Source organism: Cupressus sempervirens, chromosome 10, assembly GCF_028749045.1.
Source record: "Cupressus sempervirens isolate cs-2001-9-10 chromosome 10, ASM2874904v1, whole genome shotgun sequence".
Taxonomy (NCBI): Eukaryota; Viridiplantae; Streptophyta; class Pinopsida; order Cupressales; family Cupressaceae; genus Cupressus; species Cupressus sempervirens.
Genome location: NC_143127.1, coordinates 59,926,717 through 59,998,805, shown reverse-complemented (window position 1 = coordinate 59,998,805; position 72,089 = coordinate 59,926,717). Strand labels below are relative to the sequence as shown.

Genomic DNA, 72,089 nt, shown 5'->3' with positions numbered 1-72,089 from the left:
CAACTTCTTCATCATTACTTTTAGATTCATTATCAGTTTCTTCTTCAACAATGTACTAGGATTTCTTACCTTTGTCTTTGTAGTTCTTGTTTCTTTTGTTGTCTCTATAATCTCTTGTGCCTTTGCACTTGTTTTCCCTTCTTTCATCCTTGTCTTCTCTATTTGGATATCTTGCAGTAAGATGACCAACCTTGATACATAAAAAATATATTATAGGAAGTTTACCTTTGTATTTTCCTCTACCTCTTGGAAGTCTTATAACCATTGGTGCTCCAGGTTCATCATCGAAAACATCCCTGTCACTTTTCATGCATTTTCCTTTTCCTTTCTTACCAAGAGCTAATTGTGATTTAAAAGTAGATTCAACAGTGGTAGGGGTGAAATTATCAAAATTTGACATTTCAAAAGCAATAAGCCTACTAATTACACCTTTCAAAGTTAGGTTATTACTAGGGATACATCTTAATTCTTGTATTAGAAAAACCCTAATAACATAAATAGGAAGTAGAGTTCCCAATACCTTGTTGATCACATTCTCATCGTCATTCTTTCTATTTGCTCCTCTTATGGCATTAACAACCTCTTTGATTCTTCCACAATACTTGACAATATTCTCACCTTCCATTATTCTCATTTCATCAAACTTACCTCTTAGGCATTCTAATTTCACTCTCAATACATTTGTGTCTCCTCCATAGATGATCTACGGTGTAGCCCACATTTCCTTGGCATTTTTATGATCTTTTATGTCATCAAACTTGATGTAGTTAAGGGCTGATGTAATCTCCAACATAGCTTGTTCATGTTCTTTCTTCTCTTTTAGCTATTATATTGTTAGAGGAAGAACTATTATCTCCACATATGTATTATCCAAAGTGTATTGCACCATCTCCAATTCTCGCAAGATGTAGCTTAATCAAACCTTGATATGTGGGGAAATTTTCTTGGTTCAAACTTGGCACCTCCTTTTTGTACATCTTGATCTTTAGCTTCAAGTACCTTCAAAATTTTCTCTATAAGCACCAAAGCCCTAATACCAATTTTTAGAATGTTTAGAATAACTAAGAGGGGGGAGAGTTATCCAAGGTCCAGATGTACCAAATCAACAAATAAACACTTTAACTACTTCAAATCTATGCATCCATTAGCTCGGCATCTATAGCATATTATCAACAACATCAACTAGAAATCCACTATCCTAATAATAAAAAACTTGTAGAACGTAAAACATTAACTGCAAACCATCACACGTGACATCCACACAAGTTTGACACTAGGATTTAACGTGGAAAACCAATTTGGCAAAAACCACCAGTAACATGTCACCAATATTTCACTCTTTTCAAGTGAGGTCTGTTAGGAGCCAACTTTATTAAAGGTTACAAAAAACACTACTAGTTGTGACCTTCTTAAAGGATTTAATCACCCTATTAAAAGTGGCCTTGTTAGAGAACTTTAGAACATTCCATTAAAATTCCACTTAAAGGATTTATATATAACTGTTAGGTCAACCTTGATTATATGATTTTAATACTAATACAATGGTTAGAAAGTAACAACATGTTTTATCTGACTAATAAAAATCACTTTAAAAATATAGATCACAACTTAGTTCATATGTTGATCCACTGACTGGCCTCCATTGTCATCTCTATCTCTAATCTGCTCCGCAACCCTTCAAGCAATCACACTTCACCTCTACACATATCAATAACATCAACAACTGCTCCAACCTTGATTAGGTCTTTACTAGCTCTACTAACTTCAACTTCTCTTTAAGTTAGCCCTTACACCTCCTTAACTAGGTAATTTTGATCTTTTGATGCTTAAACATCACTGTAGATCTTAGGGGTTAGATTCATCGAATCCTTCTAACATTTCATTTCCTCTTTTCTCTTCTAGAAACTTCTCTAAACTTCTCTTCAAATCCCTATATAGAAACATGTAAACATGTTTTCCTTGATTTAAATGCTCTAGATCATCCATCCTTATCTTCCACATGTTTTACATGTTCCAAGAAATCAACAATGTCAGCTAGAAATCATGATTTCCTCATAATTTTTAAAATGGTGTCCCTCAACCAACACTGTTTTCTGATGCTCAGTCACCACTAGGTTAATTAGTCACTACTATCTTTCTTGTTTGACATATATTCTAACACTTGGTCAATACTGATGCTCGATTGACACTACTTCTACTTGACACATATTGGGGCTCGATTAACACTAGCATTGCTCGACATATACTTCAAGTTCCTTAATCTTGTGCTCTTTTGCTTGGTCAAGCCAAGACATTTGGTCATCCTTTGATCAATTATTCAAGGCTTTAGTACAATTGCCTTTTTCACTTGTACCATGATTAAATAATCACTTTATATTGTTAAAGTCTAACTAATCAAGTACCCATTGTAGTTTCCTCGTAGCTCAACCTTTCCTCTAGGTGATATTGTTATGTCTCCTATCAAATCCTCTCCATCAATCATCTAGATATGGTACTCTAATAAGATATAAAACATTCTTACCAACTAGGTTTGATCCAATGATAACATAACAATTGGTCCAATTGTACTTTGCAACAATTGGTATCAAAGCTTGGTCACAAGTTTGAACCCTCAGACCCTCAAGTAACACTGAGGAGGAGATTATTAGAAAAAAATTAGTAATCCCCCTAGGATTCATCACAAGGACTTAACCACCTCCTTTTTACTATAAGTTGATTAGTTGTATTGGGCAATGATAGATCAATCTTTTGGTGCAACGATAACCCTACTCTAATAAAGGAGTAGTTAAAAACCTAGAGACTACTACTAAAAGTAGAATTGGGTCCTCAAAACAAAGTTTAATGCAGTACCCAAGCACAACCAAATCTTTGTAAAGAGGAGAAATAAAGAAAACATGGGAAAAACCCTACTCCAAAAAGAGATGGAAATAATGTTGAAAAGAATTAGTGAAGGACTAAAGAAGTCTCCAAAATAGGGAACGTCTCAAAAGATAGGAATAAAAGATGATCATGAAGAACATTGTTGAAGCATGTAGAAGTTGCAAAGTTCTATTAAAAGTAACTATTGATCTAAAAAGCCTCCCCTAAAATAGAAAATGACTAGATAGAGAAGACTGTAATTTGCATGAGTGCTCTCAGAAGACACTAATCAAACTAGGAGACACACAAAGACAAAAAAAATGAAATCAAAGATACAGATGACATAAAATATGAAACCCTAAAGAGCTAATCAGTCTAACATGGAAGACTGCAACTAAAGTAGGAACAAAAAGAAGAGTGTCTATATGGTTAATGATACATCTCACCAAAATGCATAGGTACCCAACCACTACATCCATCTAGTACATAGGAATAAATACTAAATACATAGCTCACTCCATCAAACCAAGGAAGCATGAGAAACAACAAAAGAACCCCCCCAATACAAACAAGGGTGAGGTGATAGGAAACTATAAAAGTGGGCCAAAAGAAATATATTCCAAGGAACCATGATCAAGATGCACAAAAGAATATATATGTATGTATAGAGGTGATCAATCTGAAACATGTAATGAGGCTAATGTCATGAATGGAATACTCATTGACAAAGGAAGATGGAAAATAAAGGCAAAACATGAATCCCCCATGGCACTTGAATCAAAGTAGTGCATGTACAATAAGGCACAAAATTTTTGAATCCCAAGAATATAGTAATTTGCATGAGTGTCCTATGATAACACTACTAGAATTAGAAGGCAAAACAAGGCAAAACAACTTAAATGAAAATACAGATGAAATATGACACTTTATCTTAGTGAATTTGCAAGAATGTACACAATATATTTCTACAAATACTAGAAGAGACATAAGGCTAATACAATAGCTAATACAACCCATGACAAATCATCTAAACCAACAAAATAGATCCTTAGACTTGAAACAACCAAGATATGCACCCGAATCCAAAAATGAAAAAAACAAATGAACATAATTGTCTAGAGTAAAATCTAGAAAAATAACTAGCATAACTAGAAAGCACTCTGAAAGACCTTTCCAATGATATAAAGAATTTCCAAATTAGTGATTAGATGCTCAAGATATGTCTCCCAGAGTGCCAAATAGAACCCTTGACTTTGACTACATAAACATGAAACCAAACATAATAAAAAGTCTAAATAAAATGAACCATCATGATGAGCTTAGAAAGAGCTTTCTGACAATATAATATTTGTCAAAAAATTACCTCTGTATGCCAAAGATACGTTAAAAAAATCATCAATAGGTCTTTAGGACAAAACTACACAAAGAAATGATGGTTAAATGACCATCCAATTTTGGCTCCAAAATAGCTCTTATGAAGAGAGAAGGGATGTGAAATTCTAAAGCTCTAATACCATGTTGAAGTTGATGAAAGCTCAACCCCATAGCTCCTAATAATCACTACATGTAAATGTCCTGTTACAAAAAAAGAGGATCAAAGTTATAGAGGCTCGGATTTAGAGATCCATAGAAGATGAGATATTCTTGATGTTCAAAAAAGAGTTGAAAATTGTATTGAATAAATGAATAATTACAAAGAGATCAATCCTTCTAAAGGAGATAAAAACCCTAAAAGGTAAAAACTAGGTTGCATGATAATAATTGATAAAAGAATTAATTATTAGATGCCTAAAGTTTAGCTTTAGTAGAATAAAGTTAATTAGAAAATATCTAATTACTCTAATAGATTTAAACATGCATTAGGATGGATTTATTGTGATGATTAAATAATACATATTTATTTCAATGATTAAAAAGAGCTTGTTGTGAAACCCAATAGAGCTAGTTCACATCATTAATACACTATTGAGATTGACTAAATTAATCATCTATTACTTTGTTTTTTCAAAAAGTATGAATTTTACTATTATTTTGAGAATAAAACAAACTTACCATTGCACTTTGATTGCATGTTCTTCTTGTTACACAACTTAGACTTTGATCAAGGGTATGAATGTAAATGATGGCCAACATCAAATAAAAATCATTAACACCATCCTTTACAATAATTGTCAATTAGCATTGAATCATATCTACTCATCTTAAAACCACATTGACTATCAAGACAACTATTTAAACTATCAAAAATGAATTAGATCTGCATACATTGATACACATTCATTATGAAGAAATCTCATTTTATCTTTAAATATATTCATGGACTCTCTTTTGGTATTCACTAAATGATGATCAAACTATTAGTTGAGTAGACTACAAATTTATTCCAACAAGAAATACATGTGAATAAATTAGAAACCAAATTAATCATCTTGGAGCCTCTTCTAAACTAAATTCATATTCATGATAAAGTTTTGTGGTGAGATAGGTTTGACAACACAAGACAACTTTGCAATTAGACATTAAAAAAGCTTAGTTTGATTGTCAAAACTCACAATAGGAGGTGAGACATGAACATGAATATGAAGTTAGCCTAAGGTTGTGACTCCATGGTATTTTCAATTAATGAATCTCATAGATTTCATTAAATTTAGAGATGAGACATGGGAAAAATTATTAGGATTGTGACTTCATGATCTATAAAGGCTACCCCTGGAAAATAGGAGCCACATCAGCAATCTCTATAAAAAATAGAAAAGTCAACAAGGGTCAAGGTCAATATGCACATTGATTGGTCAACAATAATAATAAATCCATAAAATAATGAATGTATCTATATTCAACATGACAAAATAATATAATCTAATGTCCTCTAAACTTATAATTGACAATTTTAACAAGATCAATCAAATAAACTAACCAATATATCTGAGATATTGTTTGTCGATACAAGATTTGCCAAAGTGTCCTAAACATGATGATCTTTCTAATAGGAGCTCCAAAACATTTCCAAGGTACACAAAGGGCAAGAGTACTATAGGAGTACTTTACCACCCTATCACGAAGCTGGTAAGCTTCCCCAAGATCTTTCCTAAAATGAAAGATACCCAACCTGACAATGAGGAGGTCTAAACAAGAAAAACTAAGAGTAATGAAATTGTGTGGAATACCAATTGTATCTTTGAATCATTGTGGAGCATGATTATAACATTGAACATATCTCATCAAACAATATCCCACAAGCCTAGAAATTTTTAGTATAAGACAAATGGAGTAGTTCAAGATGCAATAAAGTAATAGAAGCCACAATTTCCATTTTATAGATAAGCATAAGAGGTAATTGAGTACCATTATTTTAATCCACACATGTATGATCATAAGGTATTTCAAAGGTGCATGAAACACTAACTATACTTAAATAAACATCCAACTCATATACACTACATAAAAATAATAAACCCATTGTAGACATAATAAATGAAAACAATCACTCTCTTAGTAAAAATTGTGAAAATAGCTAATAACATCTTAATAAATTTGCTAGTGGTAAATGCAACACATCCAACCAAGATATGGGAGAGAGTTTGTTACTATAGAATTATTGTATCAATAACTCTTGCTAGGCTTGTTCATATAAACCTCATGAACGAGTCACTTTGGCCAAAGCTTATAATATAGTGGTGAGTCCTTGGAAAGATGACCACCCTCTCTATTTCCCTTAGGTGTACATATATTCACCACCATAACTAGAAGGTAAGATTTTTCCAATTTACAATACAGAAAAAGGACACATATCCTTTATTTTCTTTTCATGCAGTAAAGCAAAAATTATATAAATCACACATGTTGACTAACCAAGGTACTATGTGAGCCTTTCTTCATGATTTTTTGTTGTACCTCATAAGAAACCATATAAGAAAGAGATGTTGTCCATTCTATCAAGAACACCAATAGTGCACAATTCTAACTCACTATCATCAAGATATGTTGACGTACTTGTCAATATCCTTGCAATACTCCCACAACATCAAAGCTTACATCAAATGCATATAAGTAATGCAAATAATCTCATGCAATGTGTAATCAATACCCATAATTATTTTTATTGTAATATACTTTACCATTTCATAAATGATATCACATAAGTGAAAAGTATTAAAACAAAGGTAAGAATGGTTTTTTTTCTGCAATCTACTCCTTTATATGTGTCTATCATTGCTCTGCATTGAACATGATAAAAAACATCACTTCACAACAAAGGACTAGAAATAGGTGACACACCCTAGCCACCTCAAGATCATAATAAGTCATCAAATTAAGTTCCAAAACACCAAAGGTGGTTATCAAAATCACTATAAATAATTATGGTCAAGTACCATATTTCATAGAAAGTCAAGAATTTTTGGTGAATAACCAAAAAAAATCACACTCGCCCTTCATCATGTACAAATTCATCAAAGATGAATAACACAACAAGTTAAAAGTCAAAATGCATACAAAATGACTAATGCTAGTCATAAAAAAGGAGTAGATGCTATACAACACCTTGTGTCCAAGGTGCTTTAAAGAATCTGACCAAACTTCTCGAAATATACATCTCATGCAATATAACTCAATAAGCATATCAATTCTCCTTTTCTAATCTCATGCATTCCTAATGCAATATGCATCATGCAATTATTTTAAAGTTTTAATGGTTTATCCTTTTCATGTGTAGCATGCTAGATAATTTTCCTAAGAATTTCATGAAGACCTAGTATTGTAATCCTTGCATCACACATGCAAAATCCTTCACTTGCATAACAAGTCACACATTTTTCATTGTTATCACCAGGCAAGTCTTAAATTTTGGTAGACACTCATAATCTAGTGCAAAAATCAACCATCAACTAACTACCTCAATAAATAATATAAATTAACATATTTCTTGCCACACACATGTAGAGAAACAAGCACCAATTTTTTAAATGCAATATAAACAATATACATATTATGTCGTCATACAATTTCAAACAAAGTGCAAACATACTAGTCTAAGGCACTCAATTGACCAATCATTTAAAAAATATTCCCATTTTCCATAATTTAAAAAAGAAATCAAGGTCATCCAAAAAGAATCACATACACAGGGAGTAAGGTTTGATTTGACTATTTAACTTCTATAGTTCAAAACAATGGAAATCCTTCCTTGTTAGGAGTAACCGTACCAGGAGACTCAACAATCAACCCATGGAACTAATACATACCTATAAAGACCAAGGTAATTGCCTTAAAATTTATACAACCTAGGGTCATGACTAAGCATAGTTAACTCAAGGCCCTAGTGTGAAACCGATAGCTTTGATACCATATGTAAAGACCAGCCCTACAAAATCGGAACCACGCCAACAATATCCATAAAAAATAGAAAAGTCAAAAAGGGTCAAAGTCAATATACACATTGATTGTTCAACAATAATAATAAATCCATAAAATAAAGAGTGGATATATATTCAACATGAAAAAATAATATAATCAGATGTGCTCTAAACTTATAATTGTGATGCAGTGCAAGGCAGGAGAATCCCCAAAGGCTAGACCCCAAAAAATAACCACACAATGGAAGGATAACAATAACACAGAGATTTAGATCCAAAATAATGCCAATTATCATAATATAATCATAAGATTTACATCCAACATGCCTAGATACAAGGCCTTCCAAGTTATAGCCAAATACATAAGAAAATGCAACAACCACTCTACAAGATCTTGCAAGATGAAAACCCTAGCTAGTCCAAATCCTCAATCTAGTAGAAAACCCCAAGAAGAATCTAAACTTGTGCTCACAAGCCACCAAGCAATCATTTTTTTTTCCAAGCCATAACTATTAGCTTTGCTCATAAACTTCGCTTCTCTCAGTTGATCCATGTTGAATTGAATAATGATTCTAGACTCCATAAGACCCTCTACTTATACTAAACAAAGCCATAAGTCCACCTAGAATTAAAGACATTAAATAAACACTCTCAATAAATACACCTTCAAACCACAAGTCGGCTTGGCAACAAACATTAAATACATGAAATAAGGAACTTTCCACTAACTTCTAAAATGCCACTTATGCACCTTGGTAAATACAATGTCTTTTTTCCCTCTTTTCTCCATTTTTATTTATTTTAAATTACTTTTCCTCTCATTTTTGTCACTTTCTCTCTCCTCCACTTTTATTTATTTATTTTTAAATATAATTTAAACTATGTCCCCTTTTATTTTGTGATGCAAGATGCTCCTACATCAGACTCCCTAGGTAGATAGAAAAGTATGTCCCGTACTTTGATGCCAAAAGAAATATCTACACCCATCTTCATCCTCACCAAATATTTCCAATACATCCTAGATAGAAGAAAAAATCTAAAAATCAACCATCTATGCTTCATCCACTCAAACATCAGAATCAAATGAATCTCAACAACCCAATCAAAAAGCTCACTCCTAGGAACAAACTGAACATAATGCTTCACCAACAATATCTATAATTGATCATAACCACCAACAACAATATCCTCAAACATCAAATCCATGTCAGAAACATAAGGTAACTCCTAAACCAAATGAACAACATGTAATCTCAAATGCAAAATAAGAGCAACATGTAAATCGTCATCCATGTCAACCACAGGAAGATCAAGAACATATAGACCCATAGTATTATGTAGATCCTCAACCACATCAAGAACTAGTGAATCTACACCAACAACATCCACATCCACATTAGTAGAAACATACATAAGTGAATTCTCATAATCTATAATCTCATCATCCAAAATGAGATGCTCCACAATTTTTGTGTCAGATCCATCTAACTAATCATGAAAAAAAATTCTTCTTCATCTTCAGTGAATTCATCCTTTAGCCCTTCCTAAATAATAAAGTGTTTTCTCCTCAACACAATCTTCTTAGCTAGCTAGACCACTCTCTTTTAGATTAGTAGACTCCAACTCAAGAAATCTTTGCAAAACTTAATTATCCATTCCTTAACTTGATCAATCAAACTAGCTTCCAATAGAGAAATGTCTCTAAAATCTTCATCTCCACCACATCACAGATATTTGCAATCATACCAAGGTCCAATATTCTTGGAGGTATCTTCCAAGATCTTCATAAACCCTCTGCAACAAATCCACTCTCTTAACAATCACCAGCCAGATCAAACCTTCAATTAAAATCAAATTTCCATCTTCGCAACCATTGATCCATCTGCAAGTCCTCTACAATTGTAAGTTAGAACCATGATGTTCAACCTCACAAAAAATATATATTTAGGACTCCAAAAGCAATAATCCACCACAAGATCAAACTCTTCTCTGATACCATTTGATGCAGTGCAAGGCAAGAGAATCCCCAAAGGAGATGTCCTAGCCCCCAACAAATAACCACACAACCAAAGAACAAAAATAATACAAAGATTTACATCCAAAATAATGCCAATTTATATAATGTAATCATAAGATTTACATCCAACATGCCCAGTTGTAAGGCCTTCTTGGTTACGACTAAATACATAAGCAAATACAACCACTTTGCAAGATCTTACAAGATCCAAACCCTAGATAGCTGAGATCCGCAATATGGTAGAAAACCTTGTTGGGATTAACCATAGATAAAAAAAAATTGTTACATGCAAATATAACTAATAGAAAAAAATAATAAATCACAAAGAAGAGAACACAAGACATAAGGATTTAATGTTGTCCACTCAATCCCTGGGCTACGTCCACCAATAGCAAATCCAATATTATTATTATCCAGTGATTACAATCCTTAATCCCTTACAACTCAATACCAGTACAAGAAGCTACAATCTCGTCATACATTATGAAATCCCTAACCTTAAGTCATTTTAAACAACCTTTTGTCACTTATAAACTTAGGGCTAGAATAAGTCATCCAACATGAAAATAGCAATCAACACCTTTTACAATAGTGAGTCATTTTTGGCTTCAGGGGTAGCACCCTCAAAAACCCCCATGGGGGTGTTGCCCCTCGACCCCACCATATACAACAATAGGGAGTACACCTGGGGCACTACCCAAAGACCTCATAAAGGGCACTGCCCCTTAACCTCATCTTGGGAGCACTACCCCCAAACCCCTGTAGAAATAATCTGGGGGAAGCTACACTAAACAAACCTTTGAGTTTGATTAGGCTCCACATCACAACAAACTCCTATCACAATAATCTCCCACTTAGAGACTAATCAAACTCCATATCAAGAACTTGAACCTCCCACTTGGATGTTGATCATAACACTGCTAAACCTGTAGCTCCCGTTGGAATATCAAACCACCCTAGACTATATTGTTCTTTTATTTTGTTCAGTTTAGAAGACCAATCGAAGATGAAGATGAGTTCAACTTATCCCTTGTTACTACCTTGGTAAACATATATGTTGGATTATCATATATATATATATATATATCTTCTCCAACTTTAATTGTCCATCATCCAAAACTAGCCAAATGAAATGGTACCGCAACTGCATGTGTTTTGTCTTTGAATGTAGAGTAGAATTCTTAAGCAAGATGAATGACATTCTAGCTATCTATAAACAAATAATTATCCCTCTATGGGTGTCCCAATTTTTCCATGAAGAACATGTTGGAGTTCTTTCTAGTAAAGAACATATCAGGTAGATTTAAACCTAATACCAAGAAACAAAGACTAGGGACAAGCCTAAGGATGAGCTAAATCCTATGTTCAGCAAGGCTAAATCTTAGTTTTGGACCAATTAACAGAGTCAACAGGACTTACTTCACTTTAGGCTCTGCTAAGCCAAGGCAGGCAAACCTAAGGGATACACCTCAATAACTTGATTTTCTTCTCTGCAAGACTGTCCCCTATAGAAAAAATGGCCAGTTATCTTCTATGATTTGCTGACAAGTTTCCTAATTGCAGTAGCCAATTACAACCAAAGAAAGTAATCAACAAACAAGCCATGACTGACACTATTATCTCTTCAATGTAAAGAAAAAGGGTAAAATGATATTGATTGTTATATAAATGTCCTGCAGTTATATGAATATTCCAATATGCCTTCAAGTCTTTGGATGGGTCAGTTTCTTATCCATTGGGCTATAGAGTGAATAGTTAGCAATTTAAACCCTTTTAATCAACTTGTGATTAAGAAAGTTAACATCAAACTCTTAGTTTCATTTTGATTCTTATCCTTCTCATAAACCCTAAACCTTATCAATTATAGAAAGAAATTACCTGATTCTATAAATCAGTAGCAATCAGTAAGAGATATACAATCATTTAAACTGCATTTAACTGAAAAGATAATTTGTCTACTCAGTCTCAAGGCTATGGATATATGAAAAAGAGACAAAACTTCAAGGATAATGATGATTGAGGATAAATCCTCCTATTTCATTTCAATATTACTGATAAAACTCAAACTATAACACATAGAGAGACAACCATTTTTCAAAATTTATTCCTTTTGTATTCAAAATATGCACTATCTTGGAAACCATTCAAGTAACTACAACACACTCTGGATAGACTGCAAAATAATAATATTGCATATCATAAATTCTATAGATAGCCAACCTCTACTTCTCATCTTGGGAATCCATAAATAGGATTGCAACAAGCTACAGATGAGAGGAGGACACATGTCAAAATTTGAAAGGAACACTAAAACTATAGGAAGGTGAACATAATAAATACATAAGATCAATCTTCCATAGTAATCGATCAAAAAGTAAGTAGCTGAGGAAGCAAAAAAACATTAATATTGAAGCCTTTGATCTTTTCTTTCCTTTGTACTTTTGCTATAAATATATAGAATATCTTAGCTACTTCTAGTCGGCATGGCCTTTATTTCACCCACTGCTTCCCAAACATAAATTTCTCTCTTGGTGGGCTAGTCAATGTCCTTTACCCCTTGTAAATCTTGAGTGGCCTTGGTCCACTTGGCATCCATAATTGCCTTAGACTCAGCAATGAATTTATTTAAATTTATCTCTATCTTGAAGAGAGAATCAACTAAAACGTGGAAAGAGGAATCTAAAGTATCTTAAAAAATTGTTGATGTAGACTCTCGGGTCAAAATGTCATCAAAAGAAGTTGACCACTCCTGTTAGTCTCTCACTACATTAGTAGTAGCCATAATTGATGGTATACAAGGTTCCATTCCATCTGACAATGTCCTCATCTTACCCCGTATAACCTATAACTTACTAGAAAAGAAGCCACTCAGTTTTTTTACCATTCCTAGGCTTTCCTTAACTGTGAAAATTTTTTCTGGTAAGTTTGGCTTCTTAGCCATCATCATTATCAATCTATCCAGAAATTGCATGTAAGGTCTCCAGAGGTTGAAAGTTGGAGTTAACCATGAAAGTGCTTCATTGCAAACTTGCTAAGCACTTTGCAAAGAAACAAAAGAGCTATGAGCTTGTTGAGATAGGTTCTTTAGAGTATCAACCCTATGGCTCATCATGGATCTAAGGATCCCAATCCTTACATCTCCTCCCTGCTGAATTGACTGAGTGTCAGTGCTCATCCTCCTAGGCTATGAGGAATGCTCCTCTTCTGTGTCCTTAGTCTGTACCAAAGCTTTAGAAATATCCTTGGCTGGCACTAAAGTCCCTTTTCCCTCTTCTCCCTAAACTAGAGCCATTCTTTGTTCTATTTATACTAACCATTCTTTGAGGGATGCAATTTCATCCTCAAGTGCCCTAACCCTAGCTTCTAGTTCAGCAATTTTTTCTCTGTACATATGACTAGTTTTGAGCTCATTTTCATAGAGCTTCCTAACATCAATGTATTCATGTATAGCTTGGGATAATTTATCCTCTATCTCCTCCACCTTGGCCTCATTGATGAATGAGAAATGTTTCAATGCCTTGGAGATTTTGTTGCTAGAGCTACCCTGCATAGTCCAAATTATCATGTTTCCCTGCTCTGTGCTCTGCACATCCATCAATTTTGGTTTATTAGAAGTAGGGGCCATGCTCCAAACTGCAAAGGATTTGGTATCAATGTTAAAACTAGTTCCCCTCTTCAAACCACCAGCACCAATTGCCTCATAAGAGATGGCACTCTCTTGTCTTCTGATTTGATCAAGCATAAATGCTTGCTCCAAGTCCCAACTAGGTACTAGCAACATGCTACTCCTCTAAACAAGATCCCTTGCCTCTTCCAAGGTCATTACCTCACTTTTAGGGTCATAGGAGTGTAGCTTTTCAATCAACTCCATCCTTTGTTCATCTAATTCATCAGGTTTCATTTGGAGGACAAGTTCACTCTGTTTTATCTTATATAAGAAACTCTTGAATTTATTGGATTTGATGAATTCATCATCCTCCAAGAATTGTTGAGCCTAAATGATCCTATCATCCAATCTTGTTGCTACTAACTCTAGGTCTGTCAGACTACCTTCTATTGCATCAACCCTGGTTTGGAGATAATTTTGCCTCATGTCAGCAAAATACTGATTGTTCCCTGGCAAAATTTGCAATGTTCTTTGCCTGACCTGAGGTGGGATCTGCACAATCTTCTGTCTTTTATGTCTCTTTGCCAACCAAGATGCTTGGGGTGCATCCTCTTCTTCTACCTCAAGGGCTACATCAGGTTCAAGGCTATCTGGGCACACCCTTTCTTCCTCTCCCACTGGACCCTCTGGCATCTTGGCCATTATTTCAGCATGGTCTATGATCATCTTCCCGATTCTATGAGGGTAAGGGATATCCATATAGAAACTTGGGAATTGGGGGTCAATTCTTTTCAATTCCCTCTCTACCCTCAGTACATCAGCCAACTTTGCAAGTTTATTTGCTACCTCCCCCTCTGCTACTATATTTGGAATGATGTCTTCATGGGGAAATTCTTTGGAATTGGATAGCACATAGTTTCTCATTTCTTTTAAAGTGGTCCCCATCCATCCCTTAGGGTCATACCTTCTATAAGGGCTAGTGCATAAGTTGAAATGATGCAGAAAGGCATGGATAAGCTCTAAGGCTTCCTTACCAATGGTAAAATCACTGATTTTAAAGAATCTACATAAAAAGGTTCCCCTATGTACCTTAGGGCCTAGGTATTCCCTATTAACAATGAACAACTGCCAAATAAATTCAATTATCCCCAATCTAAGAGGGATGAATTTTGGTAAAATGTGGGGTGGCTGAGGACAACCATACACTCTCATCAAAGAAAAAGTAGGAAACAAAAAGATATCCCCCCAATTATGATCTAGTTTCTTCCCATCAGACAACAGGGATGATCTTAAGAGATATTTCAAAATTTTAGGGGCCCTCAAGTACCCTGGGTCTAACATCTTCATTATAACAACACTAAAATTATTGAAAGATGACACAGAGTCAGAAAAGTGGTAAGAGCTATCCCATAACCGTGTCCACAGTTGTACTGGCAAGGCTCCATCTAGATCAGAGGTTTGATCAATAACGTCAAAGCTAATGTATCCCACATTCCTGTAGAGAATCAAATGCATTAGCAGAGAGTAATATGGGAAAGTGAATTCCCTCATTTCTCCAGACCTTGCCTTGGCAATATTCTCCTTCATGATATCTAATATATGACTAACATAGTCATATTCATAGGCATGGAAAGCATCTTGTACATCTCTAGCAATTATATATTCAACTCCCCAGACTTCATCAGACCCATCCTTTCCAATAACCTTATGGACACCATATATGGTCTTGAAAAAATAATTTTTGAACTTGTCCATGGGCATCTTCTTCTCTATCTTTTTTGGGAAATCACCTACCCTTTTCAATTCTCTAGGAATATGCTATAGCAATGAATTTCCAATGAAAGAAATCAGGTTTTCCTCAAACCTTCTCTGTAGGTCCTTCAAATCCAGAGGTTGACCCATTGCCCCAATCAACCCAAAAGCCTCAATGAAAGATTCTCTATCCAAGGTGCATAGAACAGTCCCATCTTTCTTGTGGAAAGATTTGGTGGCAGGATTATAACATCTAAACAAAGCTTTTATCAAATCCACATCCACAAACACCTCTGGGAAAATCAGCTTAGCAAGATTCTTCTTCTAGGGATTGCAAATAGGAACCTTCTTTACTCGGTTGCAGTAGAAAAAGTAGAAAAGCTCAGCACCATTGGTGCTAGGTTACCTAACATCTCTGCATTTGGCATAAGGATCAAAGAAAGCATGATCATCAACAGAGTTGGCATTTGTGGATCCACGGAACAATTTTACCCATTCCTCAGGAAATCGACTGGGTTTCTTCTATCTGGTTTTACCTCCCTTCGAGGTTGATGTCTTTGATACTGCCATTTCCTTAGCTTAAATTTCTTCCACATCCTAGTGTGACATTTTGAATCTGCAACTAGAAACTCTGTAACTAAAGAAAACTATCCCTTATAAACCTTTGAAACAATTATGCAACTCACACAGACAACACAAGATGAACTTGGAATCTGATTCTGTAGACGATAAATAGTGATAATGAGAATGGAAAAACTTATAAGTTGACAAGCTTAGATGGATGTTTAAATTGCATTGATTTCAACATGCTTGAGAATGATCATAACCCATTCTATTAGCCTCAGGGAGCACCAAATTGATTTCCAACTATGCACTTTTCCTATTGCATTCAAAACTGATTGGCTGAGAAGCTCAAACCTCTTTTCTCATCATTATGTCTGTTGTAGAGATTAGATTCTATGATATGATGATAAGGTAACTGAAAAGACCTTCCATAATATTGCAACATTATATTAATGGCTCTTCGATCCCACGATATCCTTTAAAAACTTTATATTAAGCAATCGACAAGAGTGACAAAATCTTTCACGATCCTACGATAACCCTTTTATCGCAGCATCGACAACTTACTCATTGTGTTCTACAATCCCACAACAAACAGTTTCGGGGCATCGTAAGTCATCTTCATAAGTCCTATAATCACACAATTGCAATTGAGCTTACCGCCTCGTAGCATCATAACCCTTCATGTTTTCTTCTACGATGTTACAGTTAAGTTGAAAACATTGCATCGTTACATTGTGGGTTCACAAATTTATCCATGCGATGCTACAACAAACCCTAGTCATAGCATTGGGAAACCCTACCTCAGAGTTCTAAGATCTTACAATGAAAGAACTTATCGTAAGATCAGATACCATTATCCATTGGCCATCTCACAACCCTTGGTCCCACAAATGTTGACTATGAACACACCTGGCACATGTATGTTGGCTTGATTTCAACAGGAAACTGACATCTATCATGTCAGCAAGTGACATGCTTGCCTTCATGAATTCCATGATCCTACGACAATAGGGTGTCGCGCCATCGTAACATACCTTTATCCATCATACGATCATACAACAAGGCCTTTGTTGTAATGTCTTAACTCTTTTAATTTCATTCCCCAATCATGTGATATGCCTCATAAGATCGTCGGGCCCCATCCATCTACTGTACAACCTGATGAAAAAAAGCTTTATCATAGTTTCATGACCCCCTTTGTCTTCCACTTTCGATGCCACAAAAAAACATTGATCGTAAGATCGAAAAAGACCCTTTCATAGGCAAAACACAATGCAACATGATCTTACGATATAGAGGTCACTGCAGGATCAGGAAAGAAAGGAAACTTTCCTACAATGACACAATACAAGAACTATCGTGAAATCGCGAAAGACCACAAAAAATGCCCGCAATATTACGCCAATCCATTTGTCGTAAGATCAAAAAAGATCAAAGAACAAGGTATCTTTAAAAATGAAAACTTGCTCATACTTATGGCCTAGGGTTAGGGAAAGATGATGATTACAAAATTCACTAGGGTTCACTAAAAATGAAAAGATGATCCCAACCCTACCAAACAAATTTGAAAACTCCACCATAAAATGCAAAAATTTGGCATGCTCAAAAGGCTCTATCAAAACTAAAGCCATATCATCTCCTTGGTTTCCTCTATAGAAACAACATACTCTGCCTCTGTAATGGATAAAGCATTAATCTTTTGCAATCAAGAAACCCAACTCATTGTTGCCCCACCAATAGTAAATACATAACCTATAGTACTCTGCTTGGTATTAATATCCTCTACCAAATCTGAGTCAACATAGCCATGTAAATTAGTAGTAGAGCCCCCAAAATGTAAACACTTACTAGATGTTCCTCTCAAATATCTAAGCATCTGTTTGACTACATTCCAATGCTCAATTCTAGGATGACTCATATAATGGCTAATAAATCCCACTACATGTGCAATATTTGGCCTAGTACATACCATATCATACATTTGAAGCATAAGGTACCTTGGACATCTTAACCTCCTCATCTTGTGTCTTTGGACAAATTTTCTCAGTCAACTTCAAATGACCAAGTAAAGGTGTGCTGACAACTTTCACATTCTCCATAGAGAAACTTTGCAACACCTTCTCAATATAATTAACCTAAGAAAATGTCAATTTTCTATTCTTTCTATCTTTGTGAATTTTCATACCAAGGATTTGCTTTGCTACCCCCAAACCCTTCATAGCAAATGAATGTGCTAACTATTCTTTTAAGCCCTTAATGTAATCCATCTGAGACCCAGCTACAAGTATACATCAACATATAAACATAAAATAATGTAGTTGTCATCATCTAACCTCTTAAAATAAACACAATGGTTAGAATGATACCAAGTATAACCATGCTCATTCATAAAATTGTCAAATTTTAGATACCATTGCCGAGGTGCTTGCTTCAAGCCATATAAACTTTTTGGCAATATGCACACTAGGTTCTCCTTACCTTTGACCTCAAATCCTTGTGGTTATGTCATATATATCTCTTCATCCAAATCACCATTAAGAAAGGTTGTTTTAACATCAAGATGCTCCAAATGCAAATCTTTAGTAGCCGTAATACATAAAATTGTAAGAATATTAGTCATTTTAAAAACAAGAGAAAATATCTCATCAAAGTCAATACTCTTTTTATGTGCAAATCCTTGTACAAATAACTCAACTTCAAATATTTTCTTACCCCCATCCTCTTTTTTCAGCTTGTAAAACCCATTTATTATGTAAAGCCCTTTTACCTGAAGAAAAATTGCATAAATCCCAAGTTTGATTTTTCAATAAGGAGTCCATTTCTTCTTTCATTGTAGACTCCCACTGAATCTTTGTATCCACCTACATAACTTCATCATAACATTTAGGTTCACCAAGATCAGTTAGTAAAATAGAGTACAAAGAGGGAGAAAATCTTTTTGGAGGTCTACTTAGCCTTGTTAACTGTCTAACATTCACTGGGGTGTGTGGTATTTGCTATTGTAGTTGTTGAGGAGCATGGGGAACTACTGGAACATCATCCTTTGGAGTATCATCTAGCACTACATAATCATTTTCTTTCTTCTCATGTTGCTGCAACAAATCTTTGTACAACACTTTCTCATTGAATATGACATCCCCGCTTCTTACAATTTTACAATTGTTGATATCCCGAAGCCTATAACCAAATTTATGAATACCATATCCAAAAAATATACATTTCTTTGGCTTAGCTTCCATCTTGGTTCTATTTTCAGAATCTATATGCGCAAATGCTTCACAATCGAAGGTTTTGAGAAAATAATAACTCACCTTCTTACCAATCCATTCTTCCACTAGATACCACAACCCAAAGGAGTAGAGGGACCTTTATTAATCAAATATACATATGTATTTATAGACCTTTCCTACATATTTAAGGGTAGCCCAACATGAAATCTCATGATCCATGCACACTCCATTATTGTCCAGTTCAAGCATTCAACCACTCCATTTTCCTGTGGAGTCCTTGGAACAATTTTCTATCTGCACATACCATTAGTGGAGAAATAATCTTCAAATTGATAACTGCAATAATCACTGACATTATCAGATCTGAGATATTTTAATCTCTTACTAGTCTCATTTTCAACCAAGCATTTCCATTTCTTAAAAGTTTGAAATAGATCAAATTTATGTCTAAGGAAATAAACTGATACTTTTCTAGTTGCATTATCAATAAATGTAACATAATAATGAGAGCCACCAAGGGAAGATACTTGAGCTACTCCCCATACATATGTATGCACAAGCTCTAATTTCTCATTTTTCTTTTCCTTCCCACTCTTCACAAAACTCACTCTCTTTTGTTTTCCATACACACAACTTTCACAGAAATCCATATTGACACATTTGAGACCTAGTAAACTTTCATTGAATGAAGTAATTTCATACCTTTCTCAATTATGTGCCCAAGTCTATTGTGCCATAGCACTATATCATAATCTACAACAATTGTTTGTCTCCCTACTCAATAGTAGCAACTGTTCCATAAGATTCATTTTTCTCTTAAATAATTAAAGTAGAAGGAACAATGTGACCTGTATAAAGATATACGGTGCCTACTTTCACACCTTTTACTACTACAAGAGAACCTTTTGAAACCTTCCAATTTTTATCATTAAAAGTAACTATGCAACCCTCATCACTGAGTTTCCTTGATGAAATTAATTTTTTTCTCAACCTTGAAACATGTCTTACCTCATATAGTAGCCAATGATTTCCATTCTGCAACTTGATTTTAACTTTTCCCTTTCCAACAATCTGATAGGGTTCATTATCCCCCAAATAAACAAGCCCAAAATCCCCTTTGACATAATCAATAAAATAGCCTATATGGGGTGTAGCATGAAATGAAGCTCCATAATCTAAAACCCAAGAATCATCAACACTTTTTAAAGGAAGAAGCAAAGCATCCTCTTCAAATTTGTTACTTACCACATTTGACTCCTTTCTCCCTTCTAATTTATCTCCTTCATTATTCTTTCAAGTCCAACAATCTCTCTTCTTATGCCCTAGTTTCCCATAGTACCAGCAATCTCTTGGTCCTTCGGATCAAGACCTCTTCCCCTTTGATTTCCCTCTTGATTTCCCACAATTTCCAAAATTATTTAATCTCTCAGTCATTCTATCTCTTCTTTGTGCATTCAAAACACTTCTTGATGTAGATCCACCTGAGGTTTTCCTATGAGTTTTCTCACCTAGAATAACACCAATCACATCATCAAAATTTTGGGTATTAGATCTAGAAATAGAATTACTCACAACCATTACTAAGCCATTCTAGCTTTCAAGCAAAGAACAAAAAATCAAGAGAGCCCTGAATTCTTCATCAAAATTAACATTCATAGAAGATAATTGACTAGTAACTATATTAAACTCATTTAAATAATTTGCAACAGATCCACTTTCTACCATCTTCATATTAAATAAATGCTTTGTGAGAAATACCTTGTTTGAAGTGGAGGGATTTTCATACAGCTTTGCTAGGGTTTACATCAACTCCTCTATTGTCTTTGCTTTTGTAATGTTAAATGTCATTGATGGTGCCAAGTATAATTGAATACTTCCAGGTGCCTTTCTATCTAGAATCTTTCAGTCCTCATCTGTCATAGTTCCCTGTTTCTTGGCTTTTCCTTCCAATGGCTTCCATAAACCCTTCTACTAAAGATAGTCCTTCATTTGCATTTTCCACAACTGAAAGTTCTGCCCATTAAACTTTTCAGCCTTTAGCTTACCCTTGTTTGCCATCTCTCCCACTCAACCGTGAGACCTTCCTACAGAATAGCTAAAAAAATGATGACAGTCTAGGCTAAAAGAAAATGACTACAGTCTGGCTCTAATACTAATTATTAGAATTAAGTACAGATAAAAAATAATAGTTACATGAAAATATAACTATTAGAAAACAATAATAAATCACACAGAAGAGAACACATGACATAAGGATTTAACATGGTTCACCCAATCCCTGGGCTACATCCACCAACACAAAGTACAATATTTTTATTACCGAGTATTTACAATCCGCAATCACTTACAACTCAATACCGATGTAAGAAGCTACAATCTCACCATACATTATGAAATCCCTAACCCTAAGCCATTTTATACAAGCTTTTTCCACTTACAAAATTAGGGCTAGAATAAGTTGTCCAATCTAAAGTAGCAATTGATGCCTTTTACAATAGTGAGTCATTTTTGGCTTCAGGGGCAATGCCCCCAGAAACCCCCACAAGGGCATTGCCCCTTGACCCCACCCTATACTGCAAACAAGGAGCACACATGGGGCATTGCCCCAAGACCCCGCAAGGGGCACTGCCCCCAAACCCCCGTAGAAATAATCTGGTGGGAAACTATGCTGAATAAACTTCTGAGTTTGATTAGGCTCCACATCACAACAAACCCCAAGAAGAATCTAAACTTGTGCTCATAAGCCACCAAGCAACCTTCTTATTTTTTCAAGCCACAGCTACTAGCTCTGCTCATAAACTTTGCTCCTCTCAGCTACTCCATGCTGAACTAAATAATAATTCTAGACTCCATAAGACCCTCTGCTTATACTAAACCAAGCCATGAGTCAACCTAACAATAAATACATTAAATAAACACTCTCATTAAATACACCTTCAAACCACAAGTCAACTTAGCAACAAACATTAAATATATGAAATAAGGAACTTTCCACTAACTTCTAAAATGCGACCTATGCACCTTGGTAAAAATATCTTTTTTATCCCTCTTTTCTCCACTTTTATTTGTTTTAAATTATTTCTCCTCTCATTTTCATCACTTTCTCTATCCTCCACTTTTTTTTAATATAATTTAAATTATGCCCCCTTTTATTTTGTGATGCAAGATGATCTTGCATCAAATTGACAATTTTAACAAGATCAATCAAATAAACTATTCAATATATCCAACAGATTGATCGTTAGTACAAGATTTGCCAAATTGTCTTAAATAAGATGATCTTTCTAATAAGAGCTCCAAAACTTGTCCAAGGTACACAAAGGCAAGAATATTATAGGAGTGCTTTACCACCTTGCCACGAAAGGTTAAGCTTCCCCAAAATCTTTCTTGACATGAAACATACCCAACTCGACAACGAGGAAGTCCAAACAAGCAAAACTAAGAAGAGTAACCAAAATTGTGTGGAATACCAATTATATCTTTGAATCGTTGAGAAACATGATTATAACATTGAACACATTTCATTGAACAATATCCCACAAGCCTAACATGAATTCATTGTATAAGACAAATGGAGTAGTTCAAGATGCGATAAAGAAATAGAAGCCACAATTTCCCTATTAATATAAGCATGAGAGGTAACTGAGTACCATTATTTTAGTCCACACATGTCTGATCATAAAGTATTTCAATGGTACATGAAACACTAACTATACTTAAATCAACATCCAAGTCATATACACTACATACAACAATAAGCCCATTGTAGGTATAATAAATGAAAACAATCACTCTCTTAGTAAAAGTTTAGTAAAAATAGCTAATAACATCTCAATAAATTCACTAGTGGTAAACACCTGATTCAATCAAAATTTAATAGAAATGCAATGTTAACCATAGTTCGACATAATAAAGTAAAAAGACACAACAAAGTTTAACTATAAGGATCTCCTTGTTGATCATACAATTTAAAAAATTCTCAATGGTGATGTTGTCTTATGACAACAAGTTTCATAGTAAAGAAAGATACACCCCATTCCATATGATACAGAATATTGACATCCAACTGCTAAGATCAACATCTTCTAATTCAAGAAGTTCATTAAGCCCTGACATTACATCTTGGAAGAATAAAAACAAAACCATATATTTCTCATTCAAGAAATAGGGGATAACTTATCAATAATTTTTTGATTTTACTAGGTGACATTGCCATTATAAAAAAATCAACCAATAACAACACTTGAGTTTTATGTTTTTTCCTATTCAAAACTTTTGCTTGAGTGAGGCTATAACTCATTCCCATATCATTTATTGTTTCGTAGATAACTTCTACTTAGTTTAATATGGTGACAAAATGACTACAGTTTTGTGAGCAACAAATATTGTGATAGATCTCCCAAATGCTTTATATTATTTAGTTTCCATCTATTTTATCAAGCAACTTCTTCCTCTTTAAGAAATTATCTAAAATCGTATGCGTCCAATATAACCCATATGCAACTAGTTGAGCAATTTAAATAAATTATGATGAAAACTCTATTTATTAAAAATGCTTTAGTTATCGAATGTTACACTAACAATTTGTTATAAGCTTAGAAAATCCAAAGCATATGAAAAATAAGTCTCTATATTGATCATTCCAATAGAACTAATTATCCAAGACAAGTTTCCTGTAACCCAAACCATGACTATATTGGCAAATCATTACCATATAAACTATATGAGGTGGGTTATCATTGACTAAGCGAACTCCTTCCTTTAGTGGTTCAAGGATTTAAATCTAACAACTATGTGTTCTTAGCAAGCCAATTGAAAATAAAAATAGAATTTAAACAATGAAATGAGGACATGCACAAAGTGACTCTTGGGGGTTGAAATCCCCACATACAAACACACCTTTCTGCAACTTGGGTGCAATTATCATAAGCAACAGAGACAAGATCACATTGGATCAAGCTGAGAGTTAGTTTTGAAGGAGCCTTTTTTAATTGTATTTAAAGAAAAGAAAGTCTACTCCTCTATGCTTTCGTAGTAATTAAAAAGAAAGTCTATTCTAATAGTTATTATTACCATATGCTTCATAGGTGGCCGTTAATGGAAGGTTGAACATACAAATAGAAGACTAATTAGGAACACACCATTCAATCACCCATATTCTATGATGTTGGAAGCATACACAAATAATCTACAATATTTCTCCAAGATTTAAGATAAATTTTTTTTTTTCCCCTCTAGAAGCAACAACCACCATTAAATAATTTTGAGCATGATTCTAAGCAAGATTTTAATAGTAGGAAGAAACTGGATAAAATTGAGTATCTTAGGGACTCTATAGGAAGTCTCTCCACCTTCGAGTGCCTTGTTTAATCTCGTGCCATTTCTTCAACCTGTGCAACACTGTTCTCAATCTCCTAGCCTCCCGTAAATGGAGTAGAATCTCCCCTTAAAAATGCCACTCTTTCCCCAACCTTTTTATTTTATTTAAGAAAGTTCCTTCTTCAATAATTTATTTTTTGTACCAATCATAAGAAAACTTTGACAAGTGATTCTGGGAAACAACATCTAGGACTAAGGAAAAATTGTATATAATTAAGAAAAACAACATAAAGAAAGGCTAAAAAGAGTGGGAAAAAGAAAAAAAGACAAATTCCTTCTTTAGCGCCTCCTCAAAAGCTACTGATTATGATCAAATTTAAAGATTCATCATGATCTTTAGCTATTGACAATGACACGTGTTTGCACTTAAATTGATTTGTAGTTCACAATAAAAATTAAATTTTGTAATCAACATTCTTTCATTTTCCAATAAATTGTCTAACATTAATCTACGTGACAATATATTCAAAAATGATGCCGACCATGCTCGAGACAGAATGCACCAAAAGTGAAAACTTTTTTTTTCTTCAAAACTCCAAAAACATAATGAAATTTTCTCAATTTATTTGTTGTTTTCGATTATAGAACATATAGATCATGAATAACAAATGTTGAAAATTTTAGCAAAATCTATTGTATTTTCGATTTTTTCAATTTTGGTCAAAGGTGCATTTTGTTTGAGGATAGCCGAGTCATTCCAAAATTAGATTGTGACACGATCCTTTAGATTAATGATCATAAACATTATTAAAATCCTCCAATCATTTATCCTATTCTTGTAGCACTCTTTGCTCAATATACCAAAAAAATCTCTATGTCATTTAATTTAATTTCAATATCAAAATATATTGAAGAATTGAAAAATTAGTCAAAGGATTACAACTGGATTAGGCTATGCAAGTCTATGCAACTCACAGAATGACTGAGTATTTTAGTCTATTAATTCTTAGAAATTTACAAAATAGAGAATTTATAATTTTAAATTAATATTAAATAATAATTTAATAGCCAATCTCTCGGTTGGGTAGATTATTAAAATCCTTCACTAGAGCAAGCCTCTCCCCCATGGGACCGGTGCCTCGTTGAATGCGAAGATTTGAATCTTTTTTTGATTCTCCCTTGTCTGATAGGGAGCTTGTGAATCTAGCACCGCCATCACATCTCCTTGTTAATGTCGCCAATATAGTAGGAGGAGCAGTGACACGCAAACGACACGCAAGTTAACCTTAGAGGAAAGCGGGGGCTTTGTGTGCTTCGTTTTCCGCCACGTGGAACAAGATGTCAAAGGTTCAATTCCCGGCAGCTTCACTGTATACAAACTTGCCAAACACCAAGCCCAATTGGGTTGTTTGTGGCACAACATGAAGCGCAGGAGGTAAGGGCTAGTTATAATACCAATGGTGACGGCCGTTGTGTCAATGGCACCACCGGCTGCTGCTTCTTCAATTTTCTATAACTTGAATATGGTGAGCAAGAGTAGACTGAATTCCCTGGGGTATAGGGTTTCTAGCTCCAATGGGTTGCTTCCCATGCGCGGGAAGAGGTTCCGCGTTCGATTCTCAACAAGTACTCACGAGAAAGAGAAAGAACAGATTGTGAACGAGAAGAGGTCGCTTGCCGTTGCCACGGGCGATTTCTTCATCAGCATCGCCTCACTGCTGTTGAAAAACAGAAAATCTGAGCAGAAGAATGCGATTTTGTCTGTGACAGGACTGGAATACGTGGTGAAGAATTCTGGGCTTTATAGGTTTGTTAAAACGGATGAAATTGAGACGGATGATGAAATATCGTCGGTTACCAAGGATGAAATTGATCCGTCAGTGTTGTGGGAGCAGAGGAAGAAGGACGTGGAGGCGGAGAAAGAGAGGCGCGTGATTACCAGCCCCGGTTTCAGCTTCTCTGCCGCGGGTTTATTGTTTCCTTATCATCTGGGCGTCGCACAGTGTCTAATAGAGAAAGGATATATCACGGTAACATAATTTGCTTTTAGTTTCTGCACTTTCTCCAAAACATTCAGTGTATGTTTGGAATTTGCACACCGTTTGTGGGAATAGGAAATTTCATGATGGCTGGATTTCCCAGTACTTGTTTTACCGTTATATTCCCCTTGCGGAGCCACCTTCAGCTGATATGATTGGCCAGCTTTATCTTCTCTCAAACTCAATAGGTGTAACGCTACAATCCATTTAATATTAATTTCCCCTTTCGAAGCCACCTTTGGCCGAGATATTACTGCCTTCAAATTCACCTGGCATTTTGATGATTAACCCAAACCTCTACTGTTCAAATCGAGTGTTGTGCCCCTCCTCCTAGCTGCCCATTAAATTCATCCGAGGCTTTCACCTAGCTTCACACTGTACAAACTGAAAATTCCACCCTTCAAATTCTTCCGGTACTTTACAGGTCTGTTGAGGTATAACATATCCATCGAGTTGGATTTGCTATTTTCCCCTATTTTAACGCCTTTTCTTTGGAGGATTTGAATCCGGGAATATACTTGTAAAGTACCTATATTGTATCTTAACGTTTTATCTGTATCATTTACGCGCATTGAAGTTATTAATTGTCTATTAAGACGGTATCATTGTTAAGCTACATCAACATAAATTAGCAAAATTGATATAATTTCTTCAACAGATTTTCTTGAAGTCCTCATCAGTTTAATCTTAAAATCTTAAACTGGAACTTCCACCATCCTCGCGCCCACTCAATTCGCCTGGTGACTTGCACCAGGTCTATTGGAGACTTGTTTTAGACAATTTCAATTCTTTCGGAGAATTTGAAATCTGGGGATTTACTTGGAAAAAACCTATATTATACCGCTCGAACTCATTCCATTTAACACTATTCAATCTAGGTGTGTTTGTGAGATTTTGCAACGTTCTATGCAAATTTAGCTGTCCATCCAAATGAATCGATTATAAAGCTACATCGATATGAATTCATAAACCCCATGTAAGCTCTTTAAGAGATTTTACTGAAGCATCTCACGCAAAGTAATCCTTCGTCAAATGGATATACATATATGCGTGTGTGTGTGTTGCGCATGGGGTGGGGATCAAGCATTAAGCCATTAAGGCCTTTCCATATTAGATCAAGGGACTTACTAATATGCAGAATTGAGTGTCTTGCACAAAAAATTCAAATTCAAATTCAAATTTTCCTTGAGCCTTATCTGTGAAGTCATGAACTAACTTAAATGGCCATGATAAATAACATACGTAATAAGTTGAACAAAACGATGAGTAACAATGATGACTCTCAAGGCCTAAAGATCATTATTGTTCCGATATTTTAAATTTGCGGTAAGTTTTTGATCGATATAATTGAATAGCTACTAAGAACGCTTAGCTTTCTGGACAAAAAGTTTTTGGTTTGTTTTGAATTCTATTTCTCAAGTCTACAGTTTATCAAATGGGAGCCCACCGAGGTTTACAATAAGTTTAAAATTTCTCTAATTTACAGTCTTAAACATTGAAGAATGCCGTGGATCATCTAACTCCATGCCTAACTAAGTCGAGTGTTTTGTACTTTTAAAAAATGACATAGTTATATGTGGAAATCTAAAAATATAACATATTTAACATTTCAAGTATTTGCATCCCCTTTCATCATGTAAAATGTGGCTCTTGATTAGTGTGTCTATGCTTTGCTTATTAAAATTTGCTTTTGGAGATGTAACTATATCCCAGTATAATGAATTTAATAGAGCTTATATTTTGGACTCTTCAAAGTGAGTGCTATATAACAATATATTAGTATTTATGTTGTACTTATCAGAGAGTGTGGGCCAATTACATGGTTTTGATTGTATCAATTTGTCTAATTTACATCTTATTACATAGAATAGTTGTAGGGTAGAAAAGAACCCCAGTAAACAAGCGATTTAGATGGTGTTTGGAATGTTAGCAAGCAAATATGACATGGCACAAATTGAGTTGGATATAGATGGTGGATGACCTATGTAGCACAAACACCCGAGCTACAGTTCCTTGTCTATTCAAATATTGATTCATGTAGCAAGTTCATCGGCTTGTGAGAGGAACCAAAGTTTCTTTGGTCACATCTATTATAAAAAGAGGAACAAGTTGTTGATTAGAAAGTTGGGAGATCTTGTCTAATTAGAGATCAATGTTGGAAATACAAGAGAGTATAAAGAATGTTTGGAATGTTAGCAACCAAATATGACATGGCAAAAATTGATTTAGCTGGGTATCAATGGTGGATGACCTATGGAGCACAAACACCTGAGCTACAATTATTTTTCTATTTGAATATTGATTAAAAGAGCTAGTTCATTACCTTGTGAGAGGAACCAGAGTTGCTTTGATCACATCCATTACAAAAAGAGGAACAAGTTGTTGTTCAGAAAGTTGGGAGATCTTGTCTACATTTGCAGCAATTTAAAATTGTTCATTAACAAAATAGCAAATGTGATTCCACATTTTCTTCACAACATTGTTGCAGGTTAGCCTGATTCTTGATTATGAATTGAGGAATGATGATAAGGCTACATCATATGAGCCGAGTGTTGTTGATGACTTGGAGCATTTATGGAGTTCTAAAGTCTCAACTCTTGATTGTACCTGTTTGACAAAAAAAACCTTCACAATTGGGACTCACATGGTTATTGGTTTTTATTATAATGCTCATCAAAATGGTTTTAAATACATGTAGCGACATTATCCTTTCTTGATAATTTTGTGGATATATACTACTTTTATTTAAAAAATATTAAATTTATATATGGCAAATTTAATGTGGAATTTTTTCCCTTACCAAACTTCACGACAATTTTGTGTTGCCGGCAACAAATTCAAATTCAAACCTTTTGACATCTAAACCGCTTTAGATGTGATACTGATTTTAACTTGTCCTTGATTAGCCTTTTTTTCGGGCATTTTAGAAACTAAAACTTTAAGTTTAATTTGGGTCTTGGTCTTGAAGACAATGTGAAGATGTAATTTGCACTTTGGTATTGTTTATTTTTTCTTTTGAGAGACTACCCCTGGCTTAGGGTTGATTAAATTTTCTTCCCTTTCAATTCTGGCATTAATTGGTAAAAAACTTAGATGTCTTGATTTGATTATAATTTATTTTCAGAGATTGTACATAATGTTTCTTCTGTTTCGTTTTTCTTGATATTGGCTGCTGGAGCTCAGTAAAATCCTTGACAGAACTATTGAATTGTTTTTTCTTCATTTCTGAGATTGTTTATGATCTACATCTGTTTAACTTTAAACATATTTTGTCCTGACGATGTGTTTTGTAGCTCAAGGAAATAGTTGACACAATGTCTGATTGAAAAGAATGTTTTCTTCTCAAAATATTGGTTTTTTTAGTTTGAATTTGGATTTTGAAGTTGATGATAATGTTTATATGAGGGATATTTCGGAGTGTTAGTTTCTTTCCGGGATTACCCACTGAAGGTTGCTTCTTTTGATTTTTTATTTAGTCACGTGGAATGTGGAATCTACAGTAGATAAGAATGTTCAGATGTAATGATTTTAGTGGGCTATTAATTTCTTTTGCCCTGTAAAGAGTGTTTAGATTGATATTAAGGTGGTAACATGCCTTTTTAATCTTTCCTTTCTGTATTTGGGTTTTGAATTTGAAGGAAATTTTTGGAACTAATGAATTTTTTTAGTTCTATGTTACACGGGGACATGTTCCCTATTTTGGGTCGTCTAGGAAACGTTCCGGAAACACTTCCCCTGCCTTCCACCTGTTCCTATCCTCAATGTAACATTGTAACACTAACACGATTCAATGTTTTTCTTAAGACAAAAAAGTAGAAACAAATCCAAGTGGGTTTTGAGATTAACTAATGGTTCCAACCTGACAACAATTTGTATCTATGTTTCATGCATGCATCGAAGTGTTGGAGCCGCAGGCTTATTTTTTAATCTCAGAGAGTACATTTTCTGATTTCACCATAAATGTCCATAATTATCTTATATTTTGAAAAATTCATAAATACACACACACACACACACATACATATTTAAAAGTTTCTACAGTGCAGTCCACTGCCTTTCCCTATTTTTGGTGCTCTAGGAAATGTCCTGGAAACATGTCACCCGTCCCTGTCCCCAAAACACTGTGGAACATAGATTTAGTTCTTTCTGTGAAACATTTTTCTGTTATTTTTTCTTTATTTAGTTTTTCGTTGCAGGTTTGGTTTTGGAATTGGTGTTACATTGAGTGGTCACGAATCCTGTGTGAGTTGTATTTTCTACTTTTGAGAAGTAAAATTGTGAGTTGTATTTTCTTCTTTTGAGAAGTAAAATTGTGAGAACTTGTGTCTAGTTTTTTTTAGCTATTAGTTTTTGAGTTGATGAAATTTTTTAGATATGAATTTATTGGTTAAATATGTTGGAGTTGATGAAATCCAACTCTGAAGATGCCCAAGATCACCTACATGCAATAACCTGTCAAAGGGAAGCCAAGGAAGGAAGAGCGTGGAGCAAGGGAAAAACCCTAAATGGACATGAGAGACAAAATATGCAAAACAATGAAATTGTATTTACAATGAGAATGAGATGTGTTTACAATGAGAGAGAGACCGAATATAAAGGCCTCAAGGAAGCATGTAGAACAAGCTGGAAGGTGGTAGAAGATAAGGTTGACAACCGAGCACTCTTCCATAAAAAGGTGGAACATGCTAGAAGGGAACAAACTCCCATGTTGTCAACAACTCATCACAACATGCATTAAATACTAAATATTAAATAAATGTATTAACCTAAGTAAGCTTAAGTATATAGAATGCATGTTGTAATGAGTTTGTTGACAACACGGGAGTTTGTTCCCTTCTAGCATGTTCCACCTTTTTGTGGAAGAGTGCTTAGTTGTCAACCTTATCTTCTACCACCTTCCAGCTTGTTCTACATGCTTCCTTGAGGCCTTTATATTTGGTCTCTCTCTCATTGTAAATACAATTTCATTGTTTTGCATATTTTGTCTCTCATGTCCGTTTAGGGTTTTTCCCTTACTCCACGCTCTTCCTTCCTTGGCTTCCCTTTGACAAGTTATTGCATACAGGCGATCTTGGGCGTCTTCGGAGTTGGATTTCATCAACTCCAACATGGTTGCTTTGTTTCCTTCAAGCTCTTGCTCCTTAGGTTTCTCTTCAGCAAGCTATTTGCACTGCAGGTGATCTTGGCAACTGTGGAGTTAGATTTCATCAACTCCTACAAAATATAATTTCCTCCTTTTACAGGTTGTTATTGGATAACCTTGTTCTGTTCTGATTATGATGAATCCGGTGCAGTGCTTTAGTTTTTCCTTTGTAGGATCATATAACGGGTTGATTCTATTAAGATAATATCTTTAATATTTTTATTAAGATATTATCTCCTTAGTCAAATACTCTCTATAATGGTCAACTACTCGTCTGTAGTCGGTCTTTCAGTCTAGATAGGAATGTTTCCTATCCTGTCTCTTTTGTCTTTAGTCCAGATAGGAATGTTTCTTATCTTGTCTTTAGTTTTGTTTCTAATTTCGCTTTCAGTCTACGTTGTTTCTTTTAGAAACAACGTCCTTGTAATTCCTTATAAGGAACACATTCATTCCTCTGTTAATCAATCAATCATCTGGAAATCTATTACTTTGCCAATTCTTGAATCTTGTAACATGGTATCAGAGCTAATTTTTGAATTTTTCGAAAAAGTTTTATAATTTCTTCGTGAAATTATTTGTTTAAATTTTGTTTCACAATTATTTCCGTCAATTTTTTATCAAACCCGCCTAGGGTTTTCGGCCTAGAGAAAAATCCCAAATGGGTCTATCTGCTAATCATCTCTCAAAATCGTGTTCGTTTTTTGGCAATTTCTTTGCTCATGCCGGATTAGTAAAATCGACTGGAAAAATCATGTCTTCAGCTATTGTGCGGGATGTCTTGTATACAAATCACAATTTTCTTCAGCTACGGCTCTGGTCATTTTTCCAACTCGTGACTGAGAAAACAAATCGCGTCTTCAGCTTGCACCTGCGTGATTTTCTTCCAACTCGTGTCTGATGGCTTTGCGTTTTAAAAGAAACACCATCTACTGCCACATCTACCATTATTTGGAGGTCATAGACTGTTTTCCAAGCAACGTCTCAGTCTGTAATCGTGCTCTGGGAAGCAAAATCGACCATTTTTTCAAGAAATCCGCCATTTTTTCCATCAATGGCTGCCGACTAGGATTTTCGAAGAAAACCCTAACTTTTTGGCTTGGAAAATTTTTCTGATCAAATTTTCTTGGTGGGTTTTTTGAAAGCTCAATTGGGTTGTCGTCTGTTTTTCGAGGTGCCTTGATTTTCGAGCCGATGGATTTGAAATTTGACTTCAAATTTTTTTTTGGTTTTGTATCAGTTCTTCTAGGTACCTATCGATTTTTTGGGTCAGCTAGGAATTTGCCTTGAAATCTGTGCCTATTGAATTTCAGTCTTGAAGTTTGTACCTAAATTCTTCGAAATGACATCTTTGACTAATCTAATGTTGGAGGGCAGTCTAGATTCAATGGCTGCCATTATAACCAGCCAACAACACAAGTTGTTGAGCTTCCTGATCAAGTTGAAGCTGCATTTTTTGCCTTCTGAATCTGTTTCTATTTTTCTGGGTTTGTTGATTTTCTCCTTCTGTAATACGCAAGGTTGCGTGAGATTCTGGGTTTTACCATTTTTCCACAAAAACGAAGTTTTGTAATTGCAATTTGTTTTGAGTCATAGCACTCTTCTGGCAAGGCTTCTTGGTTTCAGCATTTTGTAGATCCAGGGAGGGTCTCAGTTATCCCAGAATGTTTCGACATCCATACGTTGACCATTAAGGGAAGGTATTAAGATATTATCTTTAATATTTTTATTAAGATATTATCTCCTTAGTTAAATACTTTCTATAATGGTCAACTACTTGTCTGTAGTTTGTCTTTCAGTCTAGATAGGAATGTTTCCTATCCTGTCTCTTTTGTCTTCAGTCCAGATAGGAATGTTTCCTATCCTGTCTTTAGTTTTGTCTCTAATTTCATCTTCAATCTACGTTGTTTCTTTTAGAAACAACGTCTTTGTAATTCTTTATAAGGAACACATTTGTTCCTCTGTTAATCAATCAATCATTCGGAAATCCGTTAATCTGCCAATTCTTGAATTTTGTAACAGATTCTTCTGTTTAGGCATATTTTTCTTCTCCTTTTAGATTTTGAAGTCAAAATGAAATGACTAGATTTTTGGTTTTGTGGGAGTATTATCTTCTTTTGTTGAGATTATTATCAACTGATATCTTGCCTCTCCTTCGTACTTTTTGCATTTGGATTTGAAGTATGGATTCAATGGAAATTTCAAATGTTTATAGATATGATGAAGTTGTTGGAATAATTTTTTTATATTTCAGATACTGATTGCTGTTTAATGATTTTTTAATTTTATTTGGGTTTTGGAGTTGATGAACATGTCTATTTTTAATGAAATTATAGGAGTTTTAATTTCTTCTTTTCAGAGTTCGCCAGCCATGAAGCAGTATCTGTTTAGTCGTGTTTTCTTCAATCTTGATTTTGGGGTTGATTACAAAGTCGAGCATAATTTGTTGGAATATTGATTTCCTTCCTTCACAAGCTTCGGGCCAGGGAATTGCTTGTGTTCAGATTAGGTTTTGTTTGAGTTTGGCTTATTGTGACCCATGACATCATTCATGTATTTATCATCTTCTTTTGTGTTTTTAGGAGAACACACCGTTGGCAGGTTCATCAGCCGGTGCAATTGTTTGTGCTGTGATTGCATCTGGGGCTAGCATGCAAGATGCCCTGAAGGCAACCAAGGAGCTAGCAGAAGACTGTCGCCTCAATGGGACTGCTTTCCGGCTGGGAGTAAGAGTCTTGTTTTCTTATTCTTAATGTTTGGTGTCATTGGCATTACTTGAGAACATGAGATATAGCTAAATCTTAGAAATTATATGTAATTCAAAGGCTTGATCTCTTTTAGAACAGATAGTCTATTTTGGCACAAGGAGTTTCAGATTATATTCTGCCTTGAAAACTGAGAATTTTTCATGTATCCAGTAAGCTCTTCAAGAATGCTCCTTTTGCAACCATATAGCAATCTCTTGATACCAGTATTGGGCAAACAGTCTTTGCTTTTTAATTTTGTCTGGCAAGTAATTTTGACCAATATTTCAGTGTTCCACAGCTCATTTTCTTGTCGTGTGTCTGCATGTTTACAGGCAGTTCTTAGGGGTGTTCTGGATAAGGTTTTCCCAGATGATGTACATGTGAGAGCAAATGGGAGAATAAGAGGTTAATACATGTGTTTTTTTCTTTTATTTTTTCCAGTTTTTTCATAATATTATGCCATGCATGTTAGGATAAGCCAACACCAAAGCAGAGTAGGAGGCATCACTAGAACCCAAGCCAAGTGAATATTTTAACTTCATCAGAATTTCATTTTTATAACTTTATTTTGATACCTACCTTACAATTTTCCACCATAGTTTATATTTATCAAGCACTGTTAAGTTAACCATAATAGCTCTAATTTTTATTCATCTCAAAATGGTTTCGTTTTCACCATCATTTATTGTAACACTTCAAATCTAACATTTTAAATATGCATGGGGCAATGTTTGCATGCATGTTAGAATTTTCAATCCCAGCTATTATACAGCGTTTTTCATTGAGCTGATAAATATTATAGAATTAAACTAATCAAGTTGACTTGGAAAAGGTATCATTTATTATCTTTGACCACTGGTGAAAAATATTTACTTCAAATAAAGTTCAACATCCAGGAATTTGCGAGTGAAAAGTATTGGCCTTTGTATCTTCTAGAGCATGCATTCCACTTTGTGGAACACCCCTCATAGCCTTAAAATTTACAATCTTTTTATTTCTCTTGCTGTTGTTTTAAGTCATATTAATTAGACTAAAAGGTTATAATCTTTTACTTGTTTTTTTGTTGTTTTATGTCAAGTCATATTAATGTTATGTTAATTTTACTGATACTTCCATTCACAGTTCCAAGAGGATCTTGCTCTAGGTGAGACTCACTAGAAATTGGTTTTTTTCTGAGCCCTACCGAGCCTTGCTGATTTTTTGTTGAGTCCTGAGATGGGTCAGCCTTGCCCAGTCTCACACCAACTCTGAGTCCCATTTCTATGGTTACATCCCATCCAGTCGTTGGGTGGTTTAAGATAAAGATGTGCAATGTGCCTTTATAAGACTTTTTCGAAATGATTGTGGATTCATCTTCCATATTTGATAGTGTTCCCAGGAGATTGGTATGAGAAAAAAGGTAAAGGTAATGCTACAACATTTAGAAAAATAGAAGTTGGGTACCTAGAGCTACTTGTATGCAATTTGCTAAAAACAGAAAAATGTGAATTATATAAATAATAGACATTGAATTGATGTAAAGGTTGAGAAGAGGAAAAGATAATAGTATAGGTAATAAAATATAAATATTATGTTGGTGTTTTACTGTTTCAATGTTATGTTTTGTGTTGTGACCTTTCAAATTATAAGGGGAAGCTACATGAGATGTAACTAAACATAAAATTAACAGAAGCCACTAAAGTTTGCAAATTGTCCCTTGAGATTTTGCACTATATGTAAATTATTTGCTACGCTTTGGCCAAATGTTCACTTTTGTTCTCTATTATTGTCCAAGCATGGAAACCCTATTGTGCATTCTCAAACTCTGATTTTATGCTTTGTTAGGCTACCATGGTCCACTTTGTTTAAACTCTATAATGCTTGTAGATCTAGTTCTTTCCTTGTCGCCTTTCTCTTGCATACAAACACTCCCTTAAGTGCAAAATCATTATTTTGCTTACATCCTTCTCATTCGTTTCTTTTGGCAAAATTTTTCCTTCTTGTTATGTCTTTTTGTTCCATTAAGTTTGCTTTCAAAACCTTGGCTTGGCATGTTGAAGAACCTTAGTTGTTCAATGGATAAGGTTGAGCTTATTCCTTTGCTTGACAAAAGTCTCAGCTCCATTTGCAGCTTTTGGGTTTCTAACAACTTTTGCACCATATCCATTAGATTTCCACAATCCATATGAAATTTGTATACTCTCATGTTTCTGGATTCAATTGTGTAAATTTTTACCCATCAATGTTTTGGATTACATTCCATGATTCATCATTAGGATGCAAGAGAACATAAGGAGAAGAAAGATGATAGAATAATGAAATCTCAAAACTTGTAAATTGTTTTACACAATCTAATCTAGAAACTATAATAACTACTCAAGACCTTCAAAAGTCTAGTAATTTTCTTAAGATCTTCAAAGTTTGGTAATTTTCTCAAGGCAAAAAGTTTTTCCTTTCTTGCAATTGCAAAATTTTAAATGGAGAATTAGGAAAATGGACAGATAGAGGCACTTCGCAACCTTGGAAGTTTTGTGAAGTTGTCTTAATCTCTGGATCTTTTAAAGATACTACTAAAGTAGAATTGGAACTTCCATGCAACTTCATAATTTTGATAGAATTACTAGTGGACTCTAGATTCCCTTTTAGCCAGGTGAGTTTTCAATTGCTCACAAATGTCTAATTTTTCTGATTGAGAAAAACACTATAGAGACTTTCCTAATGTCCAACATCTTGTACATTTAATTAGTTTCACAGTGCACACTAGGTAACAAATTATTTGTCTCTTTCAATACATTTGATGTCTACCTCCCATTTGTAATTAGAAGTGAGATATGAATTTTAATTAGTATCTCCCCTTTCCAAGATAGAGATTGAAATTTGTTAATGACGCAAGGGACACTAGGTAACAAATCATTTGTCTCTTTCAATACATTTGACGTCTACCTCCCATTTGTAATTAGAAATGAGATATGAATTTTAATTAGTCTCTCCCCTTTCCAAGATAGAGATTGAAATTTGTTAACGATGCAAGGGACAATGGGCAAATGGCTCAAGAGGCACTCACCAACCACCTTGCTAGAGTTACACATGAAAGCACAACCAAAATATGGAAAAACAACCAGATATTAGCACTCACCAACCACCTTGCTAGAGTTACACATGGAAGCACAACCAAAATATGGAAGAACAACCAAATATTTTAATTCCAATGCAGATATGATGAGACAATTTCATTACAATGTGCCAAGCATATGGCCTACTTGGTTGCAGCCGTACATAATTGAATTACAAGAACGAGCTTAGAAGCTTGGGCCTTATTGCTCTTATCACTACTTACTCTATTCCTAGGCCTTAAATATATAGCCATCAAGACCACAAGTTGGCTTGATAGATTCACAATTATTACAAAATATAGGTCTTGCCCCAAAGGGGTGTTGGATTAAGCCCATAAATCAATTATAAACAACAATAAAGAATAACCAAAATAGATATAATAGCTACACAAAAAAACCTTGAGAAAACCTTTCTAGAATGAAGGAGAAAACCCATCCACACAACAAAAGATCATTTTATTGATAATGAGATATTCAAGTGTACAATGTCCTTTGCTTGAAGTGATATAAATAACTGTTTAGTGGTAAAATGGAAGCACTTTAATAGGATGTAGACTTCCACTTTACGTGGCACTGAGCCATTCAAAATATGAGTGTGAGGGAAAGAGGGGGATTTCCAAGGATGATTCCACTTGTGATCCAAATTAGATTAGCTAGGATCCAAAGGGAGAAGGGTGCTAATACTATCCGGGTTGTAAAGAGGAGTGCAATACTAAGAAATACACTCTCTTAGGCCCTTAGTAGGATAATGTGAATTTGAAATTGACCTAATTACTTAGGAAATGTAAATCTAGATGCTATGTGAATACAATCGGCCCAATTAAGATGCAAATCTAGGGTAAAGATATGAAATGAAATGAATAATGAAAGACTCACCTTGAAATGCATAGAGGAAGATGTGTTTTCGCTCGAGAACTTTTGGATTTAAAATTTTTTTGAACTTTCGTCTGTGGATCCTAGAATGAAACGATGAAAAGAACAAAACTCAGAAATCTCCCCGAAATCCAAGAGTGAAGGACGAGGTTGACATGGAAGGACATCCTACAATAAGGTTGACGTAGTCCGCGACTCCGAAACTGACAACTTCAGAAATCTTGTGAACTGTAGGTTCTAGATTTGAAATTCTTTTCGCTCCCAACCTGCAAATCAACACAAAAAAGAAAGGTTTGGGGGTTGGGTTTGATGAGGGCTTGCTTTGGTCAAGCCCTAGGTTAAGGAATAAAATGTAATTGAGAAATATAAATGTAAATGACTGTAAAACAAGATAAATGTTACGATTCACCTTGCTTGAATGTATGTAAATGTGATGTATTATAGATCTTGAATTTGGCATGAAGGATTAGGATATCTCCACAATTGCAATGGATCTATCATAACCACATCATGGAGCAATGGATGCAAATGTGCATCAATGAAGAAGATAATGAATGCCTCAATGTAGATCACCTCCCTTGATGACAAACAACATGCTAGATCTTGAAGAGGAAATGCTAACAAAAGATCCTTGAATGCTTGAAGAAACTTGCTTGCTTGAACATGTGAATGCTAGAACTCCTTGAATGCATAAGGCATAAATCTTCACTTGAGAGCAAGAGCTTGAATCACTTGAGCAATGATTGAGATGAGATATGAAAATGAAGCCCTCAAGCCTATTTTTATAATAGATTTCGTGCGGGAAAACAACTCAGGCCGATAGGGGAGTAGCTATAAATAATTTGAAACTCAAGGACATTCGGGCCCCGAACTCCACAATCATCAAGGACTAGGTCGACCCAGGAGGGCTAGGTCGACCTGGGTCGAGTTGGTCGCAGAGGATAGGTCAAACAAGCCACAAAAGGTGCCAAGAGAGGGTAGAAAGATAACAAATTGATATGGTCAAAAGGGTAGCAAAATAACACGTGGAAGACTATGTTGGAAAGAGAGAGATGACAAAGAAGAGTGAGATGGAAGAGTAGAGGAGAAAAAAAGACATTGAGCACAGGTTCATCCATGGTCCAACAAAGGATTTATAGAAAAGGGTGCTAAAAGGTCTTAAAATGCAAGTGCATCCATTTTAAGACAATACATTTAACCCCCACTTTAGTGGGAGTAGGAGTTGCCTCAAACTCATAGTAAAGTAAATCAAAAGCAAAAGATGGTCTTATCACAACTTAGGAGACAAAGAAATCATCAAGCTAGGAAAAATGCATAGATTTGAAGATAACCTAGAAATCATACAAGCCATAAAGGCTAAAGTACTCTAAGCCATACTCGGGATTCATATTTACCCCTAAGAAACTTGAGTCTTCATCAAACCCCAAAATCACAATAAGAGAGATGTCACTAGAAAGATAGAAAGAGAGAGAAGGTGTGATCAACTTGCCTAGTAAGGTTTGTGTTCCTTATTGTGAATCTCACAAAAGGGGATAGGATTGAATAGTCAATCTCACAAAGAAAAGAAAGTGGTAGGATTGAATGGTCTATCGGGTTTGTGTCCCCAATAGTCAATCCCACAAATTTGCATCTTGTGGCGGCTTTACACTCTCACAATATAGTACTCCTATATTATGAGAATGGTTTATGTATGCGCTAGGATAGGTCAAATGGTCTAGTAAGTGTGTGTGGCATGCTAGTCAACCAATCCAAGACATGTAAAAAGAGAGAGTAGCTGGCCCTAGCAAGTTGTGTCATGCTAGTGTACTCTGTATGGTGTGTTTGCAAAAAAATAAAACATAAGAAAATAAGGGGATCATGTATGCCCCCCCATTTAAGATGGATAAATAATTGCTTATTTTGGCATCTTAAGGAAGTGATGAAAAAGGATAAAGCAATTTCAGCATCATGATAGTAGCCACAAGCAACACCCAGCCCAAACCAAAGAGGTCACAGCTCTTATGAGGTCATGGAAGGATAGAATGCAGAGACACCATGCAAGAAGTGGAAAAGGAAATCCTCAATAAAAGAGGATGCACTATTATGAGTCTCCAAGGTAAGTGATCTATCTACCATGAAAACCCACTTGCTAATTATATAAGATTGGATGTGACATGATAAACAAATAACACTCATCTGAAGGAAATAATGGATCCGCAAGAAAGATAAGGACATGATTCCCTTGCCCCCCAAGTGTAGGAACAAGAAAATGACCTATTATGCTACTCACAAAGCAAACCATGTATGACAATGAGCCCCAAGAAGAAGGCCAACAAGGTTACATGTCATGGAAAAGCATGATAGTGTCTTAAATGTTATCTAAAGAAATTAGAGGAAAAAGAGAGTTCATTATCAGGAGATATTTGAATAACCACTTTATTAATGAGTTATTGAATTGTGTAATGCAAAGCTCAACAATTATTAGTAGAGTGATCATGATAATGGTCTATACATGCAAAATGGAAGATTCACGAGTCTTTGACTATGTTTCTTTTGATGTTTAGGCCTAGTAATCACTTTAGCATGAAGAAGTCTAGGTAACATAAACTCTTGATTAGGAGAAGATATGTGAGAGGATGTGGACAAAGAATAAGATTCAATACCTTGTTACACACATCCTAGATTATGATTGATGTTGGTATTAAAAGAGTGCCTATGCCCCCCATTGCCTAAGGGCATATGATTTTTATCACTAGATTTATGAGTAGAAGTAGAAACAAAGTTGGTGAAGAAAGGAGTCACATGATCACGCATGAATGGCAAGTCCTTAACTCTATATTCTCCAATAAAGGTTGGTGTGAAATCTAAGGATCCCCAATCATCACCTAGAAAGGTACTTTTAGAAGGAGGATCATCATTAGATTGTTGATTTTGTTGTTCCTCAACATTTTGACAACTATTTGGTTTAGTGTCCACATGAAGAGTGACTTTTTGATGAAGGGTTGAAGGAACAACATGCATAGCATGTAACCAAGGTCTACCCAAAAGAAGATTGTAATTGAGAGGTCCAGGCATAACATGAAGTTGAGTATTCAGAACAATTGGACCTACTTTGATAGGTAAAGTGATGGTGGCTAAAGTTGTCTTGGATATATTATCAAAGGCATGAATAATATTAATGTCAGGTGTGATATGTGAAGGATCAATATGATTTTTTTTGAGCATATCCACACTACAAATATGAAGTCCAGATCCATTATCAATTAGAGTTCGATGAATAAGATTACCATGGACTAAAACAACTACCATAAGAACATCATAGTGATCTTGAATCTCTTTAGGAGGTAAGTCATGATGAGTAAACACAATTTGAGGTGGGATAGAGGTAGTATTCATGCATTGTAAAAAGGCATTGATGTTATCTTGATTAGGAGATGGAGTAGGAAGAGTGGCTAAATCTTTTTTCAAGGCTTCATGATATGTAGGAGATGTTTGAAGAAGTTCCCAAAGAGAAATCTTAGCGGTTTATTACGCAATTCCGATACCAAATCATAATCCAACGCAAGATTTTGAGAAAGACAAGGTGGAGGGGGAAGAACGGGTTGAGAAGGTGGAAGAGTAGTAGTAGGCTGAGGATTATTTCTTGTCTGATAGGTTTGAGACACCATATGATAATCCTTAGAATCACTGGGTTCCCCTTTAAGAGTTAGGGAAGGACAACCCTTAAGGAGGGTGATGAGGGGTTTATTTGATGAAGCCTAACCCTTGAGAGTGACAATAGGTTGAGCTAGATAAACTTGATTAAGATCTTGCTCCTCCATAGACCAATCACTAGAAGAGAGAGTATTAAGGAGATTTCCATTATCCTCTTTTTCCAAGGAAGCCTTAGAATAGAAATTATGGATGTCCATTAATGGTTCCTCTCTACTAGGAGAATCAAATGAAGGCAAGGTCACATTGATATAAGTATTTATAATGTCTTCCTCTTTCTCTAAAATATTACTAAGAGAAGGATATATATTAGGAAAAGAAGGAACATGAAGCTTGGTATGTTCAAAGGAGAAGGTATCAATCATGTTAACTCTTTCGTGAGGAAGCGAATAGTCAATATTAGCATTAAGATGTTCATTCCAAATAGTGGCATTATCAATAAGAGGAACATAACTATCAATAAAGCACACTATATAGGAATGAGCATGCATTGAAGCAAGAGTCGTTAAGGGGGGATGATTAAAAGAAGGTATAGGACTATCCTAATCAATGCATCCCCATAGTCAATGTGTATATTAGGAGAAGGGCCAATATCAATCTGCAACTCATCTCCATATGGTAAATCTAAGTTGATAGGAGGGTGATGTTTAATGTCAAAGATAAGGGAATAATGTTCCGAAAATCTTTAAAATACTTGTGCAATATCAGAAAAAGATAAGTGCATATAGAGTAAATCCCACTAATCATTGATTCATTAAAATGTATGCAAGATCCCATAAACATTTGAATAATAAAGTGTGAAAAGTACATACTCAATGTTGCAAAATCCATGAAAAGGAATGCTAGATACAAAGAGGGAAATAAGGGAGATCAGAGGTCCTAACCCTAAAATCGACAAGAAGTCAATGCAAAAGAAAGGAAAGATTAAGAAAGATCTAACTTCAAAAGAAAGGAGTAAATGGACGGGTTCAGTAAAAGAAGGTAAACACCCAATGAAATTAAAAATAAGAGAGATATTCAAGAGGGAAATATTTAACTCCAAGAAAGAGGGTAAGATGTCGGGTTCACCAAAAGGAGGTTAACACCTAAAACAAACAATCTAACTCCAAAAAGAAAGGGGTTTATGTTGGGTTCACCAAAATGTTCAGTGGTAAAATGGAAGCACTTTAATAGGATGTAGACTTCCACTTTATGGGGCACTGAGCTATTCAAAATATGAATGTGAGGGAAAGAAGGGGATTTCCAAGTATGATTCCACTTATGATCCAAATTAGATTAGCTAGGACCCAAAGGGAGAAGGGTGCTAACACTAAATCCGGGTTGTAAAGAGGAATACAATACTAAGAAATACACTCTCTTAGGCCCTTGATAGGATAATGTGAATGTGAAATTGAGCTAATTGCTTAGGAAATGTAAATCTAGATGCTATGTGAATACAATCAGCCCAATTAAGATGCAAATCTAGGTAAAGATACGAAATCAAATGAAATATGAAAGACACCGTGAAATGCATAGAGAAAGATGTGTTTTCACTCAAGAATTTTCGGATCTAAAACTTTTTCGAGTTCTGTCCACGAATCTTGGAATGAAATGGTGAAAGGAACAAAACTCAGAAATCTCCCTAAAATCTAAGATTTAAGGACTAGGTTGACATGGAAGGATGTCCTACAACTAGGTTGACGTAGTCTGCGACTCCGAAATTGACGACTCGAGAAAGCTTGCAAACTGTAGGTTCCAGATTTGTAATTCTTTTTGCTCCCAACCTGCAAATCAACATAGAAAAGAAAGGTTTGGGGGTTGGGGATTGATGAGGGCTCGCCTTGGTCAAGTCCTAGGTTAAGGAATTAACCGTAACTAAGAAATGTAAATGTAAATGATTGTAAAACGAGATAAATTTTAGGATTCACCTTGTTTGAATGTATATAAATGTGTTGAATTATAGATCTTGAATTTAGTATGAAGGATGTAGGATATCTCCTCAATTACAATGGATCTACCATAACCACATCATGGAGCCATGGATGTAAATGTGCATCAATGAAGATAATGAATGCCTCAATGTATATCTCTTCCCTTGATGGCAAACAACATGCTAGATCTTGAAGAGGAAATGCTAAAAAAAATCCTTGAATGCTTGAAGAAACTTAATTGCTTGAACACTTAGAATGCTAGAACTCCTTGAATGCAAAAGGAAGAAATCTTCACTTGAGAGAAAGAGCTTGAATTACTTGAGCAATGATTGAGATGAGATATGAAAATGAAGCCCTCAAGCCTCCTTTATACTAGTTTTCGGGCAGGAAAACGACTCATGGCGACGTGGGAGTAGAATTAAATAATTGGCAAACTCGAGGATTTTCAGGCCTCGAACCCTGCAATCATCGGCGACTAGGTCAACCTAGGAGGACTAGGTCGACCTGGTCCCAGTGGACAGGTTAAAAAGGCCATAGAAAGTGCTAGTAGATAGAAAGTGCTAGGAGAGAGTAGAAAGATAACAGATTGATATGATCAAAAGTGTAGCAAAATAACACTTGGAAGACCATGTTGGAAGGAGAGAGATGACAAAGAAAAGTGAAATGGAAGAGAGGAGAAAAAGAGACATTGAGCACAGGTTCATCCATGGTTTAAGAGAGGAATTATGGAAAAGGGTGCTAAAAGGTTTTAAAATGCAAGTGTGCATTTTAAGATGGTACAATAACAAGAGGAGAGACTCTTCACATTACAACCGAAGGTCTCTTGAGTTTCCCAAAAATGACTCTTTATTTTTAGACACTTCAAATTTTAATGCCTTAACACATGTTGAATGACATGTCTTAATATTCAATATAACAATTTATTATCGTAAGAATTTGATATAGCTCTGATACCATGTAAGAATTTGCCTAAGGTAATAATTCAACACCAAGATCAAAAAGTTCAATAGATAGCACAAGAGAGACTAATGATGATCAAATGAGAATGGATATAAAGACGATTGGATACCAGATAATTGGTTATGAGATAAATACACACTAGAAGTGCCTGTATATAAAGGCAACTAAAATGATTGGGAGTTAGCAAAGAGATAAACATCACAACTAAGCACATGTCCACCAAGAGTGGATTATCCTCCATTGAGCATAGGAGTTTGTGCGATGATGAGAGGATAAGTTTACATAGGTATCTCATAAAGAGATGTTGTAGACACCATGTGCTCAAATAAGTTGCTAACTCTTGTGTTGTCAACAAGACAACTCATATGTCTATGCATATTCCTAAGTAAACTTAAGTAAAGTGTAATAATAATTAATTATTTACACTAACACCCCCCCTTAAGTGCAACTTAGGGGAATGCACTTAAGCTCACAAAGCTAAATGCAAGATGCAATGTGGGTCTCGGATACTAGGCCATGTTAGGTACCTATGTACAAATGCAATGATGTACAAATGCAATGCTGTCATACAATGCTATGCAATCGGAGAAAGACAGAAAACCTCATGGGAAAAACCTCCTCCAAAAAGAGAGCTGAAGAAATACAAGATGCATGCAAGGATGCAATAATCAAGACCCCCCTAGTATGACATACATCATGCATGTACAAGCATATATCCCCCATAAGAAAAAATACATGATGGTATTTCCCCCATATTGAATAATCTCCTACAAGGATGTCATGAAGACAAAAAAATATCCAATGCCTACAAACGACATTTCTCCCTTTAGGAAGAAGATACACCAAGTATAGGTGCAAGTATACTTCCCATTGTGGATAGGAAGATGGATGAGGAATCCATATGTAGTATGCTATGGATGCTGCCTCTGAAGTCTGCTCATATGTTGACAAGTCCTTGAGGAATGTACATGCCACAAGCCAATCTGGTGGATGCCCAAAAGAAGGTGGCAAACAAGGTAACATGTCCATGGATGAAAGTGAGTCAAACTCCAAAGACAAGGAATCATCCTTATAGGAAGATATGGGAAGAAAAGCAATGTAGCCTCCCCTCAATGATGAAGGCACACCCATGAAAGAAGCTCTTTGATGACTGAAGAAGCTGCACCATGCAAACTGAATGATTTTCCTCCTTGTAGGAAGAAGTGGTGCCATAGGTGTAGTAGAGAATGCTCCCCAACTAGTAGGAAGAATCCTCAAAAGATATGATGTCTGAGGAAACTGGAATACAATCTCCAAAGATTGATATGTCTCCTTTGAACTAAAAGAGTCCTCCAATTGCTGAAAAGAAGTGTCCACAATCATGTTAGTCTCAAAAGAAAGATCAAGTGGTTGAGGGTCAGAGTGTTCCCTCACAACAAGTGAAGAAGAATTCTCCTTAACAAAGAGAAGATGGATGTCATCAATAATGTCTTCCACATCTTCAATGTAAGACTCCACAAACAACACTGCAATAACTGGAAGGAAGTCATGCCATGAAGTTGAAATAGGAAGACATGGTGTTTCCTGCTGCACTGAATCAGGAGCATCTGTGGTTGGAATTAGATCAGTAGAAGCAATAGGAGCATCAGGAGGTATGATCTCAATTGGAGTTGTAGGTACCACAACTGGAGTGACTGGAGGTAGAATGTCCTCTGGTAATCGAGGGACACGCGGATCTCCATATGCTTCCCAAAGACACATCCAAACGTCATGAGGACTACTTGCCTTACTAAGAGGAGCAAAAGATTCCTTACTCATACTATTATACATAAAGCAAAGAAAAGAAAGATGTCCCCAATTAGTATTAGGTGGAAATATGTTCGAATATAGATAAGGAAACACTTCCTTATGTTCTCTTAGACGATCAATCATCAAAACACTCCATTTTTGATAGTTCCTTTTTGTCAATTTGAATCTTAAACCAAGGTGACACTTTTGACATGACTCCATGAAATCAAATAATGTATGCACCCCCAAAATGCAAAAAAAATCAAAGAAACCCTCCTAATGCATGATTTGGCACTTTATATTTAGTGTGATTACAATGGCCACTTGCCAATTTAAGGCGTAAGTGGACTTCTGATTTTGATGGTTATAACAACAAATATGAAGCTATATTAGACTCAACAAGATAAGACACAAGACTTCTCAAGGATCTACTTAATTTCAAGTGCCAATAGGCCAAAATGAGACCAAAATTTGAAAGTACTATGTTTACTCGAAATTATTCCAAAGTGATACCAGATCTGGAAAGTAGACAAAAAATTATGCACTTTCATAAAAAATAGCACTTGAATATGTGTCCAAATGAGCCCAAACTAAACCTTTGAAGGTGCAAAAATTGGGATTTGCGATTTGCAAAAAAATTTAGGAATAGAGATCTCAAACATCTTGCACCAATGTGTAGATCACGAAATTCTACTCCAAAACAAAAAAAAAATTGCTCGAAAAAAAGAGTCCGTATGAGGTAGATATCGCTGTTTGAAAATCACCTTTGTAATTATTTTTCCTGAATTGCCATCGTCGCACTTCAAAAAATAAATGACTCTAGATTTCACCTTAGATGTTCGATTTTGATGAAACAAAAGTCGATTTGGGGGTTTTTTGACCTTTTGAATGTGATACCAATATCTGATTTGCACCAGCAAGCTCCAATCTTGACTTGCAAAAAAAATCTCGCCAATAGCTATGTAATGAAGCTCCTATGGCTCTGATACCATGTAAGAATTTGGTATAGCTCTAATACCATGTAAGAATTTGCCAAAGGCAATAATTCAACGCCAAGATCAAGAAGCTCAATAGATAGCACAAGAGAGACTAATGATAATAAAATGAGAATGGATATAAAATGATTGGATACTATTACGAGGTAATTGGTAAATATTTGTTTGATATTAACAGAGACCGAAAGGTTAATTTATACAAAAGAATGAGATGATGTTTCCTTAGGAAACGATTGTAAAGAATATAAACATTCTATTCTAGAGAAAGCAAAAAACGAAAGCAAACTAAAGCTTATTAGATATTTACAATAGATAACTATTAACTAATAATAGACGACTTATCTATTATTGTAATACCCTCTCTTAATGGTTAATCTATCTAACACACCAAGCTGTCCTCTGAATTTGACAAACTTATCAAGACCAAGAGGCTTGGTGAGAATGTCTGTAGTTTGATCTGTGGCAAGAACATGTTGCAAATCTATAGTCTCGTCTTCAACCAGCTGTTGTATGTAATGATAGTGAACATCCACATTCTTGGTTCGTTCATGGAAGATTGGATTGCGTGCTAACTTGATAACGCCTTCGTTATCAACAAACAGAGTAGTCGGTCCTGCTGGTGACATCTGCATATCCCCAAGCATCCGACAAAGCCAAATAGCTTCACATCCTACCTTAACAGTCCCTCTGTATTCGGCCTTTGTAGAAGAGAGAGAAATTTCCTGTTGCTTCTTACTGGTCCATGTGACTGCATCGGATCCCAAACTGAACACATATATCTAGATGTTGACTTTTTATCATCAACAGAGCCTACCCAATTTGAATTTGTGAACCCACTGAGTTTAGGATTAGAACTTCAAGAGTACAGAAGTCCATAATCTGAAGTGCCCTTCACATAATGAAGCACACGCTTTGTTGCGATCCAATGATTAGCCTTAGGAGTTGTCATAAAGCGTGAAATATAGCTGACTGCGAAGTTGATATCAGGTCTAGTAGCAGAGAGGTAGATGAGGCTACCTACTAGTTGTTTGTATGTAGTATCATCAACGGAAGGAGAATCAAACTTTGCTGATAACTTGAGACGTTTCTCCATAGGTGTAGATGTAGGTTTGCAATTTGCATTTGGAATTTGTCTATCAAGGCCCTGACATATTTGGATTGAGAGATGAATATACCAGAAGATTGTTGCCAAACTTCAACACCTAGGCAATAATGATGAACCCAAGGTCAGTCATATCAAAAGACTGGTATAAATTTTGTTTGATTCCCTGAATCAAAAATGCTGAATTGCCAATGATGATCAAATCATCCACATGAATAACCAGAAGGATGATGTCACTGTCAGTAGTCTTGATGTACAGATTTGAGTTTGAAGAACTCCTCTTGAAGCCTTGATCACTAAGGTACTTATCAATCTTGATGTACCATGCTTGAGGGGACCACTTCAAACCATAGAGAGCTTTTACCAATTTGAGAACTTGATAGTCTTTACTAGCAACCTTGAAACCAGGAGGCTGCGTCATGTAGACCTCTTCATGGAGATTACTATTCAGGAAAGCACTCTTGCTGTCCATCTGATGGACCTTCCAGTCAAACTGTGCTGCCATGGCTAGGATTAATTTGATGGTGCTCATCTTTGCAGTAGGAGCAAAGGTCCTCATAATCAATGCTCTGACGTTGAGAAAAGCCTTTCGCTAATAAATGAGCTTTTGTACTTATCCAAAGTACCATCCGATTTGTATTTGATTTTGTAAACCCATTTGCAACCAATGGGTTTCTTCCTTGGTGGAAGATCATAAAGGACTCAGGTGTTGTTCTTCAACAGGCTTTGGTGTTCAGAAGTCATGGCCTGTTCCCACTGTGGAATTCCTTTAGCCTCGGAATATGTTTGAGGTTCAAACACACTGTGAATGTTGGCTAAATAGTATTTGTAGTTTTGCTCTTTTTCTGAGTAGTTCTCCCATTAATGAGCTCATCATCACAAAGATCAGCACGTGTCGTAGCCCACCACTTAGGCCGGATAGGAGAATGACCAATAGTAGTACTAGGAGATGCTTGATTAGTAGGATCCTCATCAGAAGAATCTGGATCAAACTCAGGTGAAGCATCTACAAAGTGAGCTGATCTTGCAGGAGAAGCCGTAGGTGTTTGTACAGGTATCAGTGGAATAATCGGAGCTGCAGGAGCTATTGGAGCCTCCCATCAAATAGACCTAATGAAAGCTGAACTCCCAAATCATGAGCCATCATAGGTTGGTCTGCTGGATCAAGAACAGGAGAAACAAGCATGAATGGTCCTCACTGCTCATCAAAGACTACATCATGACTGTAGATGAGACGAGATGTCTCAACATCGATCAGGCGGTAGGCTTTGTGACGACTACTATATCTAGCAAGCATCAGTTTCTAACTCTTGGCATCCAACTTGGTGCGTGACACATCAGGGATCCACACAAAAGCAAGGGAGCCAAAAACCTTCAGGTGATTGATTCTGGGCTTGCGACCTGACCAGGCCTCTTTCGGAGTTTTACCTTTGACCGCCACTGTGGGTGACCGGTTCAACAAATAAACTGTAGTGTTAACTGCTTCTGCCCAAAACTGCTTCGAAACATGTCTGTGTTCAAACATGGAACGAGCCATCTTGGTGATTGTTCTGTTTCGACGTTCAACTACACTGTTTTGTTGTGGTGTGTAGGGTGTGGTTAATTGGCGTTTGATGCCATGTGTATCCAAGAAGCTGGAGAAAACATTAGAACAAAATTCCGCCCCATTGTTTGATCTAAGAGTAATAATAGATTTCCCAGACTCTTTTTCAATTGAAGGTTTAAACTTTTGAAATATAGGAAATGTATCTGATTTCTTTTTAAGGAAATACACCAACATTTTTCTACTAAAATAATCAACAAACAACAGAAAATACCTGGACCCAAGAACAGAAGAATTGGCCATACGGCCGCAGATATCGGCATGAACAAGCTGAAGTACCTGAGAAGCTCGCCATGAATCGCCACTGGTGAAAGGTGTGTGATGTTGCTTTCTAGCCTGACATGCATCACAAACTCCAAGCTGTTGAGTCTGAATCTCTAGCAATCCAAGAACAAGCTCATCTCGAGCAAGTTGTGAGAGATAATGCACATTTAAGTGCCCATATTGCTGATGCCAAAGTGTGTTGACAGAAGATCGCCGAGTAGCCATAGCTAAGTCCTGAGAATCACCAGAATCAGTAAGTCTGAAAAGACTATGATCCTCAAGATCCATTGCAACAGTAGACTTAGTCACCTGATCAGTGATGGTGCACTAATGTGAACTAAAGGTGACTGCTAAGTGTGGAGAATGTCGCAGCAATTGACTGATTGAGAGTAGATTTAGTTCCATCCTTGGAATGTAGTACACATCAAGGAATATGAGATTCCTCCCAACAGACCGAATCTGAATGTTGCCTTTACCGACAACCGTGTACTCTTCTCCGCCACAAAAAATAATAGAGTTTGAATGAGGCTGGTAGTCAGTAAACTAGTCTCTGCGGTGAGTGAAATGATGAGAGGCACCTGAATCAATGTACTAGGTAGACAACTTCACATGATTTGCAGGTCTCTTAGCCATGAAGACGTAAAAGGCAGATTCCACCTGCTTAGTGTGCTCTGCATTTTTCGCTTTGGGCTGTGAACTTGATTGCTTAAACTGTGCAACTAAGCTTTTTCGACATTCAACCTTCATGTGACCAAACTTTTGGCAGTTGTTGCATTGAATGTTCTTTTTAGAACCATCTGATGCAGGAGCAGAAGACTTTTGCTGAGATGGTTTCTGAAACTTGCCCTTATTTTTCTGAAAGGGTTTCGCAACAAAGGCTTGCTCTGTGGAGGTGGAAGTGGAGCTGCTATCAAACTGTTGTTTCCACCGATCTTGTTGAAGCAGTAGTGTGTAGAGATCAGTGAACTTCAAATCAACACCAGTATATGTGATGTTGAGGGTCTCGATAAAATGCTCATAGGATTTTGGTAAACTCTGAAGAGTGATAACCACAATATCCTCTTCCTCCATCTTGCGACCGATGGCAAGCAACTGATCATGGATTTCCTGAATCCGATTCAGGTGTGCTTGGAGCGAGGTATGCTATCCATAATAATAGAAAACAAAGTGTTTGTCAAAAAGAAGGAAGTTTCATAAAGACCTTTGAGATGTGTCTAGATCTCGGCAACTATCTTACCAGATGGAATCTGAGAAAGCTGATCATTAGCTATAGATAATTTGAGAAGCATCACTTTTCGATTATTCAAATCCCATGTATCTTGATCAGGACCCAGAGAAGTCGGACGCTTCGTAACACCCGAAACAAGTCGATCGGTGTTTCGATATTCAAAAATAGCGATGATCCGCTGCTTCTAGGTGCCATAATTGTGACCATTGAATTTGGAGTTATGCTCGGGCTGAATATTTGTGAGAGATGCCATGGCATGTTTTTCAATTAAAACTTTGAAAATTTGTGAAGGCACGTTCTTTGAGGCAAAAATCTGGAAGACCCAGAAGAATCAGTGACCCAAAAGAGAGCTTGAAAAACCTAGAAGGAATATGTTGTCGTTTTTTGGATCTGCTGACTCGAAAATCGAGACACAAAAATCGAGGCACCTAGAAAAAATGGACAACCCGATTGAGCTCTCAAAAAACCCACCAAGAATCTGAAAACAATTTTTTTCGACCCCAAAAATTAGGGTTTCGGGCAAAACCCTAGTTGGCGACTTGGAGGGTCGAAGTTGTAGAAAAAAATGGCGGATTGAAGGTATTTGATGCCTTGACGTCTTTGCAAACTCCTAGACACCATAGATGAAGTCGTGTTTGGTATTTGAAAACGTGACCAAACCAAGAAATGGTGGTTGTAACAAACGCTAAGCCATCTAAAAATGACAATAAAAAATGAAGAGGCCTCTGTAACTTAGTCGGAAATATTATGAGGGATTTGCAGGTTGCAGATCTCCCAAAAATGGATGCCAAAGCCACGATTTTTCATCAAAGAAAACTCGTGATTTTCCAACAAAAACAAACCCGCGATTTTCGAGAATCCTCAGACCAAAAAACCAGTAGAAGAAAAAATGCATTTTGAAGTCGCGATTAGGGAAAACTGGTCTTCTATTTTTCCAGCAAGGATGACAAAATAATTTCGAAAATTGGCTCTGATAATTTCGGAAAAGAAATTATAATTTTCGAAAAAAATAAAGAAATATGCTTTGATACCATATTACGAGGTAATTGGTAAATTTTTGCTTGATATTAATAGAGGCTGAAAGGTCAATTTATGCAAAAGAATGAAACGATGTTTCCTTAGGAAACGATTGTAAAGAATAGAAACATTCTACTCTAGAGAAAACAAAAAACGAAAGCAAACTAAAGCTTATTAGAGATTTACAATAGATAACCATTAACTAATAATAGACGACTTATCTATTATTGTAATAGATACTAGATAATTGAATATGAGATAAATACACACTAAAAGTGCCTATATATAAAGGCAACTAGAATGATTAGGAGTCAGCAAAGAGATAAACATCACAACTAAGCACATGTCCACAAAGAGTGGATTATCCTCCATTGAGCACATGAGTTTGTGCAATGATGAGAGAATAAGTTTACATAGGTGTATCTCATAAAGAGATGTTGTAGACACCATGTGCTCAAATAAGTTGCTAACTTCTGTGTTGTCAACAAGACAACTCTTATGTTTATGCATATTCTTAAGTAAACTTAAGTAAAGTGTAATAATAATTAATTATTTACACTAACAATTATAAATGTTCTTTTCAGTTGAAGGTGACTATAATGATGTTAACGCCCAAAGATAAATATCTATATGGCAACTACAATCTCCAACGCTCCCTCTTAGCGAGAGAGAGATCTTTAACTGAACAGTCACACAACGCTGCAACCAAAATCTCAACGATAAAATCTCATCACATAGATCCTATAAAATTCACGGAATCACTCAACATGACACTAAGAGCAACTTACTCATTGTTAGTAATCATGGAATCACTCAACATGATAGAACTGTAACAATAACTCATAACCATGGATTCACTCAACATGAAAAACCTATAAAACATCACATTCAACTTTCATCACGGACTCATTGAACGTGATGCTGTCATAGAATCTCTCAACATGACAAACTTGCAAAAATCATAGTCACCTTTTATCAGGGGCTCACTCAACGTAATGCTGTCATGAAATCTCTCGACACAACAAGTTAGTAAGGTTTACAACTAGTATTTTATCACGGATTCTCTCAACGTGATACAATCATGGGCTCTCTTAACATGACTTCCAACTCCCATTACAGAATGAAAACCTACTATACCAAAATATTAACAACATATGTAAGAATGGAGTCAATTCAAAGACTTCCTCTCAATCAAGAACCACTTTCATCATGCAAGAAGAGATAGCAAATGAATCCTCCCTTTGAATTTTAAGCTTTGTCTGAATTGTAACATCTCCCTCTGAATATGAAATTCTTATTTTGGTGCATCCTGCACCCAAGAATCTTCATTAACCAGACATCACAAATATAATCTTCTTGTTTATGCATACGAATATGAACCATAAATTATATACAAAATTATCAGTATAATAGGCATACTTCTAAACAATTAAATATGTCTAATTTCTTTTAATCTTAGCTAAATAATATGGGCATACTTCTTAACAATAATTAAATACTTCTAATGTAGCAGCATATTGGGTCTTTGAGCAATCTTGCATCAGCCAAAAATATTTCTTGTTTTCTATACCAGTCAGCTGTTCGCGAAGTAGCCGTTGCTGTTTTTGGTTTCAAGTTGTGCACAGTTGATATCATGTTGAGGACCTATCCTAGATTCTTGTCCTGAGTGCGCATATTTTGACGTTTCACATTCTTCGAGTTTTGTGCCATTCTTTGTAGTCTTTGTTTCATGTAGTTTTCATCCACCGACGCACGTTTCTTTTGGCACAGTTTCCTATGCTGACGTGGCGTCATTGGCAGTTGGGAATCGACTCCTAACTCGTTTGGACCTATTCCTAAGAGTGCATGATCTTATGTTGTCCTTTGCTTGGGTTTTGGTTTACTCTTCCAAGATTGGACCCGAAATGTAATTAAATGCTTGACCAGCTGACTCGTGGCTCAACTGGTTATAAAAGAAGCTTGGTTAGATGTAGGAAAGAGGACCTTAGATCATCTTAGAGAGAAGAAGATAGAGGATGTGAGCTTGGACTCCAATTTTGTAATTTTCTTTGTATAAGGCCGCAACCCAGAAGGACTAACATCTGGGCATGTTCTTTCTTTATATGTGAATTGAAATAATTACACCTATTGAAATGTTGGATATGTCCTTATGTTCCTTGTTGTTTGTTTAAGGCTTTCATGTATAGCTCTTAGCAAGGGGTGTTAGTAGGTTTAAGTTGGATTTATTTTATCTTACTCCTATCTATCCTTCCTCTTGCATCAACTTCTCTTTTTGGTGTAAACCAAAGCCCTTTTGGAAATGCTTCCATAGCAAGATGCCAATGCAAAGTCTTTTTTTTGGAAGGGGCCAGAGTGTTTTCCCATATTTTGACAGTTTACCATCACTGCAAGAGGCAAACAAAGAGGGAGCTCCTCCACTTAAGCTGACAATATTCCATGGTTTGATAATCCCAAGCCCATAAAGTTCTTGGCCTAGAATTTATTAATCATATCCTTCAAATTGCTCTCAAACTCTGTGGAAATCTTGAACCACACAAATTTTCTCCAATCTCGGGCAATATAACAACACAGAGACGTAAAAACAAAATCAACTACTGCTGAGAAGATGAAGATTTCATGGATGAATGAAAATAATTGTCCACCTTCGCTATTTGAGTAGTGTCAAAAATCTTTACCCATGGGCGCAAACCTCCACATTTCCTTCTTTCATAGGATGGGGATAAGGAAACTCTAAGACACAACCATCCAATAATCAGCTCCTTTAATACATGCTGAACTTATTCCTACCATGAGTAAAAGAGAGAATAAATTGGTATCATTTAGTGATTTGTAGTCTTTTTTATTGAAGATGAGAGAACCCAAGAAACAAAATGGCAACACGGAAGACCGGTTTGATAATTTCTTCGGCAAAAGAAAGTTACTTCAATTTGGATGCCTTAGTCTTGATCTAAACAAACTGATTTTGATTTTCTCAACACATAGGACTTCCTTTCTAAAGTCCTTGAGACTTAAAAACCATACATAGGGATGATAGTTCAACTTGAACATCAAGATGATAGAACAATTTAGATAATAGGATACGAATGTGAAGAGTCACGAGCAAACAGGAGATGACTCTAACATAATGGAACTGTTCTTGATGGAGGTGGCAATTTAAAGAGAATGGACCATATTAAAACAAGAACAATAAAGATGCACAATTAAACGATGCCACAAGGATGACATACATCAAAATTCAAGTAGAGTTCAAGTATGCCCAAAAAGGATGATGCTATATCATCATTCATGTGGAGTCTAATAGGTAGAGAAAATTGACGATTTAAGAAGAACCCGATGAAACATGCAGCAATTAAACTGACAGAGAAGCGAAAACATCATCACAATAGAGCCATGAAACATCAATACGAACACAAAAAGTTCCTTAAAGAGAATAATCTGAAGATATCTATCATAGACAAATAGAGATTACACACACCCTCTCACCATGATAAAAGGTCCAAAAGAGACACCTCAACGATGCTTCAGAAACACCAGGTTTATAATAGTTAGTTGAAGTCCTACAAAATCCTCTGGCTTTGATACCATGTTGGATTAAGCCCAGAAATCAATGATAAATAATAATAAAGAATAGCGAGAATAGATACAAGAGACACATAGAAATACCGTGGGAAAATCCTTCCAGAATGAAGGGGAAAACCCAACCACACAACAAATGATCATTTTATTGATAATGAAATATTCAAGTGTACAATGTCCTTCACTTGAAGTGATGTAAATAACAAGAGGACAGACTCTTCACTTTACAACCGAAGGTCTCTCAAGCTTCTCAAAAATGACTCTTTATTTTCAAATACAACTATTTGTATTTCCATGCCTCAACACATGTTGAATGACACATGTCTTAATATTCAATATTATAATTTATTATAAATGTCCTTTTCAGTTGAAGGTGACCATAACGACATTAACACCTAGAGATAAAGATCTCTATCGTGGCTACAATCTCCAAAAAGGGGAACAGCGAGCACACCATTAAGCAAACTAACATCCACGGGAACAAATATAGGTCCACACACAATCCAAGATGATGTCCCCAAGGTCGTGGAAAGCCTTGAAACCACAACAACCTTGTAGAAGCCAAACACCACATGTTACTCAATATGCTAGGAAATGAACGCGTCTCGAGCAAAGAGGAAGATAACTCCTTAACAAGATGAAATTAAGTTTTGTGAACATAGAGGAGCGATCCACAATAGGTCCACATCAAGCAACCAACTACGCGAAAAGAAATAACATGAACAATACACTGGTACAAGAAAAGTGGAAATATTTTTGGTTGATGCAAGATTGCCAAAGTACCCAAGATGCTTTGCATTAGACACCTGGGGGAAATAAGGACTGATGTCCACATCAGGAAGCCTTGACATATTGAGAAGAATCATAAAGATCAATCTCAGCTTGAGATATCCAAGAACTATCTTTAACTGGTTTATTCTGCCATTGAACTAGATATTCCTTGCAATCTTTTCCTCTTGTGCTCTTGCTTACTTTGGTATCCAAGATTCATTCAATTCCCTCTGTCTTCTTCTTAGGATAATCAAGATTATCAGTTGTTTCTTTACTAGATTCAAAATACTCATAGGTTTCTGAAATGTTGAATATAGGTGAATATTCATGTCCTAGGTAATTCTACTTCAAAAGCATTTCCACTATTACACTTCCTCAAGATCTTGGTCTAAATTTCTTCATTTTCTGTTTGCTAAATGTTCCAATTGAAAATCTATACTTCTTTAGGTGTACCATCACTTCATCTCTAACCTCAAAATTTTTGTCTTCTCTTTCTTATCCGCCCTCTCTTTATATCCCTGATTATTGTTATCCAGATTACTCTTTACTTCCTCATGCAAATTCTTCATAAAATCCACAAATTCCTTTGCTTCAATACAATTCTTCACTTCAACATTCTAGTTTCTCAACTCAGTTGTACCTCTAGGATGCATATCATTCACTATTTCAAAAGGAGTCTTCTTAGTACTTTTTTTCATTGAATTGCCATACACAAACCCTGCTTGTGCCAAAATCAAGTCCTAATTAGTATGTTTGTCTCCAATCAAACATCTTAACAAGTTGCCCAAACTTCCATTCACAACTTTAGTTTGTCCATTTGTTTGTGGATTAAATGTAGAAGTAAACTTAAGCTCAATATTTAACTTCTTCCAAAGTGCCTTCAAAAGTAACCAGTAGACTTAGTATTTCTGTTTGAAACAATAATCTTTGGCAATCCATGTAGTCTAACAATTTCTTTGAAAAATAGATCTGCTATGTGTACTGCATTTGATGTCTTCTTACAAGGTATGGAATTTGCCATCTTTAAAAAACGATCAACTACAACAATATAGAATCATTACCTTTTTGAGTTTTAGGTAATCCAAGAACAAAGTCCATATTGATATCTTCCCAAGGTTTACTAGGAATAGGTAAGGGTGTATACAAGCTCACATTCTGAGTTCCTTTAGCTACTTGCCTAATTTGGCAACTCTTTACCAACTTTACATCCATATACATCTGTGGCCAAAAGTATCTTTCAGAAATCAAACTTTATTGGCACAATCCTAAAATGTCCTAGAAGTCCACCAATATGTTTCTCCTTGATGATGTTTTCTCTCATAGATCCTCTTGGTATACACAACTAAATTCCTTTAAACAACATGTCTTTTTGAATGAAATAGTCAACCCATTTGTTCTGCTCACCAAGTATGTGATTCTTACAAGCCTTATACTTGATTCTTATAAGCTTTCCAAGGTTTTGCAAAATCAGGATCAGTTTCATACATGTTCTTCAAATCATCAAATCCAAGTACTTCAATCCTCATTTCTGTCAACAAGCTTCTTCTTCTACTCAAAGCATCTACTACTTTATTTGACTGTTTGCTCTTATGTTTCAATACAGATGATAAGTTCTGCATATACTCTACCCACTTCATGTCTCTCTGATTCAACTTATTCTGACTTCCCAAGTATTGCAAGGCTTTATAATCAATGTATAATACAAATTCCTTAGGCATCATGTGATGTCTCCATTTCTTCAAAGCTTGAACAATTGCATAAAACTCTTGATCATAGATTGAATATTTCTTCTTAGCATCATTGTCTTTGTCATAGCGTTACACACTGAACTGAAATTTCTGATAAACTTCTTATAGAAACTGCCAATCCATGAATTGATCCAACTTCCTCAACATTCTTAGGTGTAGGCTACTTAAGTATAGCTTTTACCTTTTCAGGTTCCATCTTAAGTCCATTAGCAAAGATAACAAAACTAAGGTACACAATCTCTTCCTTCATAAAAGAACATTTCTTCAGGTTTATCAACAACTTCTCTTCCTTTAGCCTTTGCAACACTTGTTTGATATGCATTAGGTGTTCCTCTTTAGTCTTACTGGTAAATTAGTATGTCATCAAGAGACACAATCTCAAATTAGCCCAAGAATTTTTTTTAATACCTCATTCATTAGTCTCATGAAAGTGCTAGGTGCATTTGTTAAACCAAAAGGCATAACTAACCACTCATACAAATCCTCATCCATCTTAAAAGCAGTCTTCCACTCATCCCCTTCTCTGATTCTAATCTGATGGTAACCACTCTTCAAATCCATTTTGGTCAAATACTTTGTTCCACTCATGGTCAAATACTTTGTTCCACTCAAACAATCCATAATGTCATCCATCCTAGGCAAAGGAAATCTATACTTCACGATTATCCTATTTATAGAAATCAGTGCACATTCTCCATTCTCCATCCTTCTTAGGTTCCAATACTGCAGGTACTGCACAAGGACTAAAATTTCCCTTATCAAACCCTTCTCAAGCAACTCTTGCACTTGTCTATTCAATTCTTCATTCTCTGCAAGTGTTAACCTATGTGGTACTTTATTAGGTAAACAACTCTTGTAATTAAATCCATACAATGATTGATACTTTTTATAGGGGGTAAACCAATAGGCACATTATTTGAAATGATATCTTGAAATACTTTCAACGGCCATCTAACCTCAGGTGCATGCTCAAGTTCATCTTGTTTCTCAGTCTTTCTAGGAATCAAAGCAAAACAAACATTTTGTTTTTTCATGTCCTTAACAAAATGATTTCCTTAAACCAAACATACCCTAATTGTGGTACATGTTTCTCTTAGGTTTCTCTGTCAAAGGTAACAAGACTTGTTTCTTTCCATTAGCCCAAATAGGATACTGATTCAATCTACCATATGCAAAGTGCGTCTGTCATACTGCCAAGGTCTTCCCAAAAGATTATGACAACAATCCATAAGCATAATATCACAAAAGACTTCATCACAATAATTCCCAATCTTGAATTTCACAAGGCATTGTTCACTTGCTAGGAACTTGTGTTCATCCTTGATTAAGCAATGTGATAAGGATAAGAATGTTTCAACCTCTGCAACTGCAACTTAGAAACCAATTCCTTTGATGCCAAATTATCCAAACCACCACTGTCAATGATTACCTTACAACATTTCCCTTCAATCTTACGTCTAGTTTTGAAAAGACTTTTCGTCATAAGTTCGTAGTTCAATTGTTTATTCCACAAAGTTCTTCTGATCATTATGCTCTCTCCATTTTCAGGTCATTAGGTGAATCAATAGCTTCTTGAATTAAGGCATTTCTATTAGTGCTTCCTGTCTTCTTGCTAGATTAGGTATATTCAAAGGCTCTATGTCCTTCTCCACATTTAAAACAAGTGTCCTTAAACCAAGATCTATCTTCCATTTTTCCATTACTAGTATTCCTAGAGTAAACAAAAGAATTACCTCTAGTGTACTTACCTCTTTCTCTGCTACATTATCTTGTGATTTACCGTTATCTTGAGATGTACTATCAGATCTACTACTTTCTCCATAAGATCCACTTCTTTGAAATCTTCCTTCCCTTGTCCTTTGCTTATGCTCTTGTTTCTTTGCCAATATTTCTTTAGCTCTCAAGGCATACAAGTATGCTTCTACCACACTTTCCATCTTCACAAAACTGATTTCATCTTGAATTGAAGTCCCCAGTCCATTAAGATATCTAGCAACCTTTTCAACCTCATCATCATGTCCAGATCTGATATCCAATTTGTAGAATTCCTCAGTGTAGTCTTTAACAATCATGTCTCTCTGCCTCAAATTTTGCATTCTCCTCAACAAATTAACTTGATAATCAGTAGGAAGAAATTTCTTCTTCTACTTGCAAACCATTTTCATCCAAGTGTTGATCTTTTCCTTTCCTCTTCTTTGTCTATTAGTTTGGAAGTGTTCCCACCAAAGAGAAACATGTCCTCTCAATTTAGTGGTTGCTATCCTCACCTTCCTATCATCAGAGGTACTTTCGTATTCAAAATACTTTTCCATCTCAGAGATCCAATCCAGTAAAGCATTTGTATCAAGCTTTCCACAATAATTAGAAGAATCAAAAGAAGGTTTGGAATTTTCTCTAGTCAAAGCTCTCAATAGCCTCTCCTCATCCTATTCCAATTCCATTTTCAATTGCTTCTTCGTCATCACTAACATCATCAAGATGTACTCTTCTCTAGGTTGTCTCAACAACTTAAACCCTAGTTGCAATTTGTCTCAACATTTCCATAATAACATTATTTGCATTTCCTCCACCTCGAACCATTTTAACAATAGTTCCTGCGAGAATTGTAACCCTTTGCAAGTTGTAGGTCAAAAATCAAGTCTGCCACTCTATAACCAATCCAAATAGGGTTCTCCATGATCTCAAGACTCCACAAAGAAGGAAACCTTCACTATGATACAACTTGACGTAGGGGACGATGGCCAAATGGCTCAGGAGGCACTCACCAACCACCTTGCTAGAGTTACACACAAAAGCACAATCAAAAGATGGAAGAACAACCAAATATCTTTATTCCAATGCAGATATGATGAAACAATTTTATTACAATTTGTTACAATCATGTCTTTCTGCCTCAAGTTATGCATTCTCCTCAACAAATTAACTTGATAATAGCAGGAAGAAATTTCTTCTTCTACTTGCAAACTATTTTCACCCAAGTTTTGATCTTTGCCTTTTTTCTTTGGCTATTATTTTGGAAATGTTCCCACCAAAGAGAAGCATGTCCTTTCAATTTAGTGGTTGCTATCCTCACTTTCCTATCATCAGAGGTACTTTCATATTCAAAATACTTTTCCATCTTAGAGATCCAATCCAATAAAGCATTTGTATCAAGCTTTCCACAATAACTAGAAGGATCAAAAGAAGGTTTGAAATTTTCTCTACTCAAAGCTCATAGCCTCTCCTCATCCTGTTCCAATTCCATTTTCAACTGCTTCTTCTTCATCGCTAACATCATCAAGATGTACTCTTCTCTAGCTTGTCTCAACAACTTAAACCCTAGCTGCATTTTGTCTCAACATGTCCATAATAGCATTATTTGCATTTCCTCCACCTTGAACCATTTTAACAATAGTTCTTGCAAGAATCGTAACCCTCTGCAAGTTGTAGGTCAGAAATCAAGTCTACCACCCTATAACCAATCCAAACAGGGTTCTTCACGATCCCAAGACTCCACAAAGAAGGAAACCTTTGCTCTGATACAACCTGATGCAAGGGACGATGGCCAAATGGCTCAAGAGGCACTCACCAACCACCCTACTAGAGTTCCACACAAAAGCACAACCAAAAGATGGAAGAACAACCAAATATCTTTATTCCAATGCATATATGATGAGACAATTTTATTACAATTTGCTAGGCATAAGGCCTACCTGGTTGCAGCCATATACAATTGAATTACAACAAGAAGCTTAGAAATTCGGGCTTACAGAGCCAAATACTAATATCTTTCTTCTTATTTTCCTTATCACTACTTACTCTATTCCTAGACCTCAAATATATGGCCATCAAGACCACAATTCGGCCTGACAGATACAATTATTACAAAATATAGGCCCTACCCCAAAGGGGAAATTAATGACCACACCATTAAGCAAACTAACATATGCGGGAACAAAGACAGGCACACATGCAATCCAAAAAGATGTCCCCAAGGCCGCGGAAAGCCTTGAAACCACGAAAACCTCGCAGAAGCTGAATACCATAGGCACACATTACTCGATATGCCAGGAAATGAACACTTCTCGAGCAAAGAGGAAGATAACTCTTCAGCGAGATGAAATTAAGTTCCGTGAACGTAGAGGAGTGATCCACAATTGGTCCACAACAAGTAACTTTATTGTGCAGAAAGAAATAACACGAACAACAAGGGCTCCCCCACAAACAACAAACTAGTATAGGAAAACTGAAAATATTTTTGGTTGATGGAAGATTGCCAAAGAACCCAAGATGCTCCTGCATCAGTTAAAGTTTCACACATTGACATAGAACATGAGGATAGGAAAGCTATTTATGTAAGAAGGAACAAGATAAAACCTTACAGTAGTGTATTCATGCAAGTGGGCGTACTAAAGTTGCTATGTTCCTTACCTCAATTTAATCCCTAGAATCAGTCATGCAATGTGCACAATACCATGACCTCAATAAAAGACAAATATGAATTTCACAGATGAGTTATATTACAATTCATGACAGAGCACATAGATGACATGTTGGAGATCCTATGTCATGAGAATACGAGGAAATAATAATGATGCAAGGCAACATTGGAAAGATGATGTAGATAAATGACTGATGTTAGTCAACAAACTTTGGATGAAGTTTCAGAGGGATAGTGTAAAAGGATTGCCTTACATCTTGGTAAGGAGTAATTTCGAGGGTCCAGGGTGCGAACCCAGTAACTCAGTGAATTATATTTTAGCTTCACTTTTGTAACACTCTGTTAATACTTTCCTCCAGGAAATGAAAGGCTTGTTATTTGCTGGTTTCTGTGCTGTGGAATATTAATTTGGAGTACCAAAAAATTGGCATTTAGCTAAGATGATCACTCTTTGTTTGAATTTGTAATTTTTATACGAATTCTCTTTAGTTTCAACTTTACACCACTCTGTTAATACTTTCCTCTGAGAAATGGAAGGCTCGTTACTTGCTGATCTCTGTGCTGTGGAATATCAATTTGGAGTACCAAAAAATTGGCATATAACTAATATAGCACCCGATTCCAAGGAAAAATGGAGTGACTAGAATGCACAATAAGAATAAGACAATTATATAATGCAAGTCCTCTAAGGGCAAACTTTATTTATGAAAAATTTGCTGTTAGGAACCAACTTGAACTTGTTATACTAAACTGTGACAGTGCCTCACAGTGTGGAATTAAGTCTAAATAATATATTTTTTATGATATATATTATATAAGATGCTCCAAGTTGTGCATGAAATTAAGTCCCTAGTATCATTTTTTATGTTATATATATATATATATATACATATATATGATATGTATAAGATGCTCCAAATTGTGCATTTGAAATGCCCACAAAGTTTTAGGTGATTTACCATAATTTCATGTAGATTTCTAGGTTACTCCGTAGATTTGTTTGCTATTTCAATTATAGACTTTCTTGACGCGACATTATATAACTAGTGATTTCTGGCATTTGTTTTGTTGGTTTGGGTTGTGTTAACTGACATTGTAAATGCTTTCAACATTTATGTCCATTCATATGCTTAACTATATGTAGCTCCAACTCCTGGAATGAGGCCTCCGACCTCAACATTCTTCTTGAAACTTGCTCCATTTTTTTATAGTAGATTATGGTAATTGCATACTGTGTTAATTTTACTTGACAGTTTTGTCTAACTTACTGTTGTTATGGTGCACAGTTGCTATAACACAGGTGTTCAGGTCACCAAGGGCATTGCTTGTAGACCAGTTTAATTCTAAAGAAGATCTGATTGACGCTGTTTTTACATCTTCCTTCATACCAGGGTATATGGTTTATGTTTGTTGAATTTAATTATCAATGACATCTTTTTTTTTTTCCGTATTCCACCATGTGCATTTTCTTTGCAGACTCCCTCATCCTCCATCAGGATGAGTGAGATAGCTGCAGAAAAATCACACACGGTTGGACCCAGAAACTAGTCTCTCTGATTTTAAATATGTTTTTTAAATTTTATGAGCTATTCATATCATATTTTACCATATAGTTATTTTCAGTGGACAGTGATGTGTCGAAAAATGTCATTTTTGTTACAGATACCTTGCACCTAGACCTGTTACAGTTTTTAGGAAACGGATCTGCGTAGATGGAGGGCTGACACTATTTATGCCGCCAACGGCTGCTGACAAAACGGTATGCTGTTTGAAGTATTGACACATTCTATTTCCAGTAAGAATCAAGTATCCGATCATTTCTGTAGTTTTTAATATGACTATTAGAGAAATAGCCTGCATTTGCCATCAAAGGGTGCATTAAATTTGGTATCCCTTTCATGTTGCTCAAGTGTCCTTGTTTTGCAATTCTTGAAACTGTTGCAATTTGTGCAGCACATCTCAGTCCTTTTGTCATTCTAAATGTTTGTTTCAACACAGAATGTATACTCACATGCACATGAACACATTTTCCATCCATGCACTTTTCCAGGCTAATTAATTTTGAGTTCAGTTCAAACACATCATTCAATTCTTTTGAGTTTAAAATAATTTCCCTGTATAAAATAGTGTTGCGAAAATTTAGTAATATCAAATTTTATATATCAGAATACGGCAGACAAGAAGGAAATCTTTCATATACATACCATGTATGCTCCTAAAGTTTCTTTAGCATATTTTAACATGGAAGTGCATGATGTAGACCATCATGCATGTGTACACAATGCGTGGAAATTTACTCAACCACGTGTACACAATACGTGGAAATTTACTTAAATCAAGGACAGTACCCTTGTGTTAACCTAACCATGTTCGTAATAACGAGGTCTGGAATTTCAGGTGGGATAACTATTTAAATATAAGAAACTATGGCAGTTGCCAAGTTGATTATCTATGTCTGCATTGTTGTGGCAAGTGATGTGTGATGTGTACAGATTGCAGCAGGTATTTTTTCTGCTCATTCAAAATTATGGTGTTTTTTCTGCTACAAAGATTAAATGGCTTATTCAGGTCATCCCAAAGCGACCATGGTTTGTTCAAAGAGTATATTTGAGATCTTAATGGTTTTTCTTAGAACATGACGATGTTTATGTGACAAATTTCCCCTTAAAATTCTTTATCTTCATATGATTTAGTTCAGAGAATAGCTATGTCTGCATTGTTGTGGCACGTGATGCCTGATTTGTACAAGATTGTAGCAGGTATTTGTTTTCGCCCATTCAGTTTTCTTTTTCTTTTTTTCTGTTATAAAGATTAAATGGTTTATTCAGCGTCATCCCAATACAAGCATGGCTTATACAAAAGGAAGTTTTTTTTATATCTTACTGGCTTTTCTTAGAACTTAATTACAAGTGGATGCACCTTTGTTAGAACTATGTTTTTTTTAATTGGAGCCTGTTTCTATAGTTCTTTTTTAATTACAAACATGGTGGGTTTCTAAAACGTTATTTTTTCAACTTGCATAGATCTGTAGTCACACGTGTGGTTTCTTCTCTTTATGATACTTTCCATGCCAATTTTCTGGCCAAGCCATACATATATCACGAATTTTGATTCCCCAAAACTAGCTTTACATCAAGTTCAACAGTTGTTACTTATGGAAAATAGCATTGTTGTGGCATTATGAAAGTGCAAATAGAATTCAATTACCATGTTTAAATTGGAAAAAACTCAGGGAACTAAAATCATTTAATGTAATATCTGTAAGGAAAGAGAAAAAGTTGATTTTGTTCATTACATTCAACTGTTTTGCTTAGAAATTAAAAATTAACTTGGCACATAAAGGAAATCCTGATCTTAGAATTGAAGGGTGGGGTTATTGCAACAAACAATTTGGTGTTTACCTGTAAAGCTTCCTCTTTATGTATAAGAGGGAAGTGCTGGTCCTAATGTAGTTGTCCTTTCCTTCATGGGGCACGGTTTAGTATGTCAGGGACAGCTCAAATTTCTTACCTAAATGCTGATTAGGAATTTAAAAAAAAAATCTCATTGCTGTTTTAAACATAATTATAAAACAAATCAATTCAAATACCAAATCAAAAGGAAATTCAAAACACGAGACAAAAATGATTTGCAACTATAATTAAAACAAATTCTGAAATTCAGAACCAGGCAAGAGCCTCCATCGCAACGGTAAATTCTGAGCCTCTCATCGGAGAGGTCTTGGCTTCGAATCTACTTGAGATTAACACATAATAATAATTAATCTTAACAATAATAATAAATTATTAATAAATAATCTAGGCTTCTGCCGATTACATATATATTTAAAAAAACATCATGAGTTTTTTCAGTATAATTCTAGTATTGTTTGAGAATCATTTGATAGTTTCAATCATCTTTTGATTGAATAGTAGAGGATCTATGGTAGCTCTGTGTAGAAAAAAGATCTTACAAAACTAATGACCTCAATTGTTATATTCAAAAACTGGGAAGAGTCGAGTGGAATTTTCTGACCAGCAATAACAACAAAAACAGAGTAGAGGATCTATGGTAGCTCTGCTTAGAAAAAAGATCATACAAAACTAATGACCTTAATTGTTATATGCAAAAACTGGGAAGAGTCCAGGGGAATTTTCTGACCAGCAATAACAACAAAAACAGCGGGGTTACGCTAGCGGAAAACAAAAACAACTCAGTTTTTTCCTCTAAAGGCATTTAAAACTCAAAAATGCCTCTCCAACCACCGACTCATCTCAAGGTTTAAACTCGCAGCCTGCCTTACCTTTGATTATTACGTCCTTTTAGCCAGCTACCTGCAGATCTATTATGAACAGGATGCAAAAATGAAACACCTTGAAAGACTTCCACCAACCCTACCAAACCCAGAATAGTGATGGTGAACATACCAGACATGTCCATGGGGTGATAATGGGTCCCCACAACATTTTAAAAAACCAGACTGTGATCCATGTAGTAACTCTTAAATAACTTTACTTTTCTGTCAATAGTAATAATTTCCTTCCTGGTCACCAATATCTTCATGCACCTTTGAGAGTGGGTCACCATAAGATTGTCCAAAACCAAAATTTAGGTCCAGGAAGTTGTCATTTAACAACTTCACTTCCTTGTATATAGTAAAAATCTCCATCCTGGCCAGGTTGAGATCAGGCATTGAAATTGGCGAATTCAAGTTCTCTCTAGCTCATTGAAAGATGGATTTGTCTCAGATGTCTGCCTTCAAGCAGAGAGATCATCTACCCCAACGCCAGCCTCACCCTGCAAAAATATGCTAAAGCTCAGGGTTGCACTTTGCGGTCAATAGGTGCACAGAACCAGTGATCAAAAGACTCTTCCTATTAGACAAGGGGTCTTTGATTGCAGTTGTATAATCAAGGTGGCAACCTATTAAAAATTGAGAATAGTTTATGCCGTGATATTCTTACGTTTATTGCAGGTTGCTGGGTTGCCAAAGATCTGCATGAATGTACTCGTGATTGTCTTGATGACCATTGGTTTTAAAATAGGTCGTGCTATCGTGAATGCTCTACCCTTGGTTAGGGAGGGCATTTTTGTACGATATTTAATTAGTTGGTATTTTTATGCAGGTCAGAGTTTGTGCTTTTCCAGTTAGCCAATTGGGGTTGCAAGGCATTGGAATCAGCCCAGATTGCAATCCAGAAAATAGGGCATCGGCAAGGCAGGTATAGTGAAATAATAATTACCTGAAAATATCTATTATCGTACGAGTCATTTGAAAAATCAACAAAGCAATTTTTTTATAAAGTTTTAGCCTCTCTATAGAGCTCTGACAGTCTTTCGCTATTGCAGCTTTTTAGTTGGGCATTAGAGCCAGCTGATGATGATGTTCTAGACGAGCTTTTTGATTTGGGATACAGGGATGCAAATGTCTGGACGGAGAGAAATCCGAATGATATTGGGAAACCTGATATGTCACATGGATTTGTTCGATCTTGACGCCATCTTGCCAATCCACGGAAAGGAATGGAGGAAAAAGAAGGATTGATCGCATCTAAAATGGCTTTCTAGTAATTGCGACTTAAATGCTGCTGAGATTGTTTTGATTCCCTTGCTTTATTTGTTTGAGGTCAACTGTCATTATTTTTTTATATCCGTCTGGGTACTACATAAAGTCATATCAATCAGAAGATCTTCATAATATAGAATGATCAAGTATACGAGATCTGTAAATTCTTCAATTGAAAAAAAAATCAAACCTGATTTGTTCATCAATCAGGACACTCTACATGGTGCAGAAGTTGCATGTTGACAAGCAATGTTGTAAACTCAATATGTTTATAAAAAAACGAGTTAAGCATATTTAGCAGATATGTGTTATATGTGTATTGCAGTTCAGTATATTATGATGAATTTTATTTTTCACTCAAGAAGGGAAATTTAGCTTCCATGATCGTACAACGGATGCGGGCACTTTGTTTCCTTTGTTGCCAGACTATAGGCAAAGAAAAGGGGCTGTTACTGATTTGGCTGACACTACCGAAGGCGGGATAATATTGGAATATGTTCCTGAATAAAATTACGTCATTGAAGAATCTTTTGACTTTAAAATCTATTTTTAGGATAATCTGAAGCAGAGTCTTGAGTGGACATATTTATGTAATCTATTTCGCCCTTCCCTCGTGATATATTGAAACTATTTCGCCCTTCCCTCGTGATATATTGAAACTTTGAGATCCACAAGTGATAATGGTGATTGTGATGAGGAGATAACAAGGACAAAGCCTATAATAGGCTCAATATTGGATGGAAAGAAGAAACTGAAAAAAAAACTACAGGGAAAATACCAAATATGAACAGTGCCTTACAGGTTACATGTGTTCATTCATGGCAAGCACATAGGGATGCTGCCTTACCAAACACATGTTTCTTCAAACTGTAGCCCATTCTTGCAAATGGCCATGAAGAGAGTAATGTATATTCCTCCTACCTGCTCTCCACCACACTTAGGCCACTTCACATGGTGTTCACACGAGCAAGAGGCATTTTTGTCCAAATAAACTTCCAGAGGTTTTTGTGTGAGTCTGGCTTCCTACAGCAATAACTTTTAAACCAAAAAAACAATGCTCCTTCTACTTTATTCAGAAACCAATCATTTGCAGAGTGAACAAAATAAAACCAAAACCAAGTAGCAAGAAAGCACTACAAATATTATTTGTTTCATCTGTTCAAGGCCGGATAATAATCTTCTCAATATTTCAGTCCTTCACACAGAAAAGAAAATCTCAAATCATACTCTCCCAAAAGATTTCGGAGATAATTTATAAACAAAGCCAAACAATTAAGAACTGGTTTTGGCAACCACTAGACCCGTAAAGGTTTTGTTTAAACCTTTACTAAAGGTATAACAAAATATTAAATTAAGCCTTAAAATTAAACACCACCCCAAATGCAATGCAAACCCTAAAATTTAATAACAAAAAATATTTAAACACCATCACAATTGCAAACCAAAAATTCGCTCCTGCAGCAGATTGTCCTTCAAAGATTCATGCTGCCTTATAATGTCTCTCCACATTCCTCTCTGAGAGCACCAACGTGCAGGTGGGAAGGAAGACAATATTTTGCTTGATTCTACTCCTCACGGTTAGAGAACAATATAAACCCACCGGGAAGTGTATGCAGTTCATTTGAGTAGGGGGAATAAGTATATTTTCAGGGCAAAACAAGACGGGGGAATCTAATGACGGAATATTAAGTAGTAATAATGAGTACAAGTTCTCATTGTGGCCATAAGGGTAGGAAGAACAAGCTGAAAAATGCATCTATTGTGGCAAGGTTGATAATTCCGAAGATGCCTACTATGAAAAGATCAAGGATTGTATGGAATACGTAAAAAAAGCTCTGTTATGACCATGGGAAGCATACGGAAAAGTGTAAAGATACCTATCATGTTTCCATGCTTAGTCATCCGAGTTTGTTTTTTTATAATTATTGTATTCATTATGTTGACGCACTTTAATCCCTTAATAGAATACTGATAAGAAGGTATCTACAGTGGATGATTCTTCCTATTGGTAGTTCTGACCTTGTGGTAGAGGGTGCCGTAATCAATGATGTTTTCCATGTTACGGCTTTGAGAGAGAATACACTATTTGTTATGAGATGGGTGAACAATGCAATGGGAATTCTGGCCAAATAGATTCATTGTGAAGGCCATAAACAGAAAATTTTCTAGGACTACGAATGGTTTGCTTGAGGAGAATTCGGAACGCTGAGTTAATTTTGTTGTTGCCTTATTAATACACCGTTGGCCAAGACATATGTCTGAGAGCCAGTTGTGGAATGGGAAGCTAGGACACCTGAATTTCAAAAGCACGTAATTAATGGGCCAAGCGGAAATGGTCCATGAATGTTCTTTAGTTTTTACATCTAGAGGCATGTGCGAAGAATCATTCTTGGCAACTGCTATGAAGAGTTTGCAAAAACAAAGGCTGGTGCACTGAGGATGCTTGGAGATTATTCATTTTGCTATGTGCACATTGTTCATTTTTCTATGTGCACAGTGAATCACTTATCTATTGTTGATTTGAATTAAGGTGCATACCAACCTTTATTGATGATTTTTCTAGATAAACTTACAGTTTATTATGTGAGACGAGTTTATGTATGTATATTTCTCTTGATGCAAGTTGTGTATTTCTCTAGTTAATGTCAGATGCAAGTATTCGACTTAATAGAAAATTCACGGGAACTCTAGGAATACGGTCAAATGCTCGAGATTGGGGGCATAAAGGTGATTGAGAGTAACTGTTGGAAGTATTCTATAGTGGAGGACCGTGCAATCGCATATTCTTCTTTGGAGAACATCGTAACGAGATTGTTTGAGATGTCATGCATTGCATTTAACAAGTTGATGGAGGGCATTCATGTAGCAAGGCGGTTAAGCTCGACAATTTCAAGTTC

At 35.7% G+C, this 72,089-nt stretch overlaps 1 protein-coding gene across 1 annotated transcript; it reads left to right on the top strand.

The window, feature by feature from the left end:
* Nucleotides 1-26,107: 26,107 nt before the first annotated feature.
* On the top strand, nt 26,108-69,492 carry LOC149532556 (Acyl transferase/acyl hydrolase/lysophospholipase superfamily protein). Its single transcript, XM_089807206.1, has 7 exons — nt 26,108-26,735; nt 34,467-34,610; nt 34,964-35,036; nt 64,934-65,039; nt 65,310-65,406; nt 68,753-68,848; nt 68,976-69,492. Exons 1-7 carry the CDS (start codon nt 26,163-26,165, stop codon nt 69,120-69,122), a joined length of 1,236 nt encoding a protein of 411 aa, XP_089663332.1. The 5' UTR covers nt 26,108-26,162; the 3' UTR covers nt 69,123-69,492.
* The last annotated feature ends 2,597 nt before the right edge of the window (nt 69,493-72,089 follow it).

Coding starts and splice junctions, on each gene's coding strand:
- LOC149532556 (XM_089807206.1), top strand. CDS start 26,163: ATGGTGACGGCCGTTGTGTCAATGGCACCACCGGCTGCTGCTTCTTCA. Junction 26,736..34,466: donor TAGAGAAAGGATATATCACG/GTAACATAATTT, acceptor TTGTGTTTTTAG/GAGAACACACCGTTGGCAGG. Junction 34,611..34,963: donor GGACTGCTTTCCGGCTGGGA/GTAAGAGTCTTG, acceptor GCATGTTTACAG/GCAGTTCTTAGGGGTGTTCT.